Source organism: Coenobita brevimanus, chromosome 63 (assembly GCF_032717465.1).
Source record: "Coenobita brevimanus isolate Jiangsu-jjx chromosome 63, ASM3271746v2, whole genome shotgun sequence".
In the NCBI taxonomy this organism is placed as follows: domain Eukaryota; kingdom Metazoa; phylum Arthropoda; class Malacostraca; order Decapoda; family Coenobitidae; genus Coenobita; species Coenobita brevimanus.
Genome location: NC_137016.1, coordinates 28265334 through 28337422, shown reverse-complemented (window position 1 = coordinate 28337422; position 72089 = coordinate 28265334). Strand labels below are relative to the sequence as shown.

The 72089-nt window shown below is 44.6% G+C and overlaps 1 protein-coding gene across 1 annotated transcript; it reads right to left on the bottom strand.

Annotated features, from left to right (window-relative positions):
- Nucleotides 1-21919: 21919 nt before the first annotated feature.
- LOC145404317 (prefoldin subunit 6-like) lies at nucleotides 21920-65479 on the bottom strand. The gene is made up of 4 exons (XM_080275837.1): nucleotides 65407-65479; nucleotides 56475-56545; nucleotides 42986-43110; nucleotides 21920-22882 (listed from the first exon to the last, which is right to left on the bottom strand). Exons 1-4 carry the CDS (start codon nucleotides 65471-65473, stop codon nucleotides 22765-22767), a joined length of 381 nt encoding a protein of 126 aa, XP_080131963.1. The 5' UTR covers nucleotides 65474-65479; the 3' UTR covers nucleotides 21920-22764.
- Nucleotides 65480-72089: the final 6610 nt, after the last annotated feature.

Sequence of the window (72089 nt, the reverse complement as noted above, 5' to 3'; positions counted from 1 at the left end):
TGGAAGAGCGCAAGGCATACAGCCCTCCGCCTGTCGGCTCATAGTCGCGAAACTTATAGATCCCTACCCAGGGGTTCCCTTCTTTATTAAATCTTTAAAATGCCGAGCTCCGTCCCATGCTGGGGACGTGGGGCGCAATGAGGTTAACTGGAGTACCGCCTGAGCCTCTACTCAATACGACAAAGCCATGTGACTGGGCTTGATGTTATCCTAAGACGGACATTTAAGTCCAACCTTGTTCAAGCTCTCATGCCCTAAAGTTTCATGGTGTAGTAAAGAAAGAGAGGAAAATCTGAAAAGGAACTGGAAAGTAGAGTAATCCAACGAAATAATATGAATGGTGGTATGAATGCCTTAATACAGTATGTAAATGTAACTGAGTACTTATGGTGCAAGGAAGTGAAAGACAGTGCACCGCACACTGCAGTATCAGTGACCACATCAACACATGGGTATGAGGTAGTGTGATAGTGGTATGAAAAATCAGGGTGGAATGAGTGGTTACTAGGAGTACACATGTACTGAATCAATTGGATGGAATAAGAACATCAATTTGTGAAAGATGTGGATTACCCACCACTCCACCAGCACTTTACTCAGTCTTTAACACAATACAACGTTAGCGTCAGTCGAACAGGGCCGTACTCCCAAGATGGATGGAAAGCTCATGACAGGGAGAGTCAGAGCTCCCGTTTCATCAGCCCTCGGGACCAGTTTCTGATCATCCCCCCGTTGCTGAACTTTTTCAGTGCTTCAGTAACACAGAGAGTAGGCCAGCATGCTCTCCAAGTTCCTCTAACTGTAAACACCAAACTACATGCATATTACATACTACACTTAAAGAAAGAAAGAAAGAAAAAAAAAAAGGCATCTCAACACCAAGCCTTGGAGTCCCCAGGGGGAAGGGGGGGATCACAAAAACCCCCACCATCCACCCTTCTCCCGGTGACGACCAAGCGAGATGCTTGGAACCATTGACTCACATCATTTCTGCTAATTCGCAGCCATTCTCTAACCATTTTCTCTGTTGAATATCACCTCTCCTCTTCTGAACCTCACCTTCTGTTCTTCACAGAGACAACTTATATTAAACCCTTCTCTGTATCCTACTTTCTCTACACTCACTTCAGAGTCAAAGGTGGCTGTTGTGTAAATGTACACAACAAATATCTTGCTCTCGTGTTCCTGAACTTGATTCTTCTGAATTCTCTACTCTCTGGCTTCGACTTTCCTGTCATTCTCTGACTAAATATATCTGTGCTGTTTATTTATTCCCTAATTCTACTGACTATGAAAAATTCTTCGACTATCTTACTTCTACGATGGACCACATCCTGTCCATTTCACCTTTCTCTGAAATCTCCATTCTGGGAGATTTCAATGTTCACCACCACCTTTGCCTCTTCTTTGATCCACCTGGTGAACAAGCTTACATTTTTTCTGTCCATAATGATCTAAAGCAAGCTTGTACAGCACCCAACCTCCTATCCCTGACTGCCTTGGTGAGAGTTCTAACATACTTGATCTCTTCCTTACAATTAATCCTGCTGCTTATACTGTTAATCTTTTCTCTCCATTGGACTCCGCTGATCACAGCCTTACCATCTTAACCTGTCCTATTGCTCCAGTAATACCTGAGGACCCTTTTAAGTTGCGGCAGCTGTGGCACTTTGGAGCTGCTGGTTGGGAGGCCCTCAGGCAATACTTTGATTTTTCCTGGAATGATTATTGCTACCATGGCCGAGAGCCATCTGAGTGTGCCTTGCACATTACGGAGATTATTCTCTCAGTCATCGAAGCATACATTCTCTTCTCTTTATCCGGTGACTAATGCAAAAAAATACTTGGTTTAATCATATAGTTGAAGTATGGGAAGGCATCAAATGCTGAAGTATAGTACATGCTTTCGTCCGTTCAATATGTTTCATTTATAAAGGCTCCAACATGCTTGCATGCATCAGCCTTGGTCACCTCATGGAAGTTCTCCATGACGCTTATCTTTGGCAGCCTCCCTGTTCAGTCCCTTATCCCTTAGACCACACTCTATGACCCCGTCCCAGGCCTTTCTCGGTCTGCCTCTTACAAACCCACCCCCAACGTTCACACTTGTCACTTTCTGCACACAACTGCCATCTTCCATCCTGTCCACATGCCCAAACAATCTCAAACTACCCTTCCTCATCACAGCACCAATACACTCCAGTCCCTGCTTTCCTCTCAACTCTTTCATCGTAAGCCTAGCCTCTCCAGGCCTCGCATTCAGGGACGCACTGCATATCCAGCTCACTCTTACCACAGAGCTCCATCTCCAGTACATAACGTATCTCCCAACTAACAAAACTCCACACACTCAAGAGACTCACCAGCAAGATTAATCCTTTCATGCCTGACAACCTCCACATGCCCTCGCTGACACACTACACAAATAAAATCAGCATTTTCAAGTAGTCTGCCTCTTCTTTGGGGAGGCGGTGACTCAATCGGTAGAGAGATGGCCTGCGGTCCTGCCGGACCCAAGTTCAAATCTGCACTGGGACAGGGAACAGTTTAAGGATTTGAATTTCATGTAAAGCAGACTTTACCATTCTATCAGAAGACCTGCCGACGTGTCGTAAAAATACCCCTGCTCTTACCAATACACCAGTCCTGTATGAGACACTCCTAGCATGTATTCAATATGGACGGTGGGTGTTAGCGCCGAAGTGGTGACATGTAGAGGTGTTTGATATGTAAGAGGACTACTGGGCCTTGGGAGTAGGCTGTGAAGCCTTTGCCCAGAGTCGAGCACATGAAAAAAGAAATCACTACATTTCTTATGCACCCATTAATCATAAACACTACACGAGATGGAATTGCTTCCCATGCCTTCATGGCAAACCACACATGGCCACTCTCCCTCTTCTCTGGCAGTACTGCCACCAGCTTTAGATAACATTACTTTTGTTTATCTGCATTTACTCTCAAGCCCTTTTGTCCTATACCATCTCTCCATATGCCAAGTTTTTCCTCCATCTCCTTTTCATTATCTGCAGTCAATACCAAATGATCAGCATATATCGATCTCCCACGGGAGTCCATTTCTGAAGTCGTGTGAGAGGACTTCAAACACCATCATAAATAATAAGGGTCTCAAGACATCCCTAGTACACACCAACATTCACAGAAAACTCATCACTCAAATCTCCATTCACTCTCACCTGGGTGTACAGTACATAGCCATAGCCACTCTAACCAGCCACAACTCTATCCCAATCTTTGTCACTGCCCACTTCATCTCCCTTGGGACTGTCAAAGGCCTTAACCAAATCAACAAAAGCAAAGTGCAGATCCCTTTTCTTTCCTATATATTTTTCCTGAGGCTGTCAAACGATATGAAATACCTGCACGGCGGGGTGAGCCCGACACCACCACCCCAGAAGGAAAGTATGAGGGGGTGACATCCACCCAACTAGGAGACAATGGAGAGGCTGCCTTACCTGGCTCACCGTCCAGGCTAAAGTGACATATCTCTCCTGTGACCCGGCGCCCCTCTTCCCCGCAGCCAGACCACCCGGCAGTGTATAGGGAAGTACATTACTCTTCAGCAGTGGGAACACTCACCAGAATCGGGGTGGGACTTGTATTAACAAGCTCCCAAGCACACCCTCGGATGCCGAGTCCCTGGATCAGCCTCCTATTTCATAGAGGACTTAGGAGGAGCCTCAAGGGTTCCTATCCCCCTACGGCAAAAGGGCACACTCCGTCGGAGCTGTGGCAAAAGCTGAGAGAGTTCGTCCGACCTCTCCCTCCCCCCGTCCCTGGGACAAAACCTTCCCTGCCGGAAGGAGGGCATGCTCTGTCGGAGCTGCGGCAAAAGCCGAGAGGGCTCGTCCAACCTCTTCCTCCCACCAGTGCCGGGACAGGAATCTCGACCCCTACGGAAGGAGGGCACGCTCCATCGGAGCTGTGGTAAAAGCCTGGATATTTCGTCCGACTTCCTTCTCCCACCATCACAGGGGCAGGAGTCCCAGGCCCTGTTGGATCCGTGGCTGTTGCTGGGAGAGCCCAACAGGCACTATCTCCCAGCTGCCCGGGTTGGCGGTGTCCTGGAGAGTTTCCTCTGACTCCTCCCGCTCTCCTGCCTCCTCTAGGAGCCCAGGCAGTGCCCAATGGGGCTGCCTGACGGAGAGAGAGTCCCCTGGACCTCCCCCGCATACCCCGGACCGGAGTTTCGGCGGGGCCCTATCGGCCCGCCAAGCAGGAGGCTCAGCCCTCGGCCGCCCTCCCTCCACCAGTCTCCAGGCTCCTGTGGGGGGGAATGCCCCTAGCGCCATCCACCACCTTGGCGGCAGAGTAAGGCGCCTCTCTCCCCACCTCTCTACCCAAGAAGGTGGGATTTGCTCCCCTACAGTCTCCTCACCCGAGACCAGACTGGGCGAGATGTCCTAGAGGCCAGGTGTCCGGGCCTTGCAGCCTCACCTTCCCCAGGTGCTCATGGGCTGCGCCAGGACGAGAGGCTGCAGTTCGACCCTGACGGCCTCCTTCTCCAGTTGAGATTGCAGCTCCTGGAGACAGCGGGCCTCCCCAGACACTCGCTGTGGCAGTCGGCCCTCCCCCGGTACAGGTGGCCACAGTTCCTCCCTGACGGCCGCCCCTGACGGACCAGATGACAGCCCAGTGAGGACATTGCCCTTCTCCCGGCCGACCCTAGGCCCGGCCCTCCCCAGGTCCTCTCTCAGGACCCTGACAATGACTAAGGGCTAGCGCCGAGCAGCGTGCCTCCTGGCCCTCTTCGGCCCTAGTCTGGAAAGCCCTGCCTCCAGCCGGGCCATCACAGCTAGGGAGCCACCTTACACACCACCCACCCACTCATCCCAGACTAGTGGCAGCTACATGAATCACCATCCCCTACACGACTCGCCAGGCAGCCCACCTTCCATGCCCAGCTGCCAGCTGAAGCTCCCAGTGTAGGTCCCTCAGCCCTGTGAGCCATGTCCTCCCCTCCGCAAGAACTGCGAGTACCAGACACTGTGACTATCTGCTCCCCCAGTGCTATTGGATCCCTTCCCCAGTGAACCAACCCCTCTGCCTCCTCCCCGAACTTGTGGTGTGCCTCCCCAGTGCTATATAACCCTCCCCAGTGTTTCACTCCCCCCCGATACACCTTCCCCTCCTCCCGGCCACCGCGGTGTTATCTCCCTTCAGTGTGTCATAGTGGACACTACCTGTGAGCTTGTGCGCAGTTTTTCAACACCCCTTCCCCGGGGTCAGTTCCCCAACAGTGACAACCCTCCCCGCAGTGCCACTCCCCCCCCCACCAGGCAGTATACCTCAGTGTGACCCCTTCTAGTGTGTTCTCTCTCTCCCTCCCCCAGTCCCTGGCACTCATACGAATAACCCCACCCTAGACTCACTAATCCCCTTCCCCCCCTTCCCCCCTATCGAGCGTGAGCCATCATAGACTCTCGTCCTATGTGACGCATCCGTAGTCTACAGTTAGTTAAGACCTCATTCTATGTGATGCGTGACTACTGTATTAGCTAGGGCCTCGTCTATGTCACGCGAATCTCTAGGCTTTAGGACTTGAATATATGCCGTCATATGTGTCACGCGCCTGATGGAATGGATATACTGTACTATACTGTCTGTATATGGGAATTTGACATACCTGACCTATTGTGGTAATATTGCCAGTGACACTGTGTGGATATACTCTTAATTCAGGAAGGTGAAATCCCATGTATAAGCCAGAACTTGCTGAACTAGGTGGAAATTGATTGTTGCATATGTATCTCTAAGTCATTGTAAGTTCCTTAGTGTTGCTCATAGAACGGTGTATGCTTGTCTTTTTGATAATATATAGGTGTGCCTTTGACCGGCGGTGTTTGTGTTTTTCCTTCCTTGCTAATACCGACCCGGTCGGAAATAAAGAACCCAAGGTTGCACCGCGTCTGCACCCGAGAAGTCGGGGCACAGTACACGCTGCAGAACACAATAAGTATGGCATAATTGGTCCCTTTGCCTGGCATAAACCCAAAGTGCATCTCACCAATACTCACTCTCTACCCATACCTTCTAGAACGCTCTCCGTTACCTTCATTGTCTGGTCCAAAAGTTTCATGCCTCTATAATTTCTTTCCGGGGCATCACCCTTCCCCTTGTACATAATTATCTACACACCCTTCAGCCAGTCATCTGGGACAACACACTCATATCTGTGTTTATCAAATCAGTAACTAGCCCCATTCCTATATCTCCTGAGGCCTTCAGCATTAGCCTACAACAGTCAACCTAGACACACCTAGCTGTCACTTCCCCCAACTGCATCCTGCCTAATGCCCTACTCAAAGTACAGTAGCAGCATCAGTCAAAGGCAAAGGGCCAAACACTGGATAGGCTGACTCCAAACCTTCCCTGTTCCAGTCAAATTCCCCATTCAGAAACCGGTTATGATGCACTCTCCAAGCGTCCGTAATATCTTCACTGTTCACCGCTACATTTCCATCATTCTTCACACATTGCTCACCTATGATATCCATGTTTTCCCTCTTCATCTGATTTGCCATCTTCAGTATCATATTCTTCCTTTTAATGCTATTTAGGTTTTCCAGTAAAAGTCTCTGAGACTCGCATTTTAACATGTATACCTTGAGCTGCTTCACTCGCATGACCAGTGAAGTCTCCTCCCAAAACTACATTTTCATCATCCACCATATCATTTATAACAAGTATCAAGCCATCCCACAATCTATCTTTTTCTACATCATCCAAGCCAGCCTTCCTAAATCTTTCCTCCTCCTCCCTTTCATTCTCCGCGATTATCACCAAGTCAGCATCATACGTCTCCTATGGAAGTCCACTTCTGGAGTCATGTGAGAGAGCTTCAAGCACTACGAAAAACAAGAAGGGGCTTAACTGACCCCTGATACACACCAACATTGGCAGAAAATTCATCACTCAAACCTCCATTCACTCTAGCCTGGTGCGAGAACCCACATACATTGCCATTACGGTACTGCTTTAACTAGCCACTCCTCGATCCCAAGCTTTCTCACTGCCAAGGTCACCATCTTCTAAGGAACTCTGTCACAAGGGTTCTCCAAATCAACATAAGCAAAGTACAGCTCACTTCTTCTTTCCCATTTACAGTATTTTTCCTGAAGCCTTCCGACAATGAATATTGCATCAGTGGTCCCTTTGGTTGGCATAAACCCAAACTGGCTATGATCAATATGCACTCTTTCCCTTACCACAGCTTCCAGGAATCTCTCCATTACCTTCATAATCTGATCCAAAAGTTTTATGTCCCTATAGGCTAATTTCCTCCTTCCAAGTCATCACCCTTCCCATTACACACATTTACAATCACAGTCTTCAACCAGTCATCTGGAAGAACACACTAACTGCAGACCCCCACAATAACGGACTAACTGGGGGAAAGCCAGGTACGTTAAAGCCAATACAGTGATTCGTTACATCCGTGGGTTCCCCCCCCCCTCTTCGAGGTGGGATTTCAAACACATTTGAAAATAAATGGGTAAATTGCACATTCTAGTACTAAAGTGTAAACTATAACCATTTTACACTAACATGGTCCAGACATTTTCCCTTTTGCAGTTTATTTCACATCCTTGTCATAGCAAGGTATGTGGAAGGTATTAAGAATATATGGAGTGGAGGGGAAATTGTTGAGTGCTGTGAAGAGTATGTACGAGGGAGCTAGGGCTACGGTGCGAGTGGATGGTGAGCTGAGTGAGTTCTCTGATCTCAATGTGGGACTGAAACAGAGGTGTGTGATGTCTCCATGGCTGTTTAATATATATATGGATGGGGTTGTAAAGGAGGTGCAAGGTAGGGCAGTGGATGTGGGGGTTGCCCTAATGAATGAGGGTGAGATTTGGAAGCTTCCGGTGTTGCTGTTTGCTAATGATACAGTATTGTTGAGTGAAGATGAATGGGAGTTGCAAGGTTTGGTGAATGAATTTGGGACAGTGTGTAGGAGGAGGAAGCTGAAAGTTAATGTAAACAAAAGTAAAGTTATGGTGTTTGAGAGGAATGAAGTCACAGAGTGTGCAGTGAGGTTGGATGGTGAGGATATGGAGAATGTGAGTGCATTCAAGTACTTGGGTAGTGTGATGAGTAAGGATGGAACTTTGGGGGATGAAGTACGTGAAAGGGTACAGCAGGGAAGAAAGGTTGTTGGTACACTGAAAGCAGTGATGAGGAATAGGGAGGTGAGTATGGAAGTTAAGAAGTCACTGCATGATAGTATTGTGATCCCTACCCTGACGTATGGAAGCGAGGCGTGGACCTTGCAAGAGGGGAACAAGTCAAGAGTGAGAGCAGTGGAAATGAGTTACTTGAGAGGAGCATGTGGAGTGACGTGGAGGGACAGGTTGACGAATGAAGAAGTGAAGGAACGTTGTGGGGTAGATGTGGATGTGATTGAAAAGATTAGGAGAAATACACTGAGGTGGTTTGGACATGTGGAGAGAATGGAGAATGAAAGACTGACTAAGAGGGTGTATGTAGGTGAGGTGGAGGGAGGGAGAGGGAGGGGTAGACCGAGGATGAGGTGGAGGGATGGAGTTGAGAGGTATATGAGGGAGGGGGGGGTGAGTTGGGGGAAGGGGAGTCAAATGGTGGGTGACAGAGTGACTTGGAGGCGTTTTGTCTGCGGCCACCCTTTGCGGGATTAGGGCGTCGGGCTATAGATAGATAGATAGTCATAGCACTTCGTCATGACTAATACAGCATTACTATAGTCTGTTATTACAACTCAGCAAACATGATGGGGAGAATGTAGTTTCAGGCCAAGGTTTAGCTAAAAGGGTAGGACACAGATGTAATCCAAACCATTGTTACCCATATAATGACCACTGTTTGTTATAGCCAATGAGAGTTCGGTGGGCTTTGTGACGTTCGCTAAATCCAATATCCTCTATACTGGGATTCATTATAGAGAAGGTACATACCTGTCGTCGAATTTATCAGATCAGTAACTAAACCCACTCCCACATTTCCTGACGCCTTTAACATCTCAACAGTCAACCCAGACACACCCGCCACCTTTTCCAACTGCATCCTGACAGTTGCTCAGCTCACAGCTGCAGCATCAATCAAAGGTCAAGGGCGAAATTATGAATATGCTGGCTTCAAACCTTCCCTGTTCCAGTCAAACTCTTCATTCAGCTACAGGTTATAATCCTCTCTCCAAACATCTTTAATGTCCTCACTGTCCACCACTGCACCACTGCATTACTGTATTCTTTACGTACAGAATGTATGATGTGCATGGAAAAATGTGAATGCAGTGGAGTCTTTACCATTGTAGTGAAGCAAGTGTACGAATACTGTACATGGATATCTGAATGCGTTGTTCAAGATCAGTGCTGGAGTGAGAAAAGGGTGTGTGGTATCCCCATTAAAATGCTGGGAATAGTGACTGAGGGCAGCACGACACCCCCGGGACAAGCCTACGGAAGGGCAGACAGAGCGCGACCTGACCCCGGGCGACAGAGACATAAGTCTGCCCGGGCCACGCACCCCTATGACCCGGAACTCGCCCGCCACCACCATAACAGGAAAAGGAGACTACTGTACCTTGTGGGCGAGCTGACCCTCGACAGGATCGGGGTGGAGCTACCTCTACAGCTCCTAGCAGCACCCCAGCGATGGTCGGTAGCCATGCATATTTAGAGATGGCTTGTAGCCACTCAGAGTTTCAAGAGACAGCCTGTAGCCGCTCTGAAGCCCAAGAGATGGCCCATAGCCACTCCCCCCTAAGAGCCACGGCCTGTAGCCGCTCTGAAGCCCAACAAGAGATGGCCTGTAGCCACTGCCCCATAAGAGCCGTGGCCTGTAGCCACACCTTTAACCCGTTAATTGCTCTATACAGCTTGGGCTGTTCTGAGTGCGACTGCTCAATACAGCCCTGGCTGCGCAGGTGAATTTCGAATATAGGGCCATGGTGATCAAGGCCGACCCATGCAAGCATGTTTGAGCCTTCAAAACCGAAACCGAAAAAGAAAATGAAAACTAAACATTCCAATAGGGAATCAGACACTTCGATGTTCATCCACGGCTTTACCAAGGTAAATATTGAGCTAATATTTCGTTACTATATATTTTGGCATGTGTTCTCTCAATTCCTAAGACAAAATTTGGCCTTTGGGAAATTTCATTTTTACCTCTATGTCTGCTCACCACGGACACATCCAAAAAACTGCCATGTGCAGTTAACGGGTTAAAAGGCCACGGCCTGTAGCCAGGCCACACGGCAGGAGACGGCTGGTAGCTGCTCCCCCGTCAGGTGATGCTATATCCCCCTACAGGAACCAGCAACGGCCTGTAGCCGCGGTGGGAAGAGAAGGGTATGTCAGCTCTCCTCCTGTAGTTGCCCCTGAGAACAGGACACAGGCAACAGCTGATAGCTGGGCCCGTTGGCAGGAGATGGCCTGTAGCCGCTCCTCGTTGGTACGTCGTTCTCAATACGGGGACAAGGTAACATCCAGTAGCTGCACCGACAGGCAAGTGACGGCCAGTAGCTGCACTTTGCTTGCTTCCCTGTCAGGGAGTCGGGCCCAGGTGATGGCCAGTAGCTGCACCTATGAAAAAAGGGATGGCCGGTAGCCACCCTCATTTCACTGCCCACGGGAACCCAGCGACAGCCGGTAGCTGCGCTGGGGAGGGGCACCAAAGCCCCTTGCCCCCTGTGACTCCACTATGAGGAGGTCCTCTGCCATCAGACCTGCCACCAGGTAGGGGCGCAGACTACCCTATTGTCCACCACCAGAGAGACAACCCGCACAAGGATTGCCTCAGCCCCGAGGACTTGTGGAGAGGCCCTGTGCCATCCCCAGGGTTGCTCTCCACCTAGCTGGCTCCAGAGGGACCCTACCTGATGGACTCCGATGAAGGCCGACGCTGCATCTCACCCCTGCCGGCGTCCCCGATGGCAGGAGACTGCATCCCCCACGCCCATCGCTACCATGTCCTGCCCAAGGACCAACCTCTCCTCCACCCGCCCATAGTTCACCCTGCCCACCGCCCATCACCACTCCCAGCTCCGTCGCCACACCACTGTCCTCATGCACCCCGCCCACCTCCCCACCACTCTCAACTCCACCACATCGGCCACACCCATCCTAAAAACCACCATCACATGCTCCGGCCACCTTTCCCGCCCACCCGCATGATATGCCCCAACCCCTACACCACCCACCTCACCGCAAAAACACACTCCTTCTCTTAACATGAGTCCCATCACACTCATTCTACACCAAGCCCAAATCCCAGCCACCACCACTCCCCAGAGACATCGCGCTGCATTGCCCTGTCATAAAACCCCACGCTTCCCGGCGATCTCTAGCATTCAGCACAGCTCTCTACAGGAGACAAGACCTGCCAACGTGAGAATCCGACGAGCCATATGGGTACTGCCCTTTGGACACAAACATCGCTACTGTGGGCCCCTCCATCCCCTGCAACTCCTCCACACCACCACCGACCCGTCCACCTTTTTCATCACCTGAGACACCCAGGTGGACAAAAACCCGGCCACTGCAGCATGGAACGCCCTCCTTCAACATCTCCAACCCGTGCACCACACCAACAACACCAAAGTCTATCACATCCAGTCATGGGGATGTGACTTTTTTCCCGATGACGGTGCTAAAATGCCGGGAATAGTGACTGAGGGCAGCATGACACCCCCGGGAGGAGCCTACAGAGGGGCAGACAGAGCGCGACCTGACCCCGGGTGACAGGGACATGAGTCTGCCCAGGCCGCACGCCCCTATGACCCTGAACTCGCCCGCCACCACCATAGCAGGAAAAGGAGACTACCTTGCCAGCGAGCTGACCCTCGACAGGATCGGGGTGGAGCTGACTCTACAGCTCCTAGCAGCACCCCAGCGACGGCCATTAGCCACGCATATTTAGAGACGGCCTGCAGCCACTCAGAGTTTCAAGAGACAGCCTGTAGCCACTCCCCCCTAAGAGCCACGGCCAGTGGCCGGGCCAAGGCAATGGCAGGTAGCTGTACTCTTAAACAGGCCTTGGCCTGTAGCTGGGGCACACAGCAGGTGACGGTCAGTAGCTGCTCCCCTGTCAGGTGCTGCTATACCCCCCTACAGGAACCAGCGACAGCTGGTAACTGCACTGGGGAGAGAAGGGTACGTCCCCTCTCTTCTTGTAGTTGCCTCCGAGAACAGGACACAGGCGATGGCCAGTAGCCGCGCCCATCGGCAGGAGACGGCATCTAGTCACTCCTCATCAGCATGTCATTCTCGATATGGGGACAAGGTGATGACCAGTAGCTGCGCCAACAGGCAAGTGATGGCCAGTAGCTGCACTTCACTTGCTTCCATGTCAGGGACTTGGACCCAAGCGATGGCTGGTAGCCGCACCTACAATGAAGGGACGGCCGGTAGCCGCCCTCGTTTCGTTGCCCACGGGAACCCAGCGACAGCCAGTATCCGCACTGGGGAGGAGCACCAAAATCCCTTGCCCCCTGTGACTTCACTATGAGGAGGTCCTCTGCCATCAGACCTACCAGCAGGCGGGGGCACAAACAACCCTATTGTCCACCACCAATGAGGCAACCTGCAGGAGGATCACCTCAGCCCCGAGGACCTGTGGAGAGGCCCTGTGCTATCCCCAGGGTTGTTCTCCACCCAGCCTGCTCCAGGGGACTCCAACATAGGCCGACGCCACAGCTCACCCCTGACGGCATCCCGGGTAGCAGGAGACAGCAGCCGCCAGGCCCCCAAGGCTGCACCCAGGACCCCCGGGCGAGGCATCTCCCTACCCTGACGCAGACGACCCTCGTCCTCCGTCAGGCGCCTAAGTGAGCGCTTCAGGAGGCTCTTCGGCTCCAGCCCTGAGGGACGCACTCCAGTTCCCAGCCCCAACAGTGTAGAGCCCTTCACCGCCCACAGCCCTGGACGAGAGAGGACGCCCCTACGAATGATCCCGTGGCCGCTGGATACAGAGGCCACAGGCGGGACCCAGCCCCCATCAGGAGTCGGGCTGTGAGTTCTCCTGCCGTCCCCCTAACCATACAGCCACCCCACCGACAGTGAGTGACAGTGAAAGTGCAGTGACAGGGTAATAGTGACCTGAATATTGGGCAGTGTGCTATATTATCCGAGGGAATCTAAGTCCGAGATATATTAATGTGTGATAGTTACGGTTTGGGCAGATAGTGAAATAGTGAGGGAAATAAGGAAGACCCAACAGGAGTGCAGTGATTTCAACGAACATTAGACTCGGCCCTCACAGTGTGATTCCTCAGTACTACAATACCTGTGAATAAGTTGCCCATCCTAAGCACAGTGTATATTTCCCCCAAAGTGACCGTGACCTATTCCCCTGCCCAAAAGACCTTAAATATTGTTCATTGTGCTATTCACCTATTGCCCAGAACTATTGTCCAAATAGTATCCCGCGTGATACTACTGCCCATAATCCTTGCATATGTCTTATAATTGCCCAGATTCCTGTTGTTGTGTCATCTATCTGTTCCACATATAAAATTAATCAATACACGTGTAAGGTTGTTCCCTTGAGTTTTTGTGCCCTGCCTCTCCCTTATTTGTCTAAGCTCCGGTCTTGAAAGAGAACCCAGCTGCACACTAGGCGTTCAAGGGACGGGAAGCTGACCCTTAAGCACCTAGTATAACACCCATAGCTGTCCCCTATGAAGTATACTATATATGACTGATTTTCAGAAGTAAAAAAAAAAAAAAAATCAAGTGGTTAGGGGTGTGAGGCTAAAGGTGAATGATGAAGGGTGAAGTAACTGTTATGTATGCAGATGCTGCACTGCCTGCAGGGTCTTTGCAAATTGGATGTGAATGTGAGTGTAATGCTAAGTGTTTTAGGGTCGGCTTCCCGTCCCTCAAACTCCTAGCGTGTAGCTGGGTTCTCTTTCTAGACCGGAGCTTAGACAAATAAGAGAGAGGCAGGACACAAAAACTCAAGGCAACAAATTTACACGTGTAATGCTAAATTCTACAGTGGAACGGGTAGATGTCACAAGAATGATTATGCTGAACAATTATAATCCTTAGGCCTAGATTCTGGGTGTTAGTATCACACAGGATACAAGTTGGGACAAGATCGGGTAAGGTGAATAGCACTACAATCAGGAGTCTTAGGGCAGTGAAGCTAAACATTATTACTTGGGAAAGTCTAGGTTTTGTCTATCGGGTGGAGTTCGTGGCATTGTTTTCACTGTTGGCAGTCTAACTGGTTTGTCCGTCGTGTCGTTAATTATTGTTTTTACACTGGGGCCTCCGTATGATCTTAAGGTGAGGCTATGTCATTATATGTGTAATGCTAGGTGTTTAAGGCTCGACTTCCCGTTCCTCAGACACCTAACACGTAGCGGAGTTCTCCTTCGAGACCGGGGTTTAGGACAAATAAGAGAGGCAGGCCACAAAAACTCCAGGCAATAACCTTACACGTGTATTACTCCGTCAGACACGGGACAACAGCAGATGTTATAAACACAATATTTGGTTGATCACAAACACTTATATCTAGACAATTAGTATCTCACAGGATACTATGGGAGAATGCACTAAAATAACACTCGAGGCGGAGTATGCAGAGTTAGTACAGTCCAAGGTCTATGAGCGCGTGGAGGGGTAAGAGATGAGACTCACTAGGGGAGGGTGTAAGGCACTGGGGTCTAATTTTGATTATGGTAGTGTGAGGCGGAGTTTACTAGTAGCGTGTTCACTTTACTATTTTCTAGCGGCAAGGGACTTTTGGTTAATTATTATTACAAACTCCACGGCTTGGGTATTTCTCTTACTGTGATATGATGGATATCGTGTAACGGTCTTATTCACTAGCACTTTGGTTCTATAAGGACTATTCACTGTTCCGCCTTGTTACTGTTAGACCATCATCATTCAATTTTCACTTAAAATACTTGGTCCGGTACTATGAATGCACTTTATCGCCTCGCCATTGTTACACTACAATAGGGTCGCATTTACTCTCATGGGTCACTGGGCAGGGAGACAATCCGGCTCTACTTCTGCCGGAGCAGGGCACCGCCAGGGAAGGCCGTGCCGAGAGAGCACGGGATCACCCGCGGGTCTCATCCGGGGCTGCAGGTGGCGAAGGGGTCCGTACTTTCCGGGCTGGGGACAAGAGTGTGGCCCTCAGGACTGGGGCCAAACAATTGCCTGAACTTCTCGTTCAGGTTCCTACCGGAGGTAGATGTCCTCCGCCATCGAGGCATAGAGTTCCCGCCCGGGCGTTCTGGGGAGGACCTGGAGTTCCAGAGGGCCGACAGGGAGGAACTGCGGCACCGGTCTGCGTCAGGGTCTGTGAGGTGGGTCTTCTCCAGGGCCAGTCGTAGGGAGCAGAAGCCGGGGGAGGCTATAGGGCCTCTCCAGTACTCCTCAACGTCCTCTGCGTTGGGGGTTGGGGAACTCGTCTTACGCTGGAGCAGCGGGGCCGCTCTCTGCCACTTCCGGTTGTGGGGCCCGGCTACTGGCAGTGGCTTCCCAGGGACGCGACCACAAGGTGCCGAGGACCGGCTACTGGCCATGGCCTGAGAGGGTGAGTAACTGCCAGCAAACCCAGGGACACCTTCGGAGTGGCTACCGGCCGTCTGACGAAGGCAGGATCGGCTACAGGCCGACTCCTGCAGGAGGGGTGGAGAGCGGCTACAGGCCGACTCGGGAACAATGCCTTCGGAGAAGCTACCGGCCGTCTGACAAAGGCGGGAGCAGCTACAGGCCGATTCCTTCAGAAGGAATGAGGAGCAGCTACAGGCCGACTCAGGGGCAACACCTTTGGAGCAGCTACCGGCCGTCTGATGAAGGTAGGAGCGGCTACAGGCCGACTCCTGCAGGAGGGGTGTGGAGCGGCTACAGGCCGACTCAGGGGCAACGCCTTCCGAGCGGCAACCAGCCGTCTGATGAAGGCGTGAGCGGCTACAGATCAACTCCTTTAGGAGGGGGTCTGGAGCGGCTACCGGCCGTCTCCGGAAGGACACCTTCTGACGAAGGCGGGAGTGGCTACCAGCAGTCTCCTGGTTACCCTCAGGTCGGCTACTGGCCGATTCCTTAGCAAGGGGCAAGTGGCAACTGGCCGTCTCAAGAAGGAAGGCACCTGCAGAGAGGCTACAGGCCGTCTCCTGAAGAAGGCAGGAGTGGCTACAGGCCGACTCCTTAGAGGCGCTGGCAGGAGCTGGACAGACAACTCCAACCCGAAGTTGGTTGGTGGAAGCTCACCCGGAAGGTAGTGTAGAATTCCTGCTATGGAGACGATGGGCGGGCTCCGAGTCATAGGGGTGTACGGCCCGGGGTGACTTGGGCCATTGTTGCACCGAGTTTTGGAGCGCTGCTGCTGCTCCTCAGTGGGGTCCTTGTAGGGGTGTCTGGGAGTTCACGGGGGCACTATGCTGAATTCCTGGTGGAGGTGGTTGGACGTTCCAAGGGACACTATGCTGTATTTCAATATGGTAGCGTGTTCTCTTAGACAGACATTTATTTCACTCCCCTGCCGTATTCACTGTTATCTTATTTCTTCCACCTCTCTTTTATATCACTGCTGATGTTTTTCTCGCTGACTTCCCATATTCTGATAATTCACTGATCTGCCCTTACTTCACTATATCACTGACACTGTGCTTTCACTGTCACTCATTTTCGAGACTGGGCGTAATGGCGGTCAGGTACAAGGGAGGCGGGAACAACTCAGCCTCAGTACTGATGGGGCTGAGTTCCGCCAGGGGCCTCCGTATTCAGGGGCCATGGTATCACGTGTAGGGGCGTCCTCTCTCGTCCGGAGCTGCTGGTGACGAAGGGTCCCACACTCTCGGGGCTTGGGGCAGGAGTCTGGCCCTCGGGACTGGGGCCGAACAGCTGCCTGAACCTCTCGTTCAGGCGCCTGATGGAGGACAATCTCCGGCATCGGGGTGTAGGGATGTCCCACCCAGGAGTCCTGGGGTCGGTCTGGAGGTCCTGTGGGCTGCAGTCTGCAGTAGTCAGGGATGCCGTCTGGAGTGGGCTGCGGCGTTGGCCTACATCGGGGTCCGTCAGGCGAGTCCTCTCAGGAACCGGCTGTAGTGAGAAGAGCCCAGTGGTAGTCACAAGGCTGGGGTCTCCCTCTGAGTTGTATTCTCGTGGGTAGGAGTCAGCACTTGACGGAGGAGCGGCTACCGGCCATCTGCTGTAGGGCCCTGGCTACTGGCTGTGGCCTTCTAGGGGCGTAGCTATTGACCGTCACTAAGGCCTGGCTACTGGCCGTGGCCTGGGGAAGGGAGCGACTACAGGCCAACTTGAGGGCACCTTCGGAGTGGCTACCGGCTGTCTCCTGACGAAGGCGGGAGCAGCTACTTGCTGTCTCATTACCTCCGGAGCAGCTACCGGCCGTCTCCTGCAGGAGGGTCGAGCAGCTACAGGCCATCTCTGTTAGGGCACCACAGCAGCTACCGGCCGTCTCCTGACAAAGGCAGGAGCGGCTACCAGCCGTCTCCTTATTACCTCCAGAGCGGCTACTTGCTGTCTCCTGTAGGAGGGTTGAGCGGCTACAGGCCGTCCCTTTCAGGGCACCTTCAGAGCGGCTTCTGACCATCTCCTGACAAAGGCGGGAGAGATCACTGGCTGTCTCCTTATTACCCCCAGAGTGGCTGCAGGCCATCTCCTGTAGGAGGGTTGAGCAGCTACTGGCTGTCTCAGGGGTGCTGACTGGAGCTAGAGTAATAGCCCCACCGCGTGGTTGTCGGTGGTTGGCTCGCCCGAAAGGTGGTCTCTTTTTTCTGCTATGGTGGTGGCGGGCGAGTTCCAGGTCATAGAGGCGCGCGGCCCGGGCGGACTTAAGTCCCTGTCGCCCATAATCAAGTCACGCTCTATTCACGCCTACGTAGGCTCCTTCTGGGGGTGTTGAGCTGTCCTCCGTAAGACTATTCAGCATTTAGTGAGTATCTTGGTTTGACAATCAGAGTACAAAAGAATAGTGTGATAGTTGCCTAAAAGAAAACAACTCAAATGTGCAGATGAACTGAGAGACTTGAACTGGTAGAATTTTATATCACACCCCACTCAATCTGGCCTAGCAGACCCATCAACTGCCCTGCAGGTAACCAATGTCCCCTCGCAATAGACAGCGATACAGAAAGATGTGGGGAAAAGTGTGGAGATTTGGTTCTCGGATGGATGCCACATTTGTCTCTCCACCCAGCTGACAAGGGCATCACAGTAGGATCACATCATCCCGCTATTTGGTTACCACCCAGCATCATAAATGGTTTCCTGGGTTATAAGAAATTATCAGGCTTGTCATTCAGTGTAAAGTCTCTTAATGTGGAATGAAAAGTAATATACTGTAAAGTGACAGAAAGGATGGGAGAAATTGGAAAAGAGGAGGACACAAAAAAAAGTATGATAAAGGTGAAGGAAAGAAGTACGCACCAATACAACAAGTAAGTGGATGATGATAAGGACGAACGGTGACCAGTGCCATAAAGATCTTAATATGAATCAGGGGACTGACTGTCAAGACTGGCACAGGATTGTACAGCAGTGTTAGAGCCCAAATTACATTTATGGGTGTGAGACTTTGGCATAGTGCAGTACTTTGTCAGCCAAATAGTGATTCATATCAGTATTACAATCAGGGTGCTGGAGATGGATGCTTTCATGCAGAGGCACCAATGTAAATGGGCAGCTGCTACATAAACTTCAGCTCCCTAGGTGATAGGTGGTGGCAACTATCATCCACTCACTTGATATAGTGCAATCTACTTCTTTACTTCTTCCTTCCCCCTTCTCATTCTCTCTCTGTCCCCTTCTCTTTCCACATCTCCCTTTCCTTCTTGTCACCTTTATTACTCTTCTTTCTATTTCAGGTGCCTCTACACTGAGTAACAGTGTCAAGCCTAATGGTTTCCTGTAACCCAAGAAACCCTTTACAAGGATGGGTGGTAACCATACAACCAAATAACAGGGTTAAGTAGAACCTGCTATGGTGCCCCTATTGACTGGATAGAGATGCAACTAACGCATTCATCCAGCAACCACACCTCCACATTAATCCCCACACCTTGCTATGGGTAAGCACTGTCAACTACAAGAGATCAGTCCACTGCGAAGAACAGCTTTTCAGGGGCGATTGCTTGCCTGTGGTTGATGGGTCTGCTTGGTCCAACAGACTGGGGTTGGTCAACAACCTCAGCTCCCTTTCTATCCCACAAAAGGAAGATGATGGACTGCTAGAGAGGCTGACAGCTAGAGACAGGCAGCTTCAGCTTGCAGTCAGATGGGTTCAAGTGACCCTCCAGACACGACAAAATCAGAAGAGAAAAATTTGAGTAATTATGGTGCTTGAAGCTCTCTCACATGACATTAGAACTTGACCCCCATGGGAGGTGTTTAAGATGATAATTTGGTGCTGATCACAGGTAATGATAGGGTTTTGGAGTAGAGATTTAGAATGTAGAGATGGAATGGGATGCAAGGGTTTCAGAGTAAAATGTGGATAAAACAAAAGTGATGATATTTACAGCAGATGGCAGTACTCTCACAGTAGAAGATGCTCAAGGGATGTTTGCCACAAGGGTGTGGGAAATAAATCCATTTTGTGCATTGTTTGTGATAAGTGAGTGCATAAGAGATGTGGTGGTATTAAAAGTAGGCTGCAGAATAATGCTGATTTTGAGTGTACAGTAATCTCTCAATTATCCAATGTAACACATCCAAAGGCATGTGCGGATAGTGGACTTCTCCCCTGGCCCCCTTCATACATAAACTAACTTTGAAAGCCAGTGTAAAAGGTCACTACAGCACGTCATACAACACTTGTTCCTGTTGTTTAACATTACTTTATCTGGTCAGGCAGACCTAAAAATGCAGGGGGCACACAAAACATTATGGAAAAATGGAATAAAATCATGGTACAGTAGAGTAAGCTAGAATAAAATCAATGTCAACACTCGCAATTCAACCTTCCCGCATCAATCTTACCCAGGATCTCCTGCTTCTAATGAGTCAGCACTACCCTCTTCCTTCTCCCTGGTGAAGAGGCCATCATCATACACCCTAGGAAGAGACACACAGGGAATAGCAAGGCCAAAAGCACATAGGTAACAACCACAAAAACCACATTGTACTCTGCTATAACAACTGTTTACATTGGCGTGCAGGAACTGAGACTGAGCGAGAGGAGGTCTTTGGTGGACATATGGTAAATTAACCAGCTACAAATAGCAGAGCCACAGGGCTATTCCCACTCATCTGGGTGGAAATTTTTTGCAAAACCATAATTTCCGAAAGGACACTAGCATTTTGTCCACATATTGGGAAAAAATGTAGAAATAATGGTTTGGAACATCCAGACCATAATGTCCAGGTAGTTGTCATCCTGATAATTAAGAGATTACTGTACGGTATGGAAAAGCGAGCACACAGGAGACAAGTGGAAAAGAAGTATGCTTGCTGAAGAGCCTCTTAGATTTGTGGAGTGTTGTTACTGGGGGACATGATGAGTGCTGAAGGTGGGGCTAGAGCTAGCTATGCAATAAGAAGTAACTGGAAGAAGTTTAGAAAGTTGTTGCCTCTCCTGACACTGACAGGGCTCTCCCTCTGTGCATCACTGAATGACAGGCCTGGGGTGGGGGTGGGGACAGGATTATGAATGAAGGGTTGAGAGAAAGGAAGGGACTTGAATCTATTAGTATTGTAATGAAAAGGAGCAGACAGAGATGGTTTGGGCACATGGAAAGGTTGGAGGATGACAACTGTGTGCAAAGGGTAAGAGGTACAAACAACGGGGGTAGAGACGTGAGAGGTTGATCGAAAAAGATGGGATGAAAACATAGTGTGTGACCTCAGGGATGAGGTACAGAATAGAGAAGCTGCTAGGGATTAAGCAGTGAGGAGACCTGCCATTAAGTGACCAAGGCTGCTGCAGGTAAGCATGTTGGTGCCTTTATAAAAAACTGATCAGATCAGAACTGGCTGACTTTTTATATGCTTCTTGCTTACAAAATTCATATGCTGGTATGGGGGGGATTTCCAACAGGTAGTTCTCAAAATATATTTTATACACAATTCTCTCTTCATGGCCCAAAATACAGTAGGAGGTTCACTTGGTATAAAAACTATTGGTGCATACTTTGTGGCTATTGCGAAATGCTCAATGACTGCACCCCAGCAAAGTGAAGAACTGACATGGAACTGAAATGAGTAAATGAAGTATATACAAAGAAGCACATTTCTCCCATCTTTCCTGTCACTTATTACTGCTTTTCTTTCCTTTACAGGTGGCTTTACATTGAGTGACAAGCCAAATGGTTTCCTGTAAGCCAAGAAACCATTTACAACGCTAAGTGGTAACCATATAACCAAACCATACGTGCTCCCTACGTTTCAAGTGGGTTGAAGGAGGGTTAGTGCCCCTCCATGTAAAACAAATAACTCAAAGTCAAATGGCCACCCCTTACAGGATTATGGTGTCTGGCAATAGACAGACAGATAGACAAAACAAAGGTTTGGCTTTTTTTTATTATTAATTGGTAGCCAATTCAATGACTAACAATATATTTTTAATTGGTAGCCAATTAAGTGACTAACAAAATTATATGAAATCTCCATCAATACATAAAATATGTTCAGATGGTTATCCTTGTGAAATGGTGTCAGTATTCTGGCAATAATGATGTATGAATGATCAAGTAGCCCACTTAACTGGGCAAGCTGTTAATAGTTCTCCAACTCTACTACAGTCCTTTGTTTCTGACTCCTTCCTCAGCCAGTTACCCTTGATGTGGGAATATGGGTTTCCATCATGATGACAGTGAAAATCATGATGATGTGTATCTTCACAATTTACCTAAACACATATTAAAGTCCCTCTACAGGTTTTAAAATGCATAAAATCTACTTCTGAAAGATAGGCAATAAACTGCTATGTGGTGACCTCATATTTTAATGCCAAGATGTTTTACGAAAAGCATAACACAGTCAGGACACTTGTTTTACATATTATCAAAACAAAGTTTTACAAGCTCAAAACAGGCTATTTTGAGAGCGAGTTCATAACGTTGACCAGTACTTGAAACAAAACCACCACTGCTAAACTCCTGGATGATGTCTTGGTGGTTCTGTTGCAAGATTATCACCGCACCGTGAATAATAATAGTAATAATACCGTAATACAGAATGTGTTATCACAATTACTGTTCTCCAACTACTGATCAGAAACCTGCAGATAAGTGAAATGTTGCTGAAATAAAGGAAGATACAAAATAACTACACCAGAAGTCTTAGAAAAATATAAAGTGTTGCTGTATTAGAAGTAAAATGATTGTAATATATTAAATACAAACACAATATTGCAATGGGATAGTTTATAAAGTTCATATCTATTCATAATATAAAGCAAACACCTGACAAGATGGTGGCTAATTTCAAACTAGTCAACCCATTATTACTGTCTAAATCCACACTAATTTGCCATACAGATTCCTGAAACACTTTATAAAAGATTCTGAACATGCACGTGATACCTAATATCATTATTAATTCCATGAAATCTAAGCAGAACTGGTACTAGTAGTGCTAGACAACCAATAAGCCCATATAACTACCAGTAAACTGCAAAGGAGGAAGGTGAAAAGATGGTCAGAAGCCACACAGCAATATGAACTACGGGAAGTTGCTCAGACTTAAAAACAAGGTTAAGAAGGCTATGGAAATACAGGGTATGGGAAAATAATGAGAATATTTGTTAAAAGAACCGGTGCGAGAAGCAAGACATCTATTTGGCCATCTGCTTGACAAGAATTTGTTGCATTTGCTGCTGCAATTTAGTAATGCTCTCACGTTTACTTTCACTTTCCTTCTCTAGCCGCTCCATTGTACCTTCATGACGCTTGCTGAAATGCGGAAATTAAAATGATTATTAAATATTCACTATTTTATGTTCCTTAGCAAATTTACACTTGGGGAAATCCCACTTATTTACCATGGAAATGGCGTTATTGAGGCATATAAATGTGTGTGGAGTGTGCGGAGAGGATAGGATAAGAAATATTGTGCACTAATGTGATCTGTGAAAGAAAGGAAGGCTGTTGACAAACATGACTGAAATGAGTGTATTTGAACGGCATGGTCATACTGATGCACACCTTACCATAATGGGTAAACTGATTTAACTACTGTCCAATACAGGTTTTTACAGCTTAGTATAGCACTTTAATACTGTTATGTCCCTGCTCCACACTGCCACTGGCTCCAACAGAAGTAGTTCTGTATAGAAAGGATGTTGCCCAGTGAGCTGTTCTTCCAAGAGGCAGCCTTATGGTGTACAGCACACAAGATCAGCTCACGCATGAAGAATAAAAGCTGGCTTCTAATGTTCACTGTCTTTATTTTCCAAAAAATTACACTTAATGCTTGCCAACTTCACTTCGTTATTTTCACAAGTACTAAAGATATACCATACAATCTTCACTAACTGCAATAACACTTCACTGTCTGCCAACAACACTTCACTATTTTCACAGGTACCAAAGATAATCTTCACTAACTGCAATTACACTTAATGCCTGGCAACAACACTTCACTGTTTTCACAAGTACCCGTCACTGAAGATAATCTCACTGACTGCAATTACACTTAATGCTTGCCAACACTTCACTGTTTTCACAAGTACCGATGATAATATTCACTAACTGCAATTACACTTAATCCCTGCCAACACTTCACTGTTTTCACAAGTACTGGAGATAATCTTCACTACCTGCACTGGCACTGATCTACACTCAAACTGAACTCAAAACTGACAGAAACTGCTCTAGTCTCTTCCTCATCCTTATATAAGCTTCCTATATTCTAGAGTGATCTACTACAAAGTTCTTGTGCATTCTTGAAGGAGCAACAGATACAACAGTTACCAACTCAGAGACATCCAAAACATCCAGGGTTTTCTTACATTACATAACACACCAAATTATTTAGCACACACACAGATAAAATTACATCATTTAACAATCACATAAATAAAACATTACTGAGAAAAAGGGCAAAAAATTAATGTACAACTTACAAAATAACTACACACATAAACAGCAGGCTAACTGGCAACTCTGACGTGTAGTGGAACTATGAGAAAAATCGGGAATTCTCCAGCACAATCTAGCCAGCAATCCAGCTTCTCAACAATACAATAATATAATTCATAGTGTGTGTAGGGTACTACAGTTTGACATTCTTGTTTACAGGATGAACTTACAAGTCAGAATAAACACCTGCTAATACTTCATGTATTGTACATGGCTACTGAAAACCAATGACTATGTAAGTAATATACTGCACTACAATGTGAATAAATAATAGTGCAGAGTGGATACTGTACCCCAGTCAAAGCATGTTAGACATGAAGGGTACTATTATGCAAGACAAAATAAAGTATTCCAACAGCTAATTCATAACAGCCTGATACAATACACACCCAATCTTTATGAGCAAATGCTTCAGGTCAGACATTATCTGAAGAAGTGATTCTGCAGGATGTACCACATAGCAATATTTTTGAAGCAGAGTTAATATCGAAAGTCCTCTAAATTTTAAAAAATCACATGCAGAACACACAGTCCTCATTACAGCAGCTAAATTATGTTTACTTTAAAGTTACAAGTTTTCACATACAACTAATATGTAATTGGGGGAATCTGGCACATCAGTTTTATTATACAGTATAGCAACAGAAGTTTAACCCATCGTATCCAGGTGTCATGTATACACGTCATCCCAGGGCCATCCGGGTGACACGTATACGTGTTGTAGTAATTTGCGCCATTGTTTGAATATTCAGCTGGTTATTTCCACCGCAAGCAGTCATTGGCAACCCTCCGGCACGCATCCCAGCCATGCTCCAGCTGCCTGCATACCCCCATCATGGAAAGACCTATGCAAAAAAATTTTCCTGTGTCCCGACCCTCGGCTGAGCACTCGCAGCTGCCGACTTCAACACCAAGGAAGTCTAAAGGCATGAAAAGGAAAGGCTTTAGTGCAACTGGGACAGAACTGGACCTGCCATTATCGCCAATAGTAAGTGGGGAAAATGACTCTTCCTCTGATGAAAGTGACCTCGCCATGCTGAGCGTGGAAGTGTACGCGTCACACGAGAAGGGTGACTGTAAGTTCTCCACTGTGCGGCGATCTCTTCCCTCTGCACGATGATGAAAATGGGTCAGATGTTATTGATGATCCTGCAGTGGGGGATATTCGCACAGTGGAGATGATGGAAGACGAGGTAGAGAGCGAAGAAAAGGAGAAGGTGGAGGATGAAACGCTGCAGGCTGAGCCGCGCACCAGCGCGTGACTCACAGCCTACCGTGGAAATTTCCACACATCCTACCTCAACACTGGCCTTCCCCACACGTCCTGCATCTGTACCAGCCTCACCATGTGCCTTGCCACACCAGCCTGCCTCACTGGCCTGCCTTACCATGTGCCTCACCATGCTGGCCTGCCTCACCATGTGCCTCGTCATACCGGCCTACCTCACCATGTGCCTTGCAAAGCCAGCCTGCCTCACCACGTGCCTCGCCAAGCCGGCCTGCCTCACCACATGCCTCGCCACGCTGGCCTGCCTCACCATGTGACTCGCCATGCCGGCCTGCCTTGCCAATTGCCTTGCAACATGACCCTGGCTCATCACCACAGCCAAGTACGTCAGGGTATGTACTGTAGGTGCAAGTGCACAGCAAAAATCAGTTTATGGCCGGCAGGCATGTGCCTGTCCCCGAATATCACCATTGCCATCACCATCACGATCACCATCACCAGCATCATCACCATTACCACCACCATCACCTGCCTCATTTAGTAGGTATTCAGCAGACTCACCACCACGGTGCCATGCTAGGGTCCAGGGCAGGTCATGTGCACGGCAGGCAAGGCAAGGACCAAGGGTGGGTATGTTGAAAACATCTGCCTGGGAGGAAGGGACAGAGTTTCAGACCGATGTACAGTAGGACCCCACAACTAACGTTTTTTTGACTAGTGAGTTCAAGTCTAGTGACAGGATAGAAACTGTCTTCAGCTTCATAACTAGCGACAAAAACCATGAAACTAGCAAATCCGTGGCAATCGTCATCTAGTGAGCGAGCCGTGAGGCACATTTTGACTCTTTTCCTAGCTAGCGAATCTCATCTACCGAGTGAGCCACACCTAGTGAGCATGTCATATGGCATGTTTTGATTCACTGTTGTCCTGCCCATCGTTATGCTGGTGCAAGCTTGCCCTTTTTTTTATACCTGGCTACCCCCATTGATCACTGTTTTCGCTAGCCTCAAGGCTTCTGTGGCTGGTGATGGAAATGGCATGCCACCTGAAAGGCCAGGAACTTAACAACTATGAAGGGTTTGAAAGTGATGATAAGATACTACAGTACAGGAGATACGGAGAAAGGCTGGTTCTCGAGAGGATGGCAATGGCGGAGAGGAGGGTGGCGATGGTGGTGGTAGCGCTTACTCCCAGTAAGCATGTGCAGTGCGCATTGCGCACTCCCAACTTTCAACTTTTTCTTTCAATAAACTGCCTTCTGACCATTTAATGGTGACATTTTGTTGCTTTGTCCAGTTAATCTGAATACGTATATAAAAATGTGACTACAGTAATCCCTTTAACACCCGGACGCCCAATAACCAGACTCCCCAATGTCCGGACATTTTGGGCCTGGGCCTTCGGAACCCAAAAATGGCCAAAAAACGTAAAAAAACAAAACAAAACAACAACATTTTTTCATCCGTAATTTGAACTTGGTGCGCTTCACCAAACAGCTGTGTTGACGCATGGTCCCCTTCCTCCCCTCCCCAGTTACCACCTAACTGCCATCATGAGTAGACTCTCATCGCAGTGGATGTCACATGTGCTCGTTTTTGTGAATAAACAGTGAATAAACTGCAATATCTTGCCATTATAGACCACATGGGAATCTACAGTGTTGTGCAGGGTTAAGAAATTTGAGTTCAGAATGCAAAGGTTTAAGTACACAGTGTAAACTGGCAGTTGCAAGTGGTGTGGTGCAAGTAAGAATAGAATGTGCAGTGTTAAACAATTACAAATCACAGTGCAAAGGAGTAAGTGCAGCACAACACTGGATTACTGTACATGCTTCAAAAGCATTTTCACCACTGCCAGAGCCATAGAGGAGGCGGATTAATTTTTGTGATGGCCACGGACGTGTTGCAAGTACCCCGTACACTGCTAAATATTTTCCATACTCACTTCTAATTCCTCATTCTCTGGTTCCTTTTCATTTATTTCATGCATTCTGTCCCTTTTTTGTGTGAACAGGGTCTTAAATAGGTGCTGTGCATATCCGGAAGGGAGTTATGTAGGTGGTTCTCTGAGTTAGGTTGGGTTAAGGGGCTATCACACGGCACCTCATACGAGGTTTGCCGAGGAAACGATGTTAAATCGGAACGGTAACGTGGTAAAATTGCCGACGATACCACGGGCATTTGGAACCCATCTGTATGGATTCCTGCCGACGATACGACGGGCAAAACAGTGTGACCAAAATCCAGGCTACTCGAAAGAGAATATATCATACTACAATATTAAACATTTAGCCTAACACTGCCAGACGCCATGTATCCCAAACGGGATGGCCAAGGGCTTAGAGTTAATTGTTTTACAGGGAGGGGCACTAATCCTCCACCAACCCCACTTGACATGTAGGGAGAACATTATGCCAACAGCATCTGGTGTACCCAGGCGGTCACCCATCCAAGTACTAACCAGACCCAACGTTGCCTAACACTGAATACTTATTAATATTTTATAATAAATATCAATCGTTTTGAAGGCCTTATAAAGAGTTAATATTTCCTACACCGAGGAAACTATGATGTCGATAAAATATCACGTGTTTACAACTGAGGACTCCACTGCAGGTAGAGTAGACGACCCAGTCGCCACCTTAAAACACCACCACAACAACAAAGTACTGATGGCTTTATCATCGATTTCCTGGACAAGGGCAGCTGAATTCACCCTTATAGAGAAATTGAGGCAGTTCCGCGTGTGTACCAGTTTGTAAACAAAAGTTGCTTCTTCTTATTCTTTATCGAGTCAGCGACAGCGATCACTGTCCACAGTCGCGAGACAGGGCTCTGGCAACAGTGTGAGAAGCATGTCCTTTGCCGAGGATACGAGGAACATGTGTGATAGCGTCCAAGTTTTGTTCCACTTATATCTTCCTCGGCCGTTCCTGGTACGAGGTTCCGTGTGATAGGGCCTTTAGGGTCAATAAGTACCAGTCCAGGAGGCAGGGTCCCATTATCCGGACAAACCCACTTTCCGGACATGCCTTTGGCTCTATTACATCGGATATTAAAGGGATTACTGTATTTAGCAAATAAAGGTAGACAAAAATGGAAGAAGTCAAACTTTCTAAATGTTCCAGTCTATTTTTATTTTTCGCTATATAAAGTTTGCCTCCACACTAGCGGTTTCACAACTAGCGAGTTTCATCAGTCTCTTAAGATCGCTAGTTGCGAGGCCCTACTGTACCTATATTTGATGACACAAATGTATGTGTGCAACCAGCATTCTCATGCAATCCATCATCTATCCCTGTTGATTTTTTCACTGCTTTTTTTACGACAATAGTAATGGAGTTCACTGTAAAAGATATAAATGCATTCAGGGAATTCTGCTGCAATTGGAGTGAAACCTAACACACAGGAGAGAGTGCAATGATGAAAGAATGGACAGTGATGAATGGCAGCGAGATATATGTTTGGCTAGCACTGACCATGTTGATGCCTCACATCAAAAAACATAACATTCATGATTATTGGCTAGTGGATGACATCGCAGTGACACCGATGTTTGGTAAGTACATGCTACGGGACAGGTACCTCAACATCCTCAGGTACCAGCATTTCTCCACCAATGTGGGCCCACATCTGAACGATAAGCTACGGAAAATTCGCTCGATTCTGGAATTGACGAAGGAGAAATTTCGATCTTATTTCAAGCCATTCCAGAAGGGTGTTATCGACAAGTCACTTGTTTTGTTCATGGGATGTCTTGCCTTCATACAGCACATTCCCTCCAAGAGACATCATTTTGGAAATAAGTTTTTTGTTTTGTGTGATTGCAAGACTGGGTACATGTTAGACTTTACTGTGTATACAGCGAGTGATGCGGAGTTATCGAAGGACAACCCTCAAGGCTTCTCTGGCTTGGTCGTGAAGAAACTCATGAACACATACTTCGGTGGCAAACATATCCTGTTCACCGTTAATTACTACACGGCGCCAAGTCTTGCCAAGTACCTGCAAGAACACAAAACTGGATCATGTGGCACTGTCTGTGCAAAGAAGAAACACTGGCCATCCTTTCCCAAGGGCACCATGAAGGGGGAGTGCAGGACCTTGAAATCAGGTAAACTCCTTGCTATTCACTGGCATGATAAAAGAAAGATAAATGTCCTCTCCACAGTCCATGAAGGTAAGTTGGTAGACACAGGCAAGGTCGATAAGAGAACGAGGCAGCCAGTCTTCAAGCCTGATGACGTTATCGACTACAGTATAACGTCAACATGCAATTCGTCAAAAAATCCGATATGCAGACTGGCACCATTGACTGTCTGAAGTGATGCAAAGTGATACAAGAAGGCATTTTTACATGTACTTGACATCATTGTACTGAATGCCTTCATTCTGCAGAAGGATGTAACACATACCAGCACTACCCTCTAGCAGTTTGAGAAGTACAGTATGTAATTTACAGCCTCCTGGTGAGATATGGCCAAGTAATGCCTTCCATGAAATGGAAGCATAGTGTACAGCAACTGCCTGACCAGCTGCAGTGCAGAAGAGTACCTCACGAGGCTTTACATGGAAGTGCTGTCTCAAACACCTGCAGACAAAGAAGCCTTCCAGCGTTGCTATGTCTGCATCAATTCATCACACAGACCACAGCAACATCATATGACAAGGTGATGTGCTGAATGTGAGGTGGCACTGTGCACTTCATGTTTCTTCGACTTTCACTCAAAGACTGAGAGGTAGAAGTCTGAGTCACATGCATAAGTTAGTTTAGTACTGTACATACCGGTATGTTGGTTTGGGGTGATAAGGAAAATTATTTTACTACTCTGTGTATATGTATGTGCATAATGGAAGCAGAAAGTTTGTTTCATGATGAAGTCAGTGCCTTATTTTTTATTGAAAGTTTTCATGTAAACATATTTGTTATGATGAAAAAGTACAAATCCATCCATCCACCATCAACTCCTACGTTGCCCCATGAGGAGCATAGGAGCCCGGGGCTAGGCAAGTTGGTCCTGACATTTAAGATGAATGATAAAACATAGGAAAAATGAAAAACTGTCACAGTGGTACGTACTGAATTTTCGATTATGGACAATAGTGTACGTGAATAACTACTTTGTTCACAATTTCCTTTTTTGTGAGTTTTTTTGTAGTAGCAGTGGTAGCAGTTTTAGCAGTAGTGGTAGTATATGAAGTAGTTGTGGTAGATGGTATACCCCAGTTTAACAATGTAATTCTATCTATCTATCCATCTATTGCCGGACGCCTCAATCCCGTTTGGGGTGGCCACAAACAAATCGCCTCCAAGTCGCCCTGTCCCCCGCCATTTCACTCCCCTGCTCCCAACTCACACCCCCCTCTCTCGTATACCTCTCCACCCCATCCCTCCATCTCATCCTCGGCCTCCCCCTCCCTCTTTCCCCCTCCACCTCACTCACATACACTCTCTTCGTCAGTCTTTCACCCTCCATCCTCTCCACATGGCCAAACCACCTCAGTGTGTTCCTCATAACGCTTCCTATCACATCCACATCAACACCACAACGCTCCTTTATATCCTCATTCGTCAGCCTGTCTCTCCATGTGACTCCACAGGCTCCTCTTAAATAACTCATTTCCACGGCTCTCACTCTTGACTTGTGTCCTTCCAACAACGTCCAAGCTTCACTTCCGTACGTTAGAGTTGGTATCACAATACTGTCATGTAGTAACTTTTTCACTTCCATGCTCACTTCCCTGTTTCTTATCACTGCTTTCAAAGAACCAGCAACCTTTCTTCCCTGCTGTACCCTTTCAAGCACTTCACCCTCCAAACCTCCATCCTTACTCATCACACTACCCAAGTACTTAAACGTACTCACATTTTCCAATTCCTCACCATCCAACCTCGCTGTACATTCACTGACTTCACCTCTCTCAATGACCATCACTTTACTCTTCCCTACATTCACCTTTAGATTCCGTTTCTTACACACTCTCTCAAACTCATCCACCAAGCCTTGCAGCTCCCCTTCGTCTTCACTCAACAACACAGTATCATCTGCAAACAACAGTACAGGGAGTTTCCAAACACTATCCTCTCTCACCAGGGCCACTCCAACATCCACTACCCTACCTTGTACCTCTTTTATTACCCCATCCATGTACAGACTGAACAACCACGGAGACATGACACATCCCTGTTTCAAACCAACTTTCAAAGAGAAAAATTCACTTAGTTCACCATCCACACGCACTGCAGCCTTCGCACCATCGTACATACTCTTCACAGCATTCAACAACTTCCCATCTATTCCATATATTCTTAACACTTTCCACAATCCTAGTCTATCCACCCTGTCATATGCTTTCTCCAAATCCATGAAAGCCGCATACAACTTCTTTCCCTTCTCTAGAAACTTTTCCACTAAAGATCTGAGAATGAATATCTGATCTACACAACCTCTTCCCTTCCTAAAGCCTCCCTGTTCTTCTCCAACTAATTTCTCTGTTCTTTCTCTAACTCTGTCGATAAGTATCCTACCATATACTTTTCCTATTATACTAAGAAGACAAATGCCCCTATGATTACCACACACTTCTTTTTCCCCTTTTCCTTTGTACAAGGGAATAATTATACCTGACTTCCAATCCTCCGGGACTCCACCTTCCTCCCAGGCCAATCTGCACATCTTCCACATCCACTCCACTACTATCTCTCCCCCATGCTTCAGCATTTCACCACACACTCCATCAATTCCTGGGGCTTTCCCTGATTTAACTTTCTTCATTGCTTCCACAACTTCTGTCCTACTGATTTCTTCCTGTCTTCTCACCTCCCTCCTTCTTCCAGCCATTCCCCAGCCACTTATACTCGCATTACTTCCATCCTCCACGTTCAACAATTCCTTAAAGTGTTCTCTCCATCTGCTCACTTTTTCTCCCCTCTCCACTAGCAATCTACCATTTTTATCTTTCACTCCCCTGCTAACTTCACTTCCACCCTGTCTTACTCTTTTCACCTCTTTCCAGAACATTTTCTTGCAGTCCTTCCACTTTACACTCAAATTCCTTCCAAATTCCTCATCCACTCTCTTCTTACTCTCTCTTACTAATCTTTTCACCTCTCTCTTTCTTTCTACATATAACTCTCTCTTCCGCCTCTCAACTTCTTCCACGCCCCTATTTCTCATCCATTCATTGTATGCTTTCTTCTTTTGTGCCACAGCCCGTTTCACCTCCTCAGTCCACCACGCTTTTCCTTGCACCCCCCTCCGTCTTCTCTTCCTTCCACACACCACATCACATGCTGCACATATTTCTTCTGTAAATATTCTACACACACCTTCCACGTCCCCCATCTGCTCCAACTCATATTTGCCCAATCGTTCCTCCACTTCTCTCTTATACTCTGCCTTTTTCTCATCCTCTTGTAACCTTTCCACTCTCCTTGCAACTACTCCTTCCTCTCGTCTTTCCCTTCTTCTATTCCTCCATCTTACTTGAACTTTAACTCTGGCCACCACCAAGTAGTGGTCAGAAAGTCCACTCCCCCAACCTCTATAAACTCTTGCATCCAATATACATCTTCGCATCCTTTCATCCACACACACATAATCAATCATTGCCTTCCTTTCACTCAATTCACCACCCACCCTTCTCATCACTCGCCATGTATACCTGTGGATCATTTTATGCCTGAAGAGGGTATTGGCTATCACCAACCCCCTCCCAGCACAAATGTCCACTAACGCACTCCTATTCTCATGTATCTCAGCAGGCACACCCCACTCACCAACTATTCCATCCACCTTCACATTCCCAACTTTACCATTCATATCACCAATCAAAAACACTCTATCATTCCTTCCAAACTTTTCCATGCACACTTCTACATTTGTCCAGAACTCTTCTCTCACTCTTCTAGCACGATCTTGCGTTGGCGCATACACACACACAATCGCCCACATTTGTATTCCAACTTTCAACTTTACCCACACAATCCTTGACCCAACTGATCCATACTGTCTTATGCTCTTCTTCCATCTTTTACTCACAACTATACATACTCCTTCCTTTGCCCTCTCATTCTCACCTACTCCTGCACATATACCCCATCCATACTCCCATTCTCTCACACTTTCTCCTCTCCATTTTGTTTCAGTTATTCCACATACATCCACTTTCGCATCCTCAAGCACCTGGACAATCTCTCTCTCTTTCACCTCATCATTTGCTCCCCTTACATTCCACGTTCCAATTGCATTGTCCTTTGTCCGGTCCTTGGTCGTCAACGTTTGGTCAGTCCTCGTCCGAGGCTTATTGTTTGTTTTTTTAGTTAGTTGTTTTACGGGGAGGGGCACTAACCCTCCGCCAACCCTTTTAGTCGCCTTTTACGACAAGCAGGGATACTGGGGGAGTATTCTTGACAAACCCCCCCTACCCCCAGGGGTAAGTGTAATTGGTTAGGTAAACTCCCATTGTTAGGCGGGGTATCGTATATCGCAGTACTATTAACATGTAAAGTAATGGGATGCATTTTTCAGCCTTTGGTTTCCCCCAACCATGTCCAAAACCCACCCAAATGAGCCCAAGAAACAAGTTTAAAGCAAATCTAAATGGCCTAAAAACTGTAAAAGAAGCTAACCTAAGCCTGACACCTGTAAATAACTCACTAAAACCAACAAATAAAATCTGAAAATCATCAAATATATGTCTGGAAAAAATCAACCTTAATATACTGTACCCCAAAATGACAATGTTCACTCCACCTATGGCTAAAACATATTGTATAATCTAAGTTTAAAAAAAAGTTTACAAATCACCCTAAACACACAATTTTTGTCCAAAATATCATCAAAATCAGCAAAAGAAAATAAAAACCCATCGTTAAATCGGGGTTTGGCCATCATTAGGCGGGGTATGGTGGTATTTCTACCCCCATTGTTAAGCGGGGGTATCGCATCTAGGGGTATCGTATATCTAAGTATCACTGTAATAGTAGTTGTAGTAGTGGTAGCTGTAGTAATAGTAGCAGTAGTTGTAGTAGTAGTAGTAGTAGTTGTGATAGTGGTAGTTGTAGTAGTAGCAGTAGTAGTTGTAGTTGTGGTAGTTGTAGTAGTATTAATAGCAGTATTTGTAGTACAGGTAGTTGTAATACCCAGACTTCTAGTCGCACAGAAGTGCCAGAATTGAGCGACAATACAAGCCAAACATACATCTCCGTGTGTGTGTGTGTGTGTGTGTGTGTGTGTGTGTGTGTGTGAGTGGTGGTGAGGCGAGCAGGCAGCCTGCCTCAAGGTCATTGCTATGGTTACCGGACTCCCAGAAGCATGTATGCCCAATTATGGAGAATTTTTCACATAAATAGTGTTTGTGGTGGACTGCAGTCTTCTGGGAGTGTATCAAAGTGTTATTATTGTGGAGGGCTGGCCTAAGCCTTAGCTGTGTCACCACACCTCTGCCATGCATACAGATGCAGGCAAAAAAACAACAAAAATTGTGCCCTTTCCCCACTCACTCACTCTCCCTACACACACTTCATGGACCATATGATGCAATCAGCTCGAAGTCAAAGTATTGGTGAGTTTTATGACACTTCATTTTTTATTTTTGGTTAAGTATTAACTGTGATTTGAAGGTTTAAAAACAAACAATTTTCTCAGGAATGCCCAGCTGTAGGAAGGATTCACAGGAATATGTGCCAGATGCGATGGGTTAATACACATTTATTCTGCATCTCAATGCACACCTGGTAACAAAAAAGAATGCAAAACAATAATAATAATCACCATCATCTAATCCTCTGTTGCCCTATGATGAGCATAGAAGCCCAGGGCTAGGCAAGTTGGTCCTGACATTTAACCCCTAAAGACCTATAGCTATCAAACAACAGTTATGGAAAATGTCGCATACAGTCCTATGGCTGTTGATGGTACAGAGGCTAACAAAAACTGGCAGCAGATAACATCGACCCTTTTATAACGTATATGGGACCTGGCCAATGGGAACTAAGAGATCAGTTGGTGGGAGGCATGATCCGGCCACCTCCCCCAGCGTAGGGACCCCCGTCACCAAGCCATCTCTCCACCTCCCTTTGCCCCATTGGATCATGCCCCCTGTGTCCCCTCCCACCCAAACTACCCCTCACACCCTCTCTAGACTGTATTGGCTGTGTGTGGCAGACATATTCCCCCCCATCTCCCCCCCTCTAGACTGTATTGGCTGTGTGTGGCAGACATATTCCCCCCCATCTCCCCCCCTCTAGACTGTATTGGCTGTGTGTGGCAGACATATTCCCCCCCCTCTTCGCCCCTCTTGATGCCCCTCCACACTCCCTCCTCCTCCTCCTTTTTCCCCCCTTACTTCTCAAGGACATCCCACTGTCACCCATAGCATGGAGTGACTTTTATTTTTGATGATCAATTGTGCGATAATTATTAGACATAAGTGAGAAAAATATACATTTTCTGGTGTGTAAAATTAAGCTCTTCAAATCTATAAGGCCAAAATTTACATCATTATCATCATTCATCATCATCCAAACCTTCTTTCCCACCCAAGGGCAGGGTGAGGAGTAGCAATGTCCAGACAGCCCAAATTTGCTCAATCCAATGGGCCAGGCTTCCATTCACTCATCATTCAAGCCCCCGGAATCCTGGCTCCATCGGATACACCAAAAACATTCACCACGTTCCATAACTTCCCATAAACGTATCCGACTGAGTCAATCCAGACGCTGTTACATTAAAAAGGGGTGCCAAAAGCTCCGATCATGCACTTCTTGCAACATTCATCCAGCCAGCTCGATCTCTTATCAGTTCCCTAGCCCCACCGACTTCCAAACCTCTCTTCATCACACACTCATCCATCATATCTCTCCACCTTCTCCTTAGCCTACCTCGCCTCCTCCCTCCTTTCACTCTGATATACCTTTTTCACCACTCTATTGTTATCCATTCTCTCCACATGACCATACCATCTCAGTACACTCTCTTTGATTCTGGTGTCCACCGATTTCCTCACTCCACATCTTTCACAAATCACATTATTTCGTATCCTATCCACCCTCTGTACTCCACATACATTCCTCAGCAGTCCCATCTCCACTTTTGACTTTTCATTTTCATGCCACACCATAGTCTCACATCCATATGTTAAAGTTGGCACTAACACTCCTTCATGTAAGCCTCGTGCAGCTGCAACACTCAAGCCTCTGTTTCTTATCAAGGCCTTCATTGCACCAGCTACTTTTCTTCCTTGTGTCACTCTACTTTACAATTCTTTTGCACATTTTCCTCTCTTTTCTATCACTGTACCCAGGTATTTGAACTCTCTCACCAATTCCAGTCTCTCTCCATTCACTGCAACATCACACTGGGAGTCACCATCTCTCTCAATAATCATCACTTTACTCCTTTCTACAATTACTCTCAAAGCAAAACACTCACAGACATCAACAAAACTCTGCACTAGCCTACCAAGTTCTTGTCCGGTACTTGCAAGCAGTACTGCATCATCAGCATACAACGAATTTGAGATATTCCATCCATCACCATTCATTACCAACGCCATCCTTCTCTCTATTACTTGTGTTTTTCTCTCATCACCCCATCCATAAATATATTGAACAACCATGGGGACATCACACAACCTTGTTGCATGCCCACACCGATCGTGAACCATTCACTTAGATTCCCATTTACCCTTACACATGCTTCGCTACCATTATAAAAACTCTTGACAGCACCTAGCAGCTTACCATCTACACCGTACATGCACAAAACTTTCTACAATCCCTCTCTACCTACTTTGTCGAATGCTTTTCCCAGATCCATGAATGCCGTAAACACCTTATGGTCCTTCTCACAAGCCTTCTCTGCTATCTGTCTCACTGCAAATATTTGATCCACACATGCTCTGCCAGTTCTAAAGCCACCCTGTTCATCATTCACTAGGACTTCTGATATCTCTCTTACTTTCTCTATAACACTTCTTCCATATACCTTCCCTACCACACTCAATAAACTTATGCTAAAATAATTCTTGCACTCACTTCACTCACCTTTACTTTTGTACAGGAATACAATCACAGCCTTTTTCCACTCTGCCGGCACACCTTCACTCATCCATCCCTTCTTACATATCTCCAACAAGCACTTCATTCCACTCTCTCCACTACACTTAAGCATCTCTGTATATACCTCATCAATCCCAGTTGTTTTCCCATTTTTCAGCCACTTCACAGCACTCTTCACCTATGCGAGTGTCACGTCTCCTAGCACTGCATACCTTCTCTGCATACCCCCAAAACCAATCATGTTTACAGCCGCTCTGCTCTCAATTCCCATTCATCAGGCCCTCAAAATATTCTTTCCATCTGGTTCTTACTTCATCTCCATGGGTTAATAATCTACCATCATTCACACCATCACATTTCTTTCCGCTTTCACTTCAACATTTCCACACCTCTTTCCAGAATAACTTCCAATTTTCAGAGTAGTTCACATTCATTTTTCTCCCCAGATCATCATTTACCCCTTTCTTTTTCCTCCTCACTAGTCTCTTTATGTGCTTCTTGCTCTCAATATACTCAGTTATTTCAACTGATTCCCTATCCTGTAACCACTTTAGCCACTTCTTCCTCTTTTCCTCTACCGCACTCTTAACCTCCTCATCCCACCATGCCATACCTTCCTTTTTTGTTGTTACTCTTGCCACACCACACACCACTTTAGCACTCCTAACTAAGCAATCCCTATATGCATTCCACAGGCTGTCCAGATCCATTTCATTCCAGTTCACTGACTGTAACTCCTCCTCTACTTTGGTCCTGTAATCATGTCATTTCTTTGATCCTCAGCATCTCAACTTTCAGTCTTTCTCCCTGACTGCTCCTCTCTCTCCTGATCCACCTCACTCCTTTCAGCTTGATCTTGCATACCACAATTATAAGATCTGACAGACCTCCACATCGTCCTCTCATGGCCCTCGTATCAGCAACCATTCCCATCATCAACCACTCTACAAGCATGTAATTAATCAGCTTCTTTCAACACGATCCCATTTCAACACGATCCCAGTTTCCTCTTTACCCTGTATATTTATGTGCATCTTTGTGTTTGAAATATGAGTTACAAATGCACAACCTCCTCTCCTGACACATATCCTTTAGTCGTTTCTCATTATAATTTCTCCTGGTACTCCATAACAACCCATTATGTCATCCTCAGTGCCTACTCTTTCATTCATATCCCCCATTGTGATCACCCTGTAGCTCCTTGGCATTTCTCCCATTACTGTACTTCATCCAGCTTATCCCAAAATCTGTCTTTATCTCTCTCTCTCTCTCACTCCTGTCCTAACATAGTGCATATGCTACAATCACTGCCACTTTCACCTACTCAAACTTGAACTTGACATACATACACCTCAAGATAACACATTTGTAGTCTCTCATTCCACTCTGCCACACCTCATTCATCAACAAAGCAACTCCTTCCTTGCATCCTCCTCTCCCATTCATACCCAATCTTACTTTGGTGCAATTTTCGTTTTTCTCTCTCTATACTCGAGGGGTGGCCATTTTTATTTTTTACATTCTTTGACGGTCGATATTGCGGTAACCATTAGTCATATGAGAGTGAAATATACATTTTCAGGTGTGTAAAATCAAGCTCCTGAAACTGGTAAGAAAAAAATTTACCCTGGTGAAAGTTTAAAAATCAGATCCTTTATGAGGTTCTGGGGATGGGGGAGGGGAGATTTGTGGTCTGAAGAGGGTTAAGATGAGAGTGACCAGCCTCACCCATCCCTGTGTGGCATTACGTGACCAATAAACCCCAATGCCCCTTGGATATAAATCTGCACAGGTTCAATCCAATTGGAGCACCTTAAATACCCATTAAACCACCAGGTGCCATGATTTGCTTTTATGGTTACCAACCAGGGTAGTTTGTTACTCAGTGTAGTTTGTTACTCAGTGTAAACTCACCCATAGACAGGAGGAGGAGGAAAGAATGAAGGAAAGTAAGACAGAAGAGGAAGGAAAGAAGGAAGGAAGAGAGGAAAGGGCAGTCACCCAAGAACAGCACTACATAATAATAATAATAATAATAATAATAATAATAATAATAATAATAAAAATAACAATCATCATCATCATCATCATCATCATCCGGACCTCCTTTCCCACCCAAGGGCAGGGAGAGGAGTAGCAAAGCCAAGACAGCCCAGGTCTGCCCAATCCAATGGGCCATGTTTCCATTCACACATCATTCAAGCCCCCGGAATCTTGGCTCTATCTGATACGCCAAAAAAGTCACCACATTCTGTAACTTCACACAGAATAATAATAATAATATAATAATGATAGCCAATACCCTCTTCAGGCATAAAATGATCCACAGGTATACATGGCGAGTGATGAGAAGGGTGGGTGGTGAACTGAATGAAAGGAAGGCAATGATTGATTGTGTGTGTGTGGATGAAAGGATGCGAAGATGTGTAATGGATGCAAGAGCTTATAGAGGTTGAGGAAGTGGACTTTCTGACCACTACTTGGTGGTGGCCAGAATTAGGATTCAAGTAAGATGGAGGAATAAAAGAAGGGAAAGACGAGAGGAAGGAGTAGTTGCAAGGAGAGTGGAAAGGTTACACGAGGATGAGAAAAAGGCAGAGTATAAGAGAGAAGTGGAGGAACGATTGGGCAAATATGAATTGGAGCAGATGGGAGACGTGGAAGGTGTGTGTAGATATTTACAGAAGAAATATGTGCAGCATGTGATGTGTGTGGAAGGAAGAGAAGACGGAGAGGGGTGCAAGGAACAGCGTGGTGGACTGAAGAGGTGAGACAGGCTGTGGCACAAAAGAAGAAAGCATACAATGAATGGATGAGAAATAGGGGCATGGAAGAAGTTGAGAGGCGGAAGAGAGAGTTATATGTAGAAAGAAAGAGAGAGGTGAAAAGATTAGTAAGAGAGAGTAAGAAGAGAGTAGATGAGGAATTTGGAAGGAATTTGAGTGTAAAGTGGAGGGACTGTAAGAAAATGTTCTGGAAAGAGGTGAAAAGAGTAAGACAGGGTGGAAGTGAAGTTAGCAGGGGAGTGAAAGATAAAAATGGTAGATTACTAGTGAAGAAGGGAGAAAAAGTGAGCAGATGGAGAGAACACTTTAAGGAATTGTTGAACATAAAGGATGGAAGTAATGCGAGTATAAGTGACTGGGGAATGGCCGAGAGAAGGAGGGAGGTGAGAAGACAGGAAGAAATCAGTAGGATAGAAGTTGTGGAAGCAATGAAGAAAGTTAAATCGGGGAAAGCCCCAGGAATTAATTGAGTGTGTGGTGAAATGCTGTAGCATGGGGGAGAGATAGTAGCAGAATGAATGTGGAAGATGTGCAGATTGGCCTGGGAGGAAGGTAGAGTCCCGGAGGATTGGAAGTCAGGTATAATTATTCCCTTGTAAAAAGGAAAAGGGGAAAAAGAAGTGTGTGGTAATCATAGGGGCGTTTGTCTTCTTAGTATAATAGGAAAAGTGTATGGTAGGATACTTATTGACAGAGTTAGAGAAAGAACAGAGAAATTAGTTGGAGAAGAACAGGGAGGCTTTAGGAAGGGAAGAGGTTGTGCAGATCAGATATTCATTCTTAGATCTTTAGTGGAAAAGTTTCTAGAGATGGGAAAGAAGCTGTATGCGGCTTTCATGGATTTGGAGAAAGCATGTGACAGGGTGGATAGACAAGGATTGTGGAAAGTGTTAAGAATATATGGAGTAGATGGGAAGTTGTTGAATGCTGTGAAGAGTATGTACGATGGTGCGAAGGCTGCAGTGCGTGTGGATGGTGAACTAAGTGAATTTTTCTCTTTGAAAGTTGGGTTGAAACAAGGATGTGTCATGTCTCCATGGTTGTTCAATCTGCACATGGATGGGGTAACAAAAGAGGTACAAGGTAGGGTTGTGGATGTTGGAGTGGCCCTGGTGAGAGAGGATAGTGTTTGGAAACTCCCTGTACTGTTGTTTGCAGATGATACTGTGCTGTTGAGTGAAGACGAAGGGGAGCTGCAAGGCTTAGTGGATGAGTTTGGGAGAGTGTGTAAGAAACGGAATCTAAAGGTGAATGTAGGGAAGAGGAAAGTGATGGTCTTTGAGAGAGGTGAAGTCAGTGAATGTACAGCGAGGTTGGATGGTGAGGAATTGAAAAATGTGAGTACGTTTAAGTACTTGGGTAGTGTGATGAGTAAGGATGGAGGTTTGGAGGGTGAAGTGCTTGAAAGGGTACAGCAGGGAAGAAAGGTTGTTGGTTCTTTGAAAGCAGTGATAAGAAACAGGGAAGTGAGCATGGAAGTGAAAAAGTTACTACATGACAGTATTGTGATACCAACTCTAACGTATGGAAGTGAAGCTTGGACATTGTTGGAACGACACAAGTCAAGAGTGAGAGCAGTGGAAATGAGTTATTTCAGAGGAGCCTGTGGAGTCACATGGAGAGACAGGCTGACGAATGAGGATATAAAGGAGCGTTGTGGATGTGGATGTGGATGTGGATGTGATAGGAAGCGTTATGAGGAACACACCGAGGTAGTTTGGCCATGTGGAGAGGATGGAGGGTGAAAGACTGACGAAGAGAATGTATGTGAGTGAGGTGGAGGGGGGAAGAGGGAGGGGGAGGCCGAGGATGAGATGGAGGGATGGGGTGGAGAGGTATATGAGAGAGGGGGGTGTGAGTTGGGAGCAGGGCAGTGAAATGGCGGGGGACAGGGCGACTTGGAGGCGATTTGTTTGTGGCCACCCCAAACAGGATTAAGGCGTCTGGCAATAGATAGATAGATAATATAATAATAATAATAATAATAATAATGATGATAATAATCCATCCATCCATCCATCATCCAATCCTATGTCGCCCCCTGAGAAGCGTACGAACAGGGGCTAGGCAAGTTGGTCCTGACATTTAAGATAAGCGTGACCAGCCTCATTCATCCCTCAGTGGCATTACATGAGCAATAAACCCCAACCACCCCTTGGATATAAACCTACACAGGCTCAATCTGATTGCAGCACTTTAATTACCCACTACCCACCAGGCACCATAATTTGGTAATATGGTTATCACCCAGCATAGTAAATGGTTTCCTGGTGTACTGGAAGCCGTTTGGCTTGTCGCTCAGTGTAGAATTACCCATAGGCAGAAGGAGGAGGAAAGAGCGAAGGAAGGAAAGACAGAAGAGGGAATGTAAAGTCACCCATAGGCAGAAGAAAGAGGAAAGAGTGAAGGAAAGAAAGACAGAAGAGGACGAATGGAAGACAGGAAAGGGCAACATGCAAAGCAGCATAGTAAATGGTTTCCTGGTGTACAGGAAGCCGTTTGGCTTGTCACTCAGTGTAGAATTACCCATAGGCAGAAGGAGGAGGAAAGAACGAAGGAAGGAAAGACAGAAGAGGGAATGTAAAGTCACGCGTAGGCAGAAGAAAGAGGAAAGAGTGAAGGAAAGAAAGACAGAAGAGGACGAATGGAAGACAGGAAAGGGCAGACACGCAAAGCAGCATTACATCTAGTGAGTGGATGATGAGTGCCCCCACCTACCACTATTATGTAATAATAATAATAATAATAATAATAACAATAATGACAATAATAAATGGTACCCTATTATGTCAACTTAATGAATATATGACTTGTGGTGACTGGTGGGGTTTTACTTACATTTCTTGCTGAATATAGTCAACTCTCTTGGCAACATTTTGTCGAGCATCCTCAAGATCCTGCCTGATAAGCGCTGGCCCAATCAGCTTGTATACCACATTGCCTTCATCAATCAGCTCCAGTTCCTGATAAAACAAGGGAGATTAAATTTCCCTAAGGTAATCATTTTCAATAGACCTACTCTAGAAAGGACTAAATGCTGGTTTAGCCTACCATATACAGTACAGCTTATATTCTATAGTATTACAAATGAGAACTGGTAATTTACAAACACAGTAATAGCAAACAGCTGCAGACCTACTGATCCACTCAAGGTTATTTGTTACAAGGTATCCTCTCCTTTCACGGATCCACCTGGTGAACAAGCCTACATCTTTTCTATCCTTAATGACCTAGAGCAGCTTGTACAGCACCCTACCCGTATCCCTGATCGCCTTGGAGAGAGCTCCAACATACTTGACCTCTTCCTCACAACTAATCCTTCTGCTTACTCTGTTAATCTTTTCTCTCCGTTGGGCTCCTCCGATCACAACCTTATTACCTTAACCTGTCCTATCACTCCGGTACGGCCTGTGGACCCTCCAGGGAAACGTCGTCTGTGGCATTTTGGAGCCGCGGACTGGGAGGCCCTCAGGCAGTACTTCTTTGATTTTCCCTGGAATGATTATTGCTTCCATGGCTGTGAGCCATCTGAGTGTGCCTTGCGCATTACGGAGGTTATTCTCTCGGGCATGGAAGCATACATTCCTTTCTTATATCCTTTGACTAACGCAAGAAAGCCTTGGTTTAATCACGCTTGTTCTAATGCTGTCCGCAACAAGGAGAAGGCCTACAAGAGGTACCGGAGCCAACCCACCCCTGAATCACATCATCTTTACGTTTCTGCCCGGAATCGTGCTAAGTCTGTTCTTCGCTCTACTAAAAATAATTTCATCCATACTAAATGCTCTCAACTCTCCAACTCGAATTCTTCCCGCTCCTTCTGGCACCTTGCCAAAAATCTTTCTAACAACTTTACCTCATCATCCTTCCCTCCTCTTTTCTACTCTGATGGTTCTGTAGCTATTCCTTCTACTGATAAAGCAGATCTCTTCGCACAGACTTTCTCCTCCAATTCCACCATAGACGATTCCGGTGCTGTTCCTCCATCACTTCCCCCCTCTGACTTCCTCATGGCTGACATTAAAATTTCTTCAGTTGATGTATTTTTTGCCATCACTGGCCTCAGTACTAACAAGGCATATGGGCCTGATGGGGTCCCTCTTGTTGTTCTCAAGAACTGTGCTTCTGTGCTTACACCCTGCCTAGGCAAACTCTTTCGCCTTTGTCTGTCAACTTGTACCTTTCCTTCTTGCTGGAAGTTTGCTCTCATTCAGCCAGTCCCAAAGAAGGGTGACCACTCCCAACCCTCCAACTATCATCCAATTGCTTTAACGTCCTGTATTTCAAAAGTTTTCGAGTCAATTCTTAATAGAAAAATTTTAAGGCATCTTTCCTATCACAACCTTCTTTCCGATCGTCAGTATGGGTTCCGTCAGGGACGCTCCACTGGCGATCTTCTCACCTACCTTTCAGACTCCTGGTCATCCTCCTTTCGGGACTTTAGCGAAAGCTTTGCCGTTGCACTTGACATCTCAAAGGCCTTCGATCGAGTCTGGCATAAATCTTTAGTTTCCAAACTGCCCTCCTACGGTTTCTATCCTTCTATCTGTGCCTTCATCGCTAGCTTCCTTTCTGGTCGTTCTATAGCCGCTGTTGTAGACGGCCATCGTTCTTCTCCTAGATCTATCAACAGTGGTGTTCCTCAGGGCTTTGTCCTATCACCAATTCTCTTCCTTTTATTCATCAATGATCTTCTAAGCTGTACATCTAACCCTATCCACTCATACGCTGATGACTCCACCCTTCACCTTTCCATTTGGTTCCCGCAACGCCCATCTCAACAGTTACTTCAACAAACAAGGGATGAGGCTATGGCACACCTAATGTCTGACTTGGCTCGTATCTCTGACTGGGGTAAATATAATATGGTTGTCTTTAATGCATCTAAGACTCAGTTCTTACACCTATCAACCCGTCAAAATCTTCCACAGGTATACCCACTAATGTTTAATAATATTCAGCTTAATCCTGCATCATCCTTGAACATGCTTGGGGTTTCATTTACTCGGGACTTATCTTGGAAAGATCATATTACATCTCTTGTAAAATCTGCTTCCAAGAGATTGGGTGTGCTAAGCCAACTCCACTCTTTCTTTACCCCTGCACAATTGTTGACTCTATACAGGGGTTTTATCCGCCCCTGTGTGGAGTACAACTCTCATGTGTGGGGAGGCTCCCCACATACAGCTCTTCTCAATAGGGTGGAGTCAAAGGCTTTTCGTCTCATTAACTCTCCTCCTCTTACTGACTCCCTTCAACCTCTGTCTCTTCGCCGCACTGTTGCATCTTTATCTCTTTTCTATCGCTACTTTAATGGTCACTGTTCCTCTAAACTGTCTGCTTGCATTCCTCCACCTCTACAACGGTTGCATAGCACCCGTCTGGCAGTAAACTCTCATCCCTTTTCTGTCCAACTCTCTAATGCAAGAGTTAACCATTACTCCCAGTCTTTCATTTATGCAACAGGTCAGCTCTGGAACTGTCTCCCTCTGTCTGTATTTCCTGCTGCCTATGATCTCCAGTCTTTCAAACGCAGTGTGTCCAGGCATCTCAAAATGATCGGATCTTGAATTTGGCTCTCTATTGTATTTTGTTTTTCTCTTGGAGGGAACTGTTACTGCGGGCTCATGGCCTTTGGTCCCTTCTTCCTCGCATTAAAAAAAAAAAAAAATCTGTGGATCTTATGACATGGGTAGCAAAGGAGGACCACACTCCCTATCCACTAATCTCTCAAAGCTGCAAGACTACCATGTAACATAGAAAAACTCATGAAATTTCATATTCTATACAATCTTAACCTGAAAAGGAAAGTGTAACAGCAAGTTAACATTAGGATACATAACACTGTACTGGTATTTACTGTACCACATATACAGTACAGTTTGCTTGCACAGTGTGTGAGTGCATGGGTGGTCCAAGACCTCACGCACTGTGATTTCGGGTACTGTGAATACATAATCTTATGGGAAAAATAACATATGGGCAGGACCCCTCAAACCTTGATATTTTTTTAAGCTTAGAGATATAATACTGGGAAAATCTAATGACATATACTACAGATGCAGCTAAAATATCAAAAATATGGTCAGTCATCTTAAAAACAGTAAACAATAAGCCTGAAAGGCTTAAATAGCAGGGGCTCCAAGGCTTGGCAACACACTTAGAGTGCCCCTGCCTTCCCAGCCGCACCACACTTGTTTAACGGTTGCCAGTGTTGTATTATTCCAGGCTTTGACAAAGAAATTTACGGCCTATCAAATATTATATTTCTTCCACAATGCAGCAACAGTCATTATGGTGGGGGCTGAAGGCATGCCAGCTGAAGTAGATGATGTCAGGTGGGGCTGTGTAGCTGGAGGAGGAAGTGGCTGGTGAGTAAGGTGGGGCTGTGGTGGTGGAGGGGGAAGTGGCTGGTGAGTAAGGTGGGGCTGTGTAGTTGGAGGGGGAAGTGGCTGGTGAGTAAGGTGGGGCTGTGGTGGTGGAGTGGATGGCGGCGGGCGAGTCAGGGGAGGTGGTGAGGGGAGGCTCCTCCATCTCCTCCTCATTACTGCACACATTTTCGACAAATTCCTTCATCTTTTCTTGTCTGTCTGTTTCATTCCTCATCTTGATATGCACAAATCTGCAGTATAACCACTTGGCATTCACAAAAAAAACGTTATTCAAGTGAATCCAAATATTATTATAGAAACAGGGTACAGTCATTACTCATCATACGATGAACCGGCATATGATAATTCGCTACAACGATAACAAAAAAGTTAGGCCTACACCCCAAAATCCGATTTACAATGAATTTCCCGCTACAACGGTATTCCCATCGGAAAATTTTGAGGCACACACGAGGCGACCATCACTCGTCTCAGGCATGATGGCAGCCCTGGTGTGCAATGCATTGTTTTGGTTCAGTTGCGCAGTCCTGCCACCCCTTCAAAGCCGTCTTTTCCACTCTTTCACATGTGCCCCCCTGCTATAGTTGCCTCTCAGCCAAGCATCGTACTACAGTATACATTGTGTAGCACCAGGCCAACGTTACGCAAGTGTGATTATTGTGTTGTTGCAAAGATTTACTGTACGTAACGCTGCCTGCATTGGTGTGATAGTGTTTGTTTTGGTGAATTACTGTACTGTGGATTTGTGTAAAAAGAAACCATTTACAACGCTGGGTGGTAGCCATATATCCAAACCATACGTGCTCCCTACGTGTCAGCAAGTGGTTTGGTGGAGGGTTAGTGATCCTCCCCGTAACACAAATAACTCAAAGTCAAGTGGCCACCCTTTATGGGATTATGGCATCTGGCAATAGATAGATAGATAGAGAACTTGCAAAATTATGTTTGGCATGGCTGGTAAAGAAGGGACTTGTGGGAAGGGACATGGACCAACACAGGAAGTGACTAAGGTGGGTTGTCATTTTTGTTTCAGTCCTGGGTAGGTGACTTTGGGGAGTTATAATGTATTTCAATCTCCTAATTTACGATAAACTCGTTATACGTTAAGGTATAACCTGACGTAACCCCATCGTATAACGAGTAGTGACTGTATCTATTCTAACTTACCCTTATTGCCAAAAACGTTATTGAAGAGAAATTACTGTAGACTCCTCTTGGGCACCTTCCCCACGAGCCTCTAAGCCACGATAGGTGCATTGCGCGGGGAGGGGAGTTGCGTAATTGGAAATAGTGGTTCTGGGCCACTCCTTGCCTCTGTCTCACGTACTGGGGACTAAACTCGCGCATTCAAAGTTTTATGGTTATGACTTTTGGTCACTCGTGTATTATGCGATTTGAGCACTGTGATCACACGTACTGTGCAAGCGAACTGTACTCACAAATTAATCGCAATATTAAGGCAAATCTTTTAAGCAAAAACCACTTAGGCAAAAGTAATAATGTACTTTAAAAAGGCTGAAATACAAAGATGATGAAATTTGAAACCAATGGTACTACTCTGCTTTCTTTGATTTTCAGCATACAGTAAACCCTGAATATATTAAACATTTCTACAATAAATTTCAGAAATACTGAAGTCACTGAGCCCACTGAACAATCTTTTTGTCGAACACAGGTTGGTTTATCAATGCAACTATGTGACTGGTTGGGCTGCAGGTTGCCAGGCAGATGACAAAAGCCACTAAGCCGCAGTCTCACTCTGGCCACCACCCTGTAAATTTCACTGCCAACAGTACTCTACCACTAACCAAATCATTTCCTTCTGAGCTGTAGTTTATACTGTATTTTTAACCATTGCTGGGCTGATTCTTTGTCAGGTAGTTTACCTCCCCTAAGTCACTGCATTATAACCAATGTAAGTTGTACAGTGCTGTATATATTCATAAGTCTTGCAGCTTGACCCGTGTAGACCTTCATAGTGCCTAACAGGTGGTCAGCAGTGTGGCAAGGATCAATCATCATTTAATCAGTGTGCTACAATATCAAGCTACACAGTGTAAACCATTAGAATACTGAATACTGAACACTTCTCATTCCATCAGTTATCCACAAAAATAAGGATGGCATAAATAAAACCTGGTTACATTATAAATCCTCCCTGTCAACCATTCATAATACTGAATTATCAGATATATCATCACCCCCTCCCCTAAACATTCTGATTTTTTAAATCATACATCCATTTATCTCCAAACCCTCATATTAATGTAATGTACATGGCTGACTGCTAAATTATGTTACACGTAATATTACACGTTATAAAGCTAGATACCCTGAAGATTTTATCATGTCATGAAGACAAATCCTATTTGCAGTTAAAAAAAAAGGCAAAGGCATGGTTAATATTGCACTACTGTCAAGGATCCAACCTATCAGTAGACTGTGTAATATATACATGGATAATACAGTAGGCCTGGCTGTAATGCAGCTATCTCATCAACAAAAGGAGCAGCATTATGGAAAACCCTGTTATGGAGGACACAGATGCTATGGGACTTGTAGTCAACACCCTCCCCTGAGATGACCCCAATGACTCACCCCACCAAGCCTACCCTAGCCACCTCAAACTGACCATAAATATACCAAGGAATGCTATGCACATTTAAAAACATACAGCTTAGTACAGTGAGACCTCACTTTAATCCATTCCGTGCCAGAGCCTTTATCAGCTTTTTGGCCCCCAGTGCTAAGAATTTGGGAGGCCGTGTGACCCAAAGTACCGGCCATTTTCTCCCCCCCCCCCATGAATAAACCCGAAAAGTGGTCAAAATAAGCCTAATGATAGTAAAAGTGCTCACTTTGGCTGTTTTTTGCCCAAAAACAAGTGTTTTAGTCTAGCATGCCTAGATTTGCATCAGATGGCTACTTTCACATACTGCCAGCAGCTGATGCGGATAGAAGGTCCAATTTGCCGTGGAGTTGGTGGATGCATGTAGTAGTTGTAGTATGAAAACAAAACCTTGTATATGTAATGCAGCCACAGTCAAAACTATGATGATGGGAGTTCGGGGTTCCGTAATAATTTTACGTATTTTCACTTTTTTTTTCTATTATACTGGTATAAGGCACTGTAAACACAAGCATAAGGCACAATAAACACTCTTGCTGCACAAACTCACATCAGTTATGATAAATCACATGTTGCTTGCGTTATTTTCTTTACATTACTTTAATTTTCTTATTTACTTCTATTTGCTAACATTTACTTATACCGGTATTACAGTACTTTCAATGTATACACTATTTACAAATCACTACCAGTTAGTTCATCACATGGAAGTTCTCCAACCTTGACTGGAAGTCAGGAGTAAACACAGTATCTTTGGCTGCATGGCAAGACTCAGATTTAAATCAGATGGCTACTTTCAGATAATGTCAGCAGCTGATGTAGAGTAGATAGACATATAGTCCATTTTGGTAAGGAGTGGGTGGATGTATGGAGTACTTGTAGCATGGGAAAGCAACCTGGTATATGTAATGCAGCCACAGTCGAAACTATGATGATGGGAAGTTGGGGTTCCGTGCTTATTACAGTATATGTATTTTCACTTTTTTTTATTTACAATGGCAATGTAACATTACCAATAAATACCGTATAAAATAAAGTGAAAATACGTAAAATTAGCACAGAACCCCAACTTTCGATCATCACAGTTTCGACTGTGGTTGCATTACATATACCAGGATGCTTTTCCATGCTACAAGTACTTTCCTCTTCCTTCTGCCTATGGGTGACTTTACACTCCCTCTTCTGTCTTTCTTTTCTTCACTCTTTCCTCTTCCTTCTGTCAATCCATGGGTGACTACACTGAGTGACACGTCGAATGGTTTCATGTACACCAGGAAACCATTTACTATGTTGGATGGTAACCATATAACCAAATTATGGCACCTGGTGGTTTAGCGGGTAAGTAAGGCGATCCAGTCGGATTGAGCCTGTGTAGGTTTATTTCCATGGGATGGTTGGGGTTTATTGCTCACATAATGCCACTCACGGATGAGTGAGGCTGGTCACTCTTATCATGGACCAACTTGCCTAGCCCTAGGCTCCTATGCTCCTCATGAGGCAGCATAGGATTGGATGATGGATGGATTATATTGGTCTAAGGAAGTGATTTTCCACCAATGTGCCTACGTGCTTTGGCACATTAGTGTGCCACGAAGCATCCGTAGGTGTGCCACGGGAATTTCAATAACATTTGGATAGCATTTTTAAAAATAGCATTTGGAAACATTTTGACATTACTGGTACTTTTATGGAGTGCACCAAACTCCTTGTTTTTCAATGACGCAATAAATAAATAAATGTTTTGCTCATTAAAAGCCCAAAGGGCAGTTTTAAATCCTCTCGTGAATTCCATAGTGTAGAACCACCGCTCTCCATTGCCAGCCATAAGATGCAGTAATGGGGTAAGGCTTTTTATCTTTACTCAAGTTTGTACATATGAATACAGTCTATACCTGAAAGTTTCATTTTCTTTTTTTTTTTTTAATAGAATGGCATTTTTTTCAATGACCTTGTTTCAATGTGTAGTAATAATATGCACAAAATTTCCAAATTCTTTGGAAAACCATGATCAACATTATACTTCTGGCAATAAAATGAATGAATTATAAGTTTTCTTTTTTTAAATTATGAACACATTCTTATCATTCACTTTCTTTTAAATGATCAAATCTATCCTTAAATACTGATGGTGTGCCTCGACCATTTTAGTGCCTGGCTCACTGTGCCATGAGATGAAGAAGGCTGAAAATCACTGGTATAAGGCATGGGAGGGGAGAAGGGGTGTCTGTCATCCCATTTTCTGTCACACTAAGGGCAGACTCAAATAATTTTGCGCAAATGCGAGGAAAACGGACTTAACAATTTAGAACACTACGAGCTGGTCAGTATATTTACGGATGCAGAAATATTGACACTATTGGTTTGTCCATATAGCCAATATATGGACACAGCAAGGAATGGGTTAATGGACTTGCTTATACTGAACTTTGGATTTAACAGTCCCCTTAACCCTGCTGGACAACCTTCTTTTAAACACCGAACCAAAATCATATACAGCAGAGCACACCCTCATTTTACAATGGGGTACATTTGAAAAAATCCATTGCATAACGATTTAGTGTATACTGAGTCACTTACAACAGCTTCAAAGGGGATACATTTTTGGCCAAGGGTCATCCACCCAAGAAAGTACAAAAACAAGTTTCCAACTCACTTGAACTGGTTGTTTTTTTCACTTCACAGCACTTCATTTGCTGCCTGAACTCCAACACCGTAATACTGTTCCATCACTGACACTAATAAATCCGAGAGTGATGAGTGCAAATGCTAACTTGAAACAAACAAATGACACTAGACTTGCATGAGGGTAACCATATAAGCAAAAACAGAAATCGTACATCGACCAGCGAGGCTTCACAGAGGATCATAATCACTGTATGTGAAAATTCTATCATATACAGTATTGAAAAATAGTCCTGACTTTTTTTGTTGTTATAACTTGCCTTCAGTAAGGTGAGGCAATAAAGTTTTTCTCGGTATGTGTCTCTGTGTATGTGTATGTATGTTGCCAAAATATCTTGAAAAGTTGTGGATGAATTTTCAATAAACCAATCAGGAAATAGCAACTATGTGGATGTGTAGAAGTCTATTATTTTTGGTGAGGATTTAATCAATGACAACTAAAAGCCAGCCACCATTCATTTTTTAATATGGACTGGCTTTTTGTGAAACACAGTGACTGAATTCCATAATATTTTTTTTTTTACATTTTCTTCAAATTTGGTTTTTAGGTAGCTAGCTCTTACCTTAACCAATATTTTGTCAGGTGATTAGCAATCCACTCCCAAATGCTTTAGTTTCATTCTATTAGTGATGCACTGCATACTGGTTCATTGCATAAAGAGTCTACCCTATAGGCAGCACATCCGGCAACCTACTGGGCAAATCTGTTATATACCAAACTCAGGCCACGTATTTCCTCTTATGATTATCTATTGAAATGAGGGCCAACATTAGTTCTGTACTGCTTAATGATCTATATCAGGGAACACAGGCCAAACCTGTACAATACTGGTATGCAGGGAACCTACCAGACAATTTTTCATATACAGTACAGTAAATAAATCGAATGTCCAGTAGAGCAGGACCCTATTGGACATCTTATGAAACAAACCATTGGATACACTGTCCACCTTTTCCCCCAATTGGGCCATTGTAATATGGTCTCACTGTATTGTAATTAACCTGAAGTGCAGAGCCAGACCACACCATCAGCTAGACCACACCATCATCCAGATCATATATCACCCAGACCTTCACACCGGCATTCAAACAACACCATCACCTACACTACACTACTACCTGCATCACACAATTACCCATACCACATGAGCAAGGCTCAGAGAAGTCAAGTGCTCCATATGGGATATACATCTGTATACAGCGGTGGCAGTTGATCTACCAATGTTGTGGTAACGTTCAGAAACTGTCCAACAGCCTACTTTGGCATGGGCAGTCAGGATGCCTATCATGGGAAATCACATTAGGTGTGAGCCTACTGCATTAGTAAGCTGGATACTGGGCTAGTTCAACTGAGGACATGGAGAAAATATGTATAATATAACCACAGATGGGATGACAAAAGTATGGTCTGCAGAGAATATTTGGGTGGCCTGCAATGCATTGCATATTTACTGCCTTTTAATCATATATTCAAGCATGGATCAGATTACCAGCCAAAAAATGAGGGTGATGTACAGAAAGTGAGGCCTATCTATTCGAGTGACAGAATGATAATGGTGAAAGGGACCAGTTACAAAATTTTTAAACAGCGTCAATCTTCCTTTCCATACTGACATACACATGACAATTTGAAATGCAACAATAATTTTGCTGAATATGCTGACAGTGCAGCTTTCTTAGCTTTGAAGAAAATGTCAGGATTAAAATGTATATATATATATATATATATATATATATATATACTGCTTCTTTAGCACTATTTTATCGATATTTTTACCATAAGTGCTCTCACAAACGGGCTTCAATTATGCCTCCCCTTCATATTTTCTCCCAAAATACTCGGGCAGCTGGGAGTACCCATGAATTCACACTCTCTCCCCCACAGTGCAGAACCTCTGCTTATCAAAATTCATTTATCCCCAGAACTACTACTCTCTGGAATTCACTTCCTGGGAGTTGCTTTCCACGTACATTAATCCTCTCGATTTTAAATCCAACTGTTATAAGTATTTTATGAATGAAGGATGCCTTTAGGCACATGGACTTATTTTTTTTCCTTTGTTTTTCCTTCCTCCAATCATTATAAAAAAAAATATATATATATATATATATATATGAGGCGTCTAGAGCCAAAGGGGCATCCCCACCAATATACTAGTTTTGAGTTAGGTAGGGGAGACAACAGGCTTAACCCCCTTCTCAGTGACAGCACTGGTTGCCATACAAGATTTGGCCTTCTGGACAGTGGTAGAGAGGCTCAAAGTCACGTGGGTTTGTCCATGCTGCCGGGCGAACAAATCAGAGCAGGCAGGCAACTAAGCCACACAGCTCAAACCAATCAGCATTCTCACTCTCTGCCACTCCCCAAGAGCAGCCAATCAGCAAGCATGTGGCCTGCCCGGTGTGCCGGTGAGGTTTCCCTCCCGTGTTCACTGAGGTGTATAATTATTACGTATTGGATTTTTACCCCATTTATCGTGGATTATTGGTGACAAGATGAGCTGTTGTTATTGGGGTTGAAGGGGGGATGACAAGATGAGTTCATCACATAGTTACAGTGAGGAGGTGGTGCCTATAACCTCTCGTAACTGTCGGAAGTGTGTGGAGAAGTGGAAAAAGGTAGAAAGGAAGAGGAAAAGAGAGTGGTGAGGGGAGACAGCGGGAGGGGGCGTGGCACCGAGGAGGCAGAGTTGGATGTCGTTCTCCTAGATGATGACCCCACCATTTAACCCCCCACTACCCCTTCTCAATTTACTTAAGCACTACACTACTTTTTTTTTTTTTAGTGTTATTATTTCAATCTATAATGGCAGAGGAAAAATAATAACTGCATTGATTTCAGTTTTAGTTGTAAAACGCGTGAAATTACAGTAATAATTATTCGTTTATTAATATTAAGTGAACTGGAATCTTCAGTTAATAAAGTTTTGTACATTAATACATTCGTTGATGTTTTTTCTGCTATGTTTTTAAATCCCTACAATATGTTATTATGCCCACTTATAAATTGGGGGTTTGGTTTACTGCCTATTTTGTGGTTACGGTTATTATTGTTTTGTTTTTTTGGCTTTACATGTAGAGCATAGGTGCTGATGATCATTTTGATGTATAAAAGGTTTGTTTATTGCCTTCTGGCTATGACGTTGCCATAAACACAACTTTAAAGCGTCATAACTCAAAAGTACATTTTGGTGCCGATGCCCCTTTGGTTCTAGACGCCTCATATATATATATATATATATATATATATATATATATATATATATACACTGTGGGCTCGCACAGTGCACGTCACTGCAGTGCGCAATTCGCCTTGGGCACGAGTGGCCAAAAATCATAACCAAAAACCCTTTAATGTGCGAGTTTACCACACAGAACACGAGGCAGAGGCAAGGAGTGTCGTCATGTTGATGCGCCAGACAGAGTTAAGTTGAGCAGCCTAGCGTGATGGAAGGCAGGACTGAGCTGTGTATGTCAAACATTAGCAAGATCCTTGCTGCCATGGATAAGCTCAAGGAAGAGGTGAAGGAACAGGAAGTGAGCAACCTAAGAACGGAGGAACTTCTAGTTGGTATCGACAAACTCTTTCGTTTCTACACAGACAGGCACAGGGAAGAAATAAACAGGAGAAGACAGACGCTCATAACAAACTACACACAGCGGGCTCAAGTTGGTGAAATAGCGGAACCATCGACATCGTCTGCTCCTGTTCCTGTTGAGGATGAAGAGGATGCAATGTCAGAAGTGTCAGCATTGAACTTTGAAGGGTTTATGGCCGAAGTGAGTGACTTTGATGCTCCTGGGGAAGATGATCAAGAGGAGTCTGCGGAGGGAAGTGTTGGTGCGGTAGGGAGTGTGGCGCCGTAAGTGTTGCCGCGCCTCGGAACCCCTGTTATTTAAGGTCATCAGGCCTGTTGTCTACTGTTGTTGAGGTGACTACCCATATTTTTGTTATTGTAGCTATAGCTTTAGTACAATGTCTGAAACATATAACCTTTATTATGTCTCTAAGGGCCAAAAAATGTCCAGGTATGAGGGGGTACCGCCCATATGTAATTATTCCCATAAGATTATGTATTCCTAGTACGCGAATTCCCAATGCGCGAGCTCATGCACCGCTCAATCTCTCGCACACTGTGCGAGCCCACTGTGTGTGTGTGTATATATATATATATATATATATATTATGTGGTATGTTCATTAGCTGAATTTTCTCTATCATGAATATGCAATGTGATTATGTTTAAAAAAATATTTATTCATTTGCACAAATTTCTCTATCATGAATATGCAATGTGATAATGTTCTTGAAGTTGTCGACCATTAAATCTGCAAAATTATTTTTGGCCTGGAAAACAATGCGGAACAAGAAGAGCCCCCAAGATTCTGATGTGGCCTTAATACCAATGGATTTATATACAATCCATGCAATACATTAACAACACAGAATAGCAATGCAAAAAGTATCAACAGCTATTGATATATCATCTGTGATGAAGACAATGGCATTCCATATTTTCACTAGTTACCATACTCTCAATTTTAATTAAGCAAAAGTCTACAACACCATACATACTGTAAATCATATGTGAGTCCATGCAAAACTTCTTAACCCTCATCTCACCTCCTTCACCACTTTGTTTTCATTAAGCTGGCCATCAAGCTGTGACCTCAAACTTGTAGTCTTCGCGAGATCTAGGAGAGAAAGAAAATTTACAATTAGCTTTTGATGTGTGTGTGTGTGTGTGTGTGTGTGTGTGTGTGTGTGTGTGTGTGTGTGTGTGTCTGTGTGTGTGTGTGTGTCTGTGTCTGTGTCTGTGTGTGTGTGTGTGTGCATGCATGCGTGCAAGCACAAGCATGTGGGTAACAATTTTGTCCTTTTCTTGAACTGGTAATAATGCTTGTACAGTACAGTGGAGTCTCCCAATATACAAGTACTGTACAGTATATGGTCGACAAATTGCACCAGATATTGGAAATTTCACATATCGTATTAGAAACCATCAAATCAATGGAAACAAATATATATGGTCAACACCTTACCCTATCTTTGTCATTTACAGTAATTCCCATTACTGACTGTCACTTAAGAAAGACTTTTGCTCAAAGAAATACAGTATAACAACTGTAAATGTACTGTAGTGTGCCAGGTAGCACTCCATTTGTATAACTGAGGGATTAGCAACCTTACTGCGCCTGTCCATTTGCTGGTCTCCATAAGTCTTGACAGTTCGTAAAATCTGCTCCTCATTCTTGAGAATGTTCCTCACTGTCGATTCACCCCAGCCAATTTCAAGTCCAAAATATGAGTTCATTTTACCTTGCTTATTTAACTGTATAACCTTCATTTTCAGCTCCAAGTGATCCTCTTACTCTTGGAATGAAGCAGTGGGGCAACAATGTAAAAGGTTAGCAAGAGCGGGCCTTGTACAATGCTAAAAACACAATTTGCGAGCATGGCATGGCCAGACACAGACTGAAAGTCTTGAGACTTGACATGAGAGACACTGTGAGGGAGGGAATGGGCAAGAAATTGATCAGCCATCTAGTGGGAGCTTCAGATACTACCACTTTGAGCAGGAACACTCTTTTTCCTTGCTTTCAGATGATAGATTCACGTTTTTGAATCACATTTCACATGCTAAAAAATTTGTTTTCCTGAGTCACGTTCGCATCATTATTACATGTTTCGCATATTGGGAGACCCCACTGTACTGGACTTTATATTCCATACTGAATCCTAAAAATGTTTTATGTAAAACACTGTGCCGTATTTTAATATGGTCACCAGCCTTCACATGCTAAACAAGGGAAATTTTGATAATCATAAGACTTATCTGGCTTCTCATTTGGTGTGTAGTAAGCTGCTAACTGAGTGATGTAAGGCACAGACTGCAGTGATCTAGACATGTAATAGGAGAGAATGTAAACCTGGAGTTATCTAGAAATGTGATTTTACAGGAGAGAACACTGCGTTTAAGCACACCTAGGATGAAGTCCTTCGAAGTGATTGCATGATTATAAGGTTGAATATACTTTATATGCTGCCATTTGCCAGATGCTGTGTACCGTACCACTGAAAACTGTCACTGGGTAAACAAGGCTGCTGCAAGCTGTCAGAAAAATGCATGGAGCATGTAATAATCAGTCTTGGGAATAAATGAGTTACCAATTTTAAAGTGGATTTTGTAGCTAAAAGGGTTGGGATGCACACACACAACTGAATAATACTGAAACAAGCATGAGAGCTATTTAAAGACAATGTATGGATGCAAATGCAACTTTTTAGACTCCTATAATCAGTAACTCATGTGGGATGAAAATCTATCTATCTATCTATCCATAGCCCGACGCCCTAATCCCGCAAAGGGTGGCCGCAGACAAAACGCCTCCAAGTCGCTCCGTCACCCACCATTTGACTACCCTCCCCCCAACTCACCCCCCCCTCCCTCATATACCTCTCAACTCTATCCCTCCACCTCATCCTCGTTCTACCCCTCCCTCTCCCCCCCTCCACCTCACCTACATACACCCTCTTAGTCAGTCTTTCATTCTCCATTCTCTCCACATGTCCAAAATACCTCAATGTATTTCTCCTAATCTTCTCAACCACATCCACATCTACCCCACAACGTTCCTCCACTTCTTCATTCGTCAACCTGTCCCTCCACGTCACCCCACATGCTCCTCTCAAGTACGAGTAACTCATTTCCACTGCTCTCACTCTTGACTTGTTCCCCTCTTGCAAGGTCCACACCTCGCTTCCATACGTCAGGGTAGGGATCACAATACTATCATGCAGTGACTTCTTAACTTCCATACTCACCTCCCTATTTCTCATCACTGCTTTCAGTGTACCAACAACCTTCCTTCCCTGCTGTACCCTTTCACGCACTTCATCCCCCAAAGTTCCATCCTTACTCATCACACTACCCAAGTACTTGAATGCACTCACATTCTCCATATCCTCACCATCCAACCTCACTGCACACTCTGTGACTTCATTCCTCTCAAACACCATAACTTTACTTTTGTTTACATTAACTTTCAGATTCCTCCTCCTACACACTGTCCCAAATTCATTCACCAAACCTTGCAACTCCCAATCATCTTCACTCAACAATACTGTATCATCAGCAAACAGCAGCACTGGAAGCTTCCAAATCTCACCCTCATTCATTAGGGCCAGCCCCACATCCACTGCCCTACCTTGCACCTCCTTTACAACCCCATCCATGTATATATTAAACAGCCATGCAGACATCACACAACCCTGTTTCAGTCCCACAATGAGATCAAAGAACTCACTCAGCTCACCATCCACTTGCACCATAGCCCTAGCCCCCTCGTACATACTCTTCACAGCACTCAACAATTTCCCCTCCACTCCATATATTCTTAATACTGTACCTTCCACATACCTTGCCTATCTATTCTGTCATAAGCTTTCTCCAAATCCATGAACGCAGCATACACTTTCCTTCCCTTCTCTAGATACTTCTCCACTAAACATCTTAGAACAAATATCTGATCTACACACCCTTTTCCCTTCCTAAATCCCCCTTGTTCTTCTCCAACTAGCTTCTCTGTCATATGCCTAACCCTATCAATGAGCATTCTACCATATATTTTACCAGTCACACTAAGAAGGCAAATACCCCTATGGATACCACATACTTCTCTCTCCCCTTTTCCTTTGTATAAAGGAATAATTATACCTGAGTTCCAGTCCTCTGGAACCCTTCCCTCTTCCCAAGCCAATCTACACAACTTCCATATCCACTCCACAACAATCTCATCCCCATACCTGAGCATTTCATCACGCACTCCATCAATTCCTGGGGCCTCATATAAACAATTTGATTGTTTATATGAGCATATTGGTCCACTGTAACCAGTTTCTTAAAACAAATCTTTATAGACATCACACAGGTGACATCCATTAAAATATGATAAAGGTTAACAAAGTTACACTTGGCAATTAAATTACAACAGTCCATACTCCGTAAAATCTAAGATATACATATTGGTAATATGAAGTACAATAATGGGATCCCCTATTTAAGAACATTTATCTATCTATTGCCAGATGCCTTAATCCTGTAAGGAGTGGCTACAAACAAATCACCTCATGCCACCCAGTCCCCTGCCATTTCACTGCCCTGCTCCCAGATCACACACCTCTCTATCATATACAGTACCTCTCCACTCCATCCCTTCATCTCATCCTCAGCATTCCCCTCCCTCTGTCCCCCTCCGCCTCACTCACATACACTCTCCTCATTAGTCTCTCACTCTCCATCCTCTCCACATGGCCAAATCACCTTAATGTTCTGGTATTTCTCCTAATGCTTTCTATCACATCCACAGCCACACCACAATGCTCCTTCACTTCCTTAGGCTACTTGTCAGTCCGTCTCTCCATGTAACTCCACATGCTCCTCTCAAATAACTCATTTCCACTGCTCTCATTCTTGACTTGTGTCCTTCCAACTAGGTCCAAGGTTCACTTCCATAAGTCAGAGTTTGTATCACAATACTGTACTGTCATGCAGCGACTTTTTGTTTCCATGCTCACTTTTCTGTTCTTTATCACTGCTCTCCAAGAACCAGCAACCCTTCCTCCTTGTTGTACCCCTTCAAGCACTTCGCCCTCTCAACTTCCATCCTTACTCATCACACTACTCAAGTACTTACAAATCCACTCACATTTTCCACTGCCTCATTATCCAACTTCACTTTACATCCAGTGACATCATTTTTCTCGAAGACCATAACTTTACTCTTCCATAGGCCTACATTTATCTTTAGATTCCATTTATTATATACTCCTCCAAACTCATTCACCATGCCTTGCAGTTCCCCTTCATCTTCACTTAACAATACAGCATTATCTGCAAACAACAGTACAGGGAGTTTCCAAACATTGCCCTCTCTCATTAAAGCTGCTCCAACATCCACTGCCCTATCTTGTATCTCTTTTATAACTCCATCCATGTACAGATTGAATGACCATGGAGACACAACACATCCCTGTTTCAATCTAACATTCAAATAGAAAAATTCACTCAGTTCACTATCCACAAGCACTGTAGCCCTAAATATTCATCACAGCATTCAGCAACTTCCCATTTATTCCATTTATTCTCAATATTTTCCACACTCCTTGTCTATCCACCCTGTCATATGCTTTCTCCAAATCCATGAAGGCCGCATACAACTTCTCAGGAAACTTTTCCACTAAAAACCTAAGAATGAATATCTGATCTACTCAACCTCTTCCCTTCCTAAAACCTCCCTGTTCTTCACCAACTAATTCCTCTGTTAGGCTATTCCCCTAACTATGTCAGTAAGTATCCTACCATACTCTTTTCCTATTAAACTAAGAAGATAATTGCCCCTATGATTACCACACACTTCTTTTTTCCCTTTTCCTTTGTACAGGGGAATATTTATACCAGACTTCCAATCCTCTGGGACTCTTCTTTCTAGGCCAATTTGCACATCTTCCATATCCCTTCTACTACTATCTCTCCCCACATTTCAGCATTTCACCACACACACCATCAAATCCTGGCGTTTTCCCCATTTTGACTTTCTTCATTGCTTCCACTACTTCAGTCCAACTGATTTCTTCCTCTCTTTTCACCTCCCTCCTTATCCCAGCCATTCCCCAGCTATGTGTACTCACATCACTTTCATTCTCTGTTTAACAGTTCCTTAAAGTGTTGTCTCCATCTGCTCACTTTTTCTCCCTTCTCCACTAGCAATCTATATACTGTACCATTCTTATCTTTCGCTTTTTTTTAATCTTTCTTTCATTAAAAAAATAAAAAATAAAAAAAAATAAAAAAAGGATAATTTTTTACCAAATGGGCAAAGCAATTTCACCTATAACAAACTCATTAGCTCAAGTAATTTTGGTTGCTACATATGCAACACAATTTACCGTACTGTTGAATTGTGACTGCAAGAAGTGACAGGAAAAAAACAAAATACAGTACTACATACCTATTTTCGGATATGTACAAAACCAGCCAGGTTGCCCATGGCAGTGTTTATCAACGATCTCTCCAACTGGCCCTGTTGTTTACCAACCACTGCTCCGACTAGATGCGTCTGCGTGTCCCATGTCAAAGCTATGGGAAACTTAATGATTTAACCTAATCAAACCTAACCTAACGCATCTGACTGCCGGTTTTCGAATTAAAAAATGCATGTTAAGGAACGTTAAATATGGCCAGCTACTGGCAGACTTGGGCGAAAAATTTAAACATTCTAAACCTACACTTATAGCTTCCAGAGGTAAGTTACTAAAAATGTCCAGAACCTTTGGTAATCTGAGAATAACAAGTAACCTGTGAAAGACTCATTTCAACAGAACATATGGAAAAGCTGTACCCATTGGGTAAAAAAAAAAAAAAAAAAAAAAAAAAAAAACACTACAGTATATACATTTATAAATAACAAAGGATGGATGCTGTCAACACTTCATTCCAATGGGGTGCTTCTGAAAAGCCTAGCATTTCGGTAGATGTCACCACCATTGGGACAAACATATTCCCCGCGCTGTTTAAACAGCATATTTTTCCTCATTAAATATCTACGCAGTTGTGTGAAACTGTGAGTCATAGTAAAGTCATATACTGTAATATAAATAATACAAATAGAACACGTATATATGACGTAGCGTGTATTGTTTGATGAGAAATAGGGAGGTGAGTATGGAAGTTAAGAAGTCACTGCATGATAGTACTGTATTGTGATCCCTACCCTGACGTATGGAAGCGAGGCGTGGACCTTGCAAGAGGGGAACAAGTCAAGAGTGAGAGCAGTGGAAATGAGTTACTTGAGAGGAGCATGTGGAGTGATGTGGAGGGACAGGTTGACGAATGAAGAAGTGAAGGAACGTTGTGGAGTGGATGTGGATGTGGTTGAGAAGATTAGGAGAAATACACTGAGGTGGTTTGGACATGTGAAGAGAATGGAGAATGCAAGACTGACTAAGAGGGTGTATGTAGGTGAGGTGGAGGGAGGGAGAGGGAGGGGTAGAACGAGGATGAGGTGGAGGGACGGAGTTGAGAGGTATATGAGGGAGGGGGGGGTGAGTTGGGGGGAGGGTAGTCAAATGGTGGGTGACAGAGCGACTTGGAGGCGTTTTGTCTGCGGCCACCCTTTGCGGGATTAGGGCATCGGGCTATAGATAGATAGAATAGATAGTGTATTGTTTATATTTATCATAAACGGAAATTAAAATATCATTGATGGCGTACAATAGCAACCCGCCATTTCAATAGTCCTATATTATTTAATTTATGCTACATTTATCGCAAGTTAGGTTCTTAATACTTAGTTTGTTTAGACTGCAAATTACTCCTAGTGGGTATCTTGACTCATTCAGTCTCTATGTGCGCGGAAATTTAATGTTGAGTAAATACTGGGACTCATCATCTTGCTCACTCCCTTCACGTATGCTCACCACAAGTGTTACAAGTCACTCCGGCCCCCCACCCTAGTCACTCCGGTCCCCCACCCTAGTCACTCCGGCCTTCCACCCTAGTCACTCCAGCCCCCCACCCTAGTCAGCTTTTATAATGGTCATTATTCTTGCTGCTAGTTGAGCGAATCTGACTCTCGGTTTCGAAGCAGCATAATTTATGTTGTCTATAGCTATGGTTTGAGACACCATTCGTTCCCGTTCAGCTGAAGGTTCTGGTTTGAATGAATGTGAACGATAGTTTCTTCAGAGCAATACTGTATATAAAATCTTATTTTTATCATGGCTGCATACCCGTGCGTTGTGTGCAACAGTGAAGTCAGGCCACGCCAGCAGGCATTACAGTGTGATGCCTGGCTCCGGTGTCAGCACCGTACTTGCGGTGATAGCGGCATAAGTCACGGGGACTACCGCCGCATGAACCGTGGGGAGCTTGCTGACCTGCAGTGGTATTGCAATGATTGTCCCCATCCACAATGCACAGGTACAGTCATGTACCGCTGGGCGGTTAGCAACATGAGCTAACCACACAGCATTTGCTTCTGCTCCCCCCTCACTCTGGACCCACTGCTGGATTTGCAGATGTGTAATTGTTTGAACATTTTTGCAAGAAATAAAAATTTTAAGTTACAAAGAATGTGTAATTGTTTTCAGGATGGGAGGCCGGAGTGACTAGGGTGGGGGGCCAGAGTGACTGGGGGCTGGAGTGACTTGGGGCCGGAGTGACTTGTAATCACCACAAGACCCATGTTGCCACGGTTTGAGAAGGCTGTAGTGTTACCCCCTCAGACCCTCCAAAGCAATTACAGCACTTTACTTTATCTAACCTAACCAGACCACAAGTAGTCGAAACTGTATTATTTTAAACATTAGTCCTCGTGCATTTGCTTTGAAAAAAAATCTCTTGTGGAAAAACTTAAACACTGGACTGTCTTGTGCGCATGCATGAAGGGAGTGAGCAAGATGCTGAGTCCCAGTATTTAAACATTAAATTTCTGCCCACACAGAGACTGAATGAGTCGAGATACCCACTAGGCGTAATTTGCAGTCTGAACAAACTATGTATTAAGAATCTAACTTGCACTAAATGTAGCAGAAATTAAATAATATAGGACCACTGAAATGGCGGGTTGCCATCATATTTTTCATTCACTCACTGCCAGACGCCATGTATCCCAAACGGGGTGGCCAAGGGCTTAGAGTTAATTGTTTTACATGGAGGGGCACTAATCCTCCACCAACCCCACTTGACACGTAGGGAGAACGTTATGCCAACAGCATCTGGTGTTCCCAGGCGGTCACCCACCCAAGTACTAACCAGACCCAACGTTGCTTAATGCCATCAATTTTATTTTAATTTCCGTTTATGATAATATAAACAATACACGCTATGTTCTGTATACGTGTTCTAATTGTATTATTTATATTACAGTATACAGTATGACATTACTATGATTCAAAGTTTCACACAACAGTGTAGATATTTAACGAAGAAATATATTGTTTAAAAGGCGCGGGGAATGTGCTTGTCCCAATGGTGGTGATATCTACCGAAATACTAGCTTTGAAAGCACCCCATTGCAAATTTGGAAATACTGAGTCACTGTTGTCACATTTTTCTTAATATTTTGAGGTGGTCCCATAATGAAGCATTCTGCAAAGATATTTATGAGACAAAAATCCTGAAGGCAAGAAAAACTCGTCACATGCACCAGTAGGCAAGCAGTTAACCGGCAGGCATGCAACAATAACCACGCAACACGTTCACGGACATGAAACACCTGAACATTACTAACTCCATTCACACAAGAAACAAAAAGTTCCACGAGGAAAATACTACCAACTGGCTCAACATTAACAAAAACTTATTTAATTTACACTGAATCATATTTCACTTCCTGTTACAGCATAAGGGCGTAAATAAATCGGGGGACGACCACTGTGACGAGGGTGTGTCGCTCAAATTTGATCATTGAAAACTTTATATTCAGTAAATTGAGTACTTCAACGGTCTGGAGCTTACCATGACGATTTATGCTGCAAAGCTTAGAAGGCTCACCTTTTTGTAACTTTTTATACCCTTCAACTTCCTCTTCCAATTTCTTTTGCAGCACCTCGGGACCCATGTTGACAGAGAGTGGTAATGTGTGTAATGTTTTTATTTCCTGATTACAAACTTACTACTGGTATTGTTTACAGCTATGCAGCATTAAAAATAAATATTTTTGTTTGGATATTTTCATATTTACGAATTCTAAGTTTATGATATTTAGAACATTAAAATAATTTTGGGTAAAAACCTTACCAGAGTGTTTTACATGTATACCTTGCGTTACAGTATTTTTCTTAGTATTAATATGTAAGTTTTGTGTAAAAAAAAAACTTACAGAAACTCTATAATATCTTGGAGAGAATACCGCGATAGCACAGCACTTGCACCATCTCCAGCCTTTTATCTTCGGTACAGCTTCGTACGGTTATGTATATTTCTCATTTTTCACATTAAACATTGGAAAAACGGTCGACAAGATAAGGTTCTTTTTTTCACAGATTTTTTGTCTACACGAACTACAGAACTTGCTGGACTGAGCCTTGAGGTTTCTCTCCGGTTTTACTAGTTTTTTCATGCAGTAGAAAACCAGAAAAACCACTTGGTAACATTCTGAACGGCTGTTGTTGACATCCATACCAGGTATTTCACGCATCATTTTGTAAGAAGCATCAACTCTGTTCAGCCTAAAGGCGGTAAGTTTGTGACAGTACGCCAGTATTTGGTAGGTAAATACACTGTTTCAGCACTTTAATTCTAGCAGTGTTTGTATTGTAAGGTACCGGTCCTTTTCCCTAACCACTACTTTTCAGTAATTTGGCAGTTTGGGATCAGGAATCAGTTTGAGGTGCTGAAAGGTCTAGATCTATCTATCTATCTATTGCCAGAACGCCATAATCTCATAAGGGGTGACCATAAAGAAATTGCCTCCATGTCGCCCTGTCCCCTGACATTTCACTCCCCTTCTCCCAGCTCACAACCCCCCACATATACGGTAATTTTTCGTATTTACACCCAACTCCCAAAGAAGCTTACCAGTAAAATTATATTTTTCTGAAGGATTTTAGTGTTTTTCAGGTGAATCTGATAATCATTTCTGTTGGAAATCACTTTTTTTTTTGCGGTCCCTACACCCCCAAGAATAATGGGGGACCTGTGGGAAAGTGGGGTTTTGGGTGAGGGAAACACGCAAAAACGAGTGATTTCTGACTGAAACTGGCATTAAATTCAAACAAAAAACACTAAAATCCTTCAGAAAAATATAATTTTAAGCTTCTTTGAGAGTTCGTGTTTCCTAAGTGGGGGGCTTTGCCCCCCAGACCCCCCAGCCCTGGCCGTGCTTCCTAACTGGGGGGCTTCACCTCCCAGACCCCCGCTGACATTAACCAAACCTCATCTAACCTAACCTAACCGGGTGTAAATACGAAATAATGCCTTTACGTACCAGTTCACAGTTCCTCATCTTCATCTGGAGAGTCGTCTGTAGTTGTAATGGTAACTGGTGACGGGTGTCGTGCGTGGTCTCCCAAAGGCGGGTAAAGTTGTCCTGCTTGAACGAAGAAGTGGTGAAGCAACTCCTAACGTGGGTAAGCCTGGATGAAAAGGTACCTAGCGATGTACTGGTACAAGAACCTCACCCTGATACCTGGTCTCTTGACCCACTCTTCCAGATCATGCCACAAACGCTCGATGTTCTGTGTACAAATGTTCAGATTGTGTGGCGCAACAAAGTTTTCAATGTAATTAATCATGAAATGCTGATAACCAAGGTTCTTTAATCCCCAGTAAGCACCCCATGTGTCACAAATAATTATACTGCCAGGTAGAATATACTGCCATATGAGAGGAGTAATGTTCCCATGTCTCTTCTCCCCTACTGGTCCATAAAGTGGCACGACAAACCGTTTCTTTGATAACCGTTCCACGCAACTGAACAACCAAATTTGCGACAGTTGTCTTCCCCAGGGAGGAGCTAGTTGGAGAAGAACAAGGGGGATTTAGGAAGGGAAAAGGGTGTGTAGATCAGATATTTGTTCTAAGATGTTTAGTGGAGAAGTATCTAGAGAAGGGAAAGAAAGTGTATGCTGCCTTCATGGACTTGGAGAAAGCTTATGACTGAATAGATAGGCAAGGTATGTGGAAGGTATTAAGAATATTTGGAGTGGATGGGAAATTGTTGAATACTGTGAAGAGTATGTATGAAGGAGCTAGGGCTACAGTGCAAGTGGATGGTGAGCTGAGTGAATTTTTTTATCTCAGTGTGGGACTGAAACAGGGTTGTGTGATGTCTGCATGGCTGTTTAATATATACATGGATGGAGTTGTAAAGGAGGTGCAGGGTAGGGCAGTGGATGTGGGGGTGGCTCTAATGGGTCTGGTTAGTATTTGGATGGGTGACTGCCTGGGAACACCAGATGCTGTTGGCATAACGTTCTCCCTACGTGTCAAGTGGGGTTGGTGGAGGATTAGTCCCCCTCCCTGTAAAACAATTAACTCTAAGCCCTTGGCCACCCCGTTTGGGATACATGGCGTCTGGCAATGAATGAATGAAATTTGGAAGATTCTGGTGTTGCTGTTTGCTGATGATACAGTATTGTTGAGTGAAGATGATTGGGAGTTGCAAGGTTTGGTGAATGAATTTGGGACAGTGTGTAGGAGGAGGAAGCTGAAAGTTAATGTAAACAAAAGTAAAGTTATGGTGTTTGAGAGGAATGAAGTCACAGAATGTACAGTGAGGTTGGATGGTGAGGATATGGAGAGTGTGAGTGCATTCAAGTACTTGGGTAGTGTGATGAGTAAGGATGGAACTCTGGGGAATGAAGTGCATGAAAGGGTACAGCAGGGAAGGCAGGTTGTTGGTTCACTGAAAGCAGTGATGAGAAATAGGGAGGTGAGTATGGTAGTTAAGAAGTCACTGGTTGATAGTATTGTGATCCCTACCTTGATGAATGGAAGCGAGGCGTGGACCTTGCAAGAGGGGAACAAGTCAAGAGTGAGAGCAGTGGAAATGAGTTACTTGAGAGGAGTGTGTGGAGTGACATAGAGGGACAGGTTGACGAATGAAGCAGTCAAGGGACGTTGTGGGGTGGATGTGGATGTGGTTGAGAAGATTAGGAGAAATACACTGAGGTGGTTTGGATATGTGGAGAGAATGGAGAATGAAAGACTAAGAGGGTATATGTAGGTGAGGGGGAGGGAGGGAGAGGGAGGGGTAGACTGAGGATGAGGTGGAGGGATGGAGTTGAGAAGTATGTGAGGGAGGGGGGGGTGAGTTGGGGGGAGAGTAGTCAAATGGTGGGTGTCAGAGCAACTTGGAGGCGTTTTGTCTGCGACCACCCTTTGCGGGATTATGGCGTCGGGCTATAGAAAGATAGATAGTCTTCCCCGGCCATATTTCCTCTGCACTACAAGGGTTCCGTTGATCTCAACGATCACATTCTCACTACCAATCGCCTGCTGGTTTGAAAACCAATTGTCCGTTACTTCACTGCAAAAAGACCGCCAGTCCACTGATATTCCTCGAGAAAGACTCAAGCACTTAATTACTGTTGCAAGATCCCAGTGCTTGCTGAGAAAGTGGCTTCACACTTGCGGTGTTTTTTGGTGTTTCTCAGAACATGTGTATGGCGATACCGCCACACTTTCTGGTCCTAACAAAAAATGAGACTTATGCCATGAGTTGGGCACTTTGGTGCTGTTGATGGTAAAATACCGTGCGATCACACAAAGGCTACAGCTTTATCTTCTTGCTGGTAGAACTGTGAAATAGCACTGAAGTAATTAATTTTGCAGCCTTCACAGTTCATGGCTGGAGACGAACTGACTTTCAGATCCTGCGGACCCTAGCATAGGGCGTTTGAAATCCTACTTTGTGATTGGCTGAATCATGTACGACGCGTGTGCATTATCCACCCACACACATAACATGCACAAACGAATACACACAACTGTCCGACCACGGCATGGGAAAGATAGCTCTCTCTCACTGAAAATAATATAAATTGCATAACTCATCAACAGTTGCTTTAAGATGGAAGTGCCATAGAAGAAAAAAGGCTTAGAATTGCATAAAGTATAAGGTGAGTTAGCCCATTTTCTTGTCAGTGAGTTGGGTGTAAATATGAAATAATACTTTACTGCATATACCTCTCCACTCCATCCCTCCATCTCATCCTTGACCTCCCCTTCCCTCTTCCCCGCTCCACCTCACACACATACACTCTCCTCGTGAGTCTCTTACTCTCCGCATGGCCAAACCAAGTTGGAAAATATTTCCTTTCTTGCCATTTCCTATTTTTGGTGGTATTCTCTTCCAGAATGATAGTTTTTTAGTTCATTTGAATGTTTTGAGGGCTCATTTGTTGTGCAGATGAATAATAACCATGATATGACTATGACAATCTTAGTTACCTTCTAAGCCTGCGGGAGCTCTGGATTGCCACCTAACCTATCGTAACAAAAGTAACCTAACCTAATCTAAGAAAAGTAACCTAACATAACTAAAATAACCTAACTTACCTAGATGGTCATTTTTGGCTCATCCAACAAACTAAGCTATCTCAGCCTAAGCTGACCTAACCCAAGATCATAGAAATTAAAAATACTGTATTTATAAAAAATAGAAATATTAATTTGCATACGAAAAAATACATACAGTACAGGCATACACTATATGATGGCACAAGTCCACTGGGTATGTTAAGATTGCCCACTGAAGAAACGGCAATGAAGGAAATAAATACCACCAAGTCAGTGTGTCTCCTAATGCTTTCTCTCACATCCACAACCACACCACAATGTTCCTTCACATCAGTCTGTCTCTCCACATAACTCCACATGCTCCTCTCCGATAACGCATTTACACTGCTCTCATTCTTGACTCGTGTCCTTCCAACAAGGGCCAAGCTTCACCTCCATATGTTAGAGTTGGTATCACAATACTATTGTGCAGTAACTTTTTTACTTCCATGCTCACTTCCCTGTTTCTTATCACTGCTTTCAGAGACCCAGCAACCTTTCTTCCTTGTTGTACCCCTTCAAGCACTTCACTCTCCACACTTCCATCCTTACCTGAGTGGCAGTTGAGCGCAGATGTACTGGTTTGAGCTCTAATATTCATAGATTTTGTCATAATTTTCAATAATGTAGTTTATTCCATTCTGGGGCGTACATGTGTGAAAAGTCAAAGAACCCTTTAATATTAAAATATTGGTCAGAGTATTCAAAGTTTATGTGTAAAGAACATAATAAGTGGTCAGGATCATTCAAGACCTGGATGAACAAACAACATGGCACAGTTGGAGGGAATGTTAGAAGTAAATACAGGATGTATTACAAATGTGAGACCTGTAAAGGTAATGTTGTGAATAAGGATGAGGCTTTATGGTATTATTGCGACATTACCCGAGAAGATGTGGCAAAGGAGGTCTGTGAGGTTTTGAGGAAGCATGAGACTGATACCGGTACCATTCATTGGTGTTGTAATAAGTGCAGTGGCATACTGTAGCTGGTAAGATGTTATCTCATGTGAAATCTCTCTCCAAGAGGCAGGATGAGGTTGAAGCTAGGATGTTATCTTTTGAAGAAAAACCAGAGAGTAATTATGAAAAAGTTATGGATGAAATCAATGAGGTAAAGGCCAAAGTATATAATGGAGAGGAATCAGATGTTAAGTTTGAGAAACTGGTCAAAGAACTGAATGAAGTGAAAGCAAGTGTTTAGTGAGGACAAGTCTGATCTGGAGAGCTACAGCGATGTGTTACAAGAGGAAGTACAGGTCTCCCTCATTTTACGACGTTTCATTTTAAGATATTTAGTATTTACTGTTGTTCTTCTTTAGTACCAATCGTTCGTTTTACTATTGAGCTCCCTCGCATTTACAATTGGTAATATGGAGAAATCCCGTGCCGACAGGCAGATCACCTGAGAGTTGCGTGCCATACCTGCTCCGTGCACACAGTTTCCCGCGCTTTCACCAACCAAGCGTCACCGCCCCACCTCACCCACGCGCTCGTTCAGCTTACAACTTCCGTGCGTCTGTGTGCGTCAGTGCCCAGGATATTACTGTTTTTCCTGTTCGTCATACTGTACCGTATTTCATGTCATTGTTTATGCTATTTCATGTCTTTATGTTTGCAAATGTACATTCATATGTGATTCAGATGCTCTACAATACATATAACATCATTATTACTGCATATTAGATCATTTGTATGGGTGTTTGGTTTCTTATATACGAGTTCAGGAATGCATCCCTATTTTTCCCATTAAACCTTAATTTCGCTATATGATACTGTATTTCGGTATATGATTGCCATTCTAGGAACGCATACCGATCATAAAGTGAGGGAGACTGGTAAGAAAAATTCAGTCAGATAAGCAATAAACAAACAGACAAATCAAGTGAATGAATGAGGGTGAGATTTGGAAGATTCCGGTGTTGCTGTTTGCTGATGATACAGTATTGTTGAGTGAAGATGAATGGGAGTTGCAAGGTTTGATGAATGAATTTGGGACAGTGTGTAGGAGGAGGAAGCTGAAAGTTAATATAAACAAAAGTAAAGTTATGGTGTTTGAGAGGAATGAAGTCACAGAGTGTGCAGTGAGGTTGGATGGTGAGGATATGGAGAGTGTGAGTGCATTCAAGTACTTGGGTAGTGTGATGAGTAAGGATGGAACTTTGGGGGATGAAG

Excerpts from the sequence above, each read along its gene's own strand:
- LOC145404317 (XM_080275837.1), bottom strand. The coding sequence starts at position 65,473 with ATGGGTCCCGAGGTGCTGCAAAAGAAATTGGAAGAGGAAGTTGAAGGG. Across the intron at positions 56,546-65,406 it reads GTATAAAAAGTTACAAAAAG|ATCTCGCGAAGACTACAAGT; the intron begins GTGAGCCTTCTA and ends TTTCTCTCCTAG. Across the intron at positions 43,111-56,474 it reads AAAACAAAGTGGTGAAGGAG|GAACTGGAGCTGATTGATGA; the intron begins GTGAGATGAGGG and ends TTGTTTTATCAG.